General features: G+C 42.1%; 1 long non-coding RNA gene across 1 annotated transcript; it reads right to left on the bottom strand.

Moving 5' to 3' along the window:
• Positions 1 to 33,252: 33,252 nt before the first annotated feature.
• LOC120401986 lies at positions 33,253 to 53,204 on the bottom strand. The gene is made up of 4 exons (XR_005596893.1): positions 52,691 to 53,204; positions 48,208 to 48,310; positions 34,262 to 34,312; positions 33,253 to 33,782 (listed from the first exon to the last, which is right to left on the bottom strand). It is a non-coding gene; the product is annotated as an uncharacterized LOC120401986 (long non-coding RNA).
• Positions 53,205 to 72,089: the final 18,885 nt, after the last annotated feature.

The following is a 72,089-nucleotide window of genomic DNA, read 5'->3' as shown; positions in this document are numbered from 1 at the left end:
AAGAGTCTGAGGGAGGGGGAGGTTTGGAGCAAGCAGCCAATCAGCAAGGGGCAGAGAAAGTCCACTCAAAAGCTGTAGATAGTTCTCCAAATGTCCAGCGGTCCCTGTTCTGCTACTTCTGGAATCCGTTGACATCTCTGGCTGGCTCTTCTCTACAGTTCTCCCCCAAAGCCACACTGGGGACTTGGGAGGGAGGGAAAGGAGGCACCCACCTGGCTCCCAGTGCCCCCAGATTAGCAGGGTGTGTGCAGGGATCTCCCCTACTCAGCGCTGGGTCTAGGGGATGCTGTGTGTGTGTGTTGTTTCAATAGAGATAAAATCTGACATTGTCTGTTTAAGCAATACTCACAATTGTTCCAACCCTAGAGGGGACTGTCAGAAGTCAATAAATTGTCTTAAGTGTACAGCATTCTCCCCACAGGCTGTGGTAGTCCCTTAACTCTGTTGTTTTCATTTGGCATGAGGTGATCAAAAATTAGGTTTCAGAAGTGAAAGGTAAATTGTATTACTCTTTACATATAAAGAAACGATTCGTTTATTTCAAGGTAAAATGTTATTAAATCAGAGTATATTTCCACTCTGAGGCTGCTAGAAAGTGCCAGTGTTTATCTTTGCTGAAATGTTATATTGTATTCTGAGATGCATGGAACTTTGAACCCACCTTTCCTGTGTCCTGCACCTGGCAGGTAATTTGCAATGGTAATCTGCCACCAGGCCAAGATGACTTTTCATTGGAACAAGCTATACAACTGCTTCAGGCTTACCTAGTGGAAACAGATTGATTTATCATGCATTGCTGATGTAAAGTCAAGGTAAAATTTAGTCTACATGGTTAGAGTAACCAGACTTTTTTACCTTTCTTTAGCATGAAGGTTGCCATCTGGTTAGATGTTATGGAGATTGGATAGGCCTACTTATTCTTCCTGCATTTTGTTTGTTTTGTTAGCTACTCCAGGCTTTGATACAAGCAATAATTTATTCATAGCTTCATAGATCTTAAGGCCAAAAGGGACCATTCTGATCATCTAGGCTGACCTCCTGCACAATTCGACTTGGCAGAATGTAATTTTTTATATATAATTTTTACAGATAATATCAGTTTATTTTAAGCGTTTTTTTTAAATCATCAATTTAAATGTTCACAGTCATGCAAAATTATGGGTTTTAAGCATTTTCTCATTTTCATAGGTTTATATTTTCACAGTTGAAGGAAAATATAGGCGTGTCAGATAATTCTTTTTTAATGACAGTAGATATTGAAATTCAAACAGTTAAAGCTTTGTAACCATTCAAATACAAATTGTCAACATTCCATGTCAAAACATGCATAATACAGACCATAAAATGTCACCTAGTATGCTCTGCAACAAGCCTATGATTTCTGATTGAGTTACATCTTCTCGTCTTGAAAGACATCCAGTCTTGATATAAAAAACCTCACCACATCCCAAGGTAAGTTGTTCCAATAGTTAATTACCTTCACTGTTAAAAATTGACACTTTATTTCTAGTTTGAATTTTGTCTAGCTTCATCTTCCACTTATTGGCTCTCATTATGCCTTATTCTGTTGGAGTAACAAGACATCTATTATCAGACTATATAGTTGGGATGCCCTCTCAGTCAGGAATGGGTGTACTGGATAATAGGAGACTTTAAAAATCTAAGGCTCTCGAGCAAAATAGTACATGATTGGGCCTTCTTTGCTTGCAAAGAGACAGCACCTTGCAGGGTTGAAGTCCATGTGAGTTGCCAAGTGCCCAACACCTTTGAAAATCAGGTTATTGTATATGTGTGTAAATTTGATATAGGAACCTTACTTTAGGCCCCCATTTTAAAAAATCTTGACCTGATCCTGCAACTGTATCTGTGTAACAATACCCTTGGGCCCATTGACTTCAATGGGCTTCATGCATGTGCATGTGTCCACCTGCACAGCTCTGATTGCAGTATTGAGGCAATGGGAGGAAGTAGATCTATGGGCATGGAAGAATCTAAGGGACATCTTAAATTAAGGTGAAACAGATCTCAGTTCCTGTGGAAAAGAAGAAAGCAAAGGCTCAAGATATTGCCAAAGTGGTCAAATAAGGGACTATTCAAAAAAAGATGGGGTCTCACCCTTTGACCCCCAAAATATATTTTTCTGGAAAAGAGTAGTAGGGAGGAAACCAAAGAAGAATATTAAGACTTGGCTAAGCCTTGATGGGAAAGGGACAAAGAACAGCAAAGACGCATACTAAGTTAACACTAGCCAAAGGGGTTAAATGTAACAGGAATGTTCACCAGGAATATTTCACCAATACTATCAGAGAAAACCAGGAACTATGAAGAAAGCAAACAAAATGGGGGATGTGATTAATGTCCACTAAAAGTTCAAACACTGCAAAATTCAGGCCCAGCTAAAGTATTAAACACCCACAAAGGTTTGGCTCAAGGGGGGTTAGTTCAACCCATTACTGACTAGTTGTGAAATGCAGATCCAGAGTTGGATTTAGATTCCAAGCTGCCCTGAATTGAGGAGTATGTAGCCCCGTCTCTATTTTTCCTATTAAATCTGTTTTAACAGGAAAAATAAAGAGAAGCAGTTTGGACAATTAAGACTAATGAAAAGCTTGTAAAAATAGCTACCGATAAAAAGGAAGCAAGGGAATACTTGGGAAATGTTAACGTACACAAAACAGCAAGAAAAGGCAAACATACGCTGAATAACATGGAAAAATATCCTGGCAGTGAGATATACAGGACTGTGGGGAAGTGAAAGGAGCCCCATTGCTTGTGACATTTAAAACTAGACTGGACAGAGCACTACAAAATGTACTGCAGGGAACAATTTTTTATTGGCTGGGGCATTGACTGGATGACTTAATAGATGGTTTCCATATCTGATTTCTATTAGTCTAGGATTCCCAACTGTCTTTTGCTTCCAAAACTCATCCAGTCTCTGGTTTCTTTCCTTAATATTGACTAATAGTGCTTTACCAGTGGCCTATTCACACTTCACTTTAGTTTTTATTAAAATTAAATAAATAAATTGGCAGCAGATTAAAGCTTTCCATTTAGCGTTCCTTGTAAAAAAGAGAAAGTAAAAATGTCTGAAAGTGCAGCTGAAGCATTAGTGAAAGCTCCACCTAGGCAAATGCTACTGAATTTAAAAAAAACCCCCACCTTTTAAAGAAATTAAATTGTTGTCTCTGGATGGCTTGGAGGACTTATAATTAGGTATAAACTCTCACTTCTAGGTCATCTATCGGTCTGTCTTTGTGATCAAAGTTTGCTACCATATGGTAGTTGTTTAGCCTATATTCTTTGTAAAATGAACTGGTTTCAGTTCTAATTGTATACTTTCTATAATGTGTACTTCTGGAGTGTACTTCATCTGTAGGTTAAAGCCTATTTCAAACCTGTCTTATTCAAGCCTGTTTTATTGCCTTCAAGAAAGAAAAATACTCATTTTTGAACATATTCTTAAAGTGTGGATGGTCGAACCTTCAAAAGGTAGAGCATGGGGTCCATGGGGCAACTATCCAAACTATCTGAGCCTCTAGAGTCTACAAGTTTTGGATAGCAATCTTGTGAGAACAATATTTCTAATGAATTTTCCAGCACTTCTGCTTCTGGTCCTAACTGGAAATGCCATGAGAGCATCTGCTGTTGTGGGAACAAAGGTTCCTCAGTTTTGTTCCTGACTGGAACTTGGAAGTGGAAAAACAGGTATCCAAATTTTTCAAAAAAGGTTTTGATTTGCATTTGGCTGTAAGAGCAGGTGAAGATTGGGACTTGGGGTGGATTCTTATTTTATTAAATAAAATACCCCCATGTTGACACTACAACAAAACATTCTTAAATATGTAGCAGGTGCTATGTGCACTGTTGGATGACTCCGTTGTGGATGTTGAGCTGTCTTTGTAGGTCTTGCATTCACATTTTAGTGCCTAGCTGAACTTGAATTAATATGCAAACTAGATGCTATCAATTTAGGCTTAAATAGAGACTGAGAATGGCTGAGCCATTACACACATTGAATCTATTTCCTCATGTTAAGTATCCTCACACCTTCTTGTCAAACTGTCTGAAATGGGCCATCTTGATTATCACTACAAAAGTTTTTTTTTCTCCTGCTGACAATAGCTCATCTTAATTAATTAGCCTCTTAGAGTTGGTAGGGAAACTCCCTCTTTTTCATGTTCTCTGTATGTATATATATATATCCTCACTATATGTTCCATTCTATGCATCCGATGAAGTGGGCTGTAGCCCACGAAAGCTTATGCTCAAATACATTTGTTAGCCTCTAAGGTGCCACAAATACTCCTGCCTTTTATAGCGTACCTTTGACTGACATGTTAGCAACCCAAATAGACGCAGAGTACATTAGGATGAATGGGTCCCCTAGTATGCTTCTGAGTATGCTACCTTCCCTGATAGGTGAACTTCATCTAGGATGAAATATGTCCAAGGGTGGGGATTCCAAACCTTTTTGTTATGATGTGCAATATTTTCAAGTTCAAAACTCAGTTTGTAAAAACTAGTTTTCTCTTTATAAAATATTCCATGTGTAAATGCAAATACCAAACCCACTCAAACTGGAAAAAACAAGCAGATTGCATGTCTTAAGCTTCAAGCTTTTCCAATCCATTACAATGGTACTTGTTTTAAATATAATGATGGGTTAATAACCCCTCAGTAGAACTCGAAGCTAAGTAAATGTGTAAGTAAACCTGCATACATTTGGATTCCGATTAAGACTGATCATAAGGAACAGGAGACCATCATGAAAAAGTGGAGTGTATTTTGCAGCGGGGAGGAGTTGAGGATGCCTGAGCACAGGCTAAAGAGCAGAACACAGTGGAGATTGAACTGAGAGAGCTAGATTAAAGATAAGATATTATGTTTGGATCAAAAGGATATTTGGGTTAGAGAACTGGAGAAGAATCAAGCTGGAGGCAGTTATCTGGGGAAAGGAGAATATAGTTTGACATACGCTTGTAGGGGAATGGAAAAAATAACCTTAATTTATTGTATTTGTTCCTATTTTTTATATTAACCACTCTAAATTTTAAAATGGTTTCATGAGTTATTTGGATACCTTTTTTAATAATAAACTAGCAGTTTGATGTGCCAAATAGCCTTGGACTGAGTTACTAAGAAAACTTCAGTGTTCAATAGTCTTCAAAATATCTAACCTTCTAAGTGTAGTCTAGTGATTGGACATTAAACTGTTGCATAACCCTCCAACTAGAACATAAGAACAGCCGTACTGGGTCAGACCAAAGGTCCATCCAGCCCAGTATCCTGTTTACCAACAGTGGCCAATGTCAGGTGCCCCATTGGTAGTGAACCTAACAGGTAATGATCAAGTGATCTCTCTCCTGCCGTCCATCACCACCCTCTGACAAACAGAGGCTAGAGACACCATTCCTTACCCATCCTGGCTAATAGCCATAATGGACTTAACCTCCATGAATTTATCCAGTTCTCTTTTAAACTATTGGGGGTAAAAGGTAAAGTTTTCCTATAAGTGACTGTTACAGGGCTTCTTACCCTTTTTCCTGAAGCAATTGGTACTGTCCACCGCTTGAAGCAAGATACTGGCCTGTATGTATTCTTATCAGTGTAAGTAATCCATGCATTGTCTAAGACACCATGTTTGTTTTATGGCATTTATATTTGGCAGATTTTACAGGTGGAAAATAAGTTTTAAAGTTGCATCTGATTAAATTATAGAAGCAGAAGCACGTACCCTGTCAGCAGCTTTGGCGTAATTTACTATTGACTTTAATGGCAGCTCTGAATGTGGACTGCAGATAGCACATGACCCTCCACAAGGTAGCTTTTCCATGGAAGTATCTTACACTACAGCCATGTGCATTGGCAAGAGCACCAGAATAAGTAGAAAAAATAATATTGCTGTTGTAAGAGGTACAATAATGGGTCTTAGTTCATAATGCAATCATCCCACAGTGTTATATTTATGTTTTACTTGTAACTTTAGAAATCGTAAGTAGGAAAGAATGTTCCCATTTAAAGACCACAAGCAGGGAACAGTTGATGGAAAGGAAGAGGAGCTGAAGTGGCATGATAAACATGGAGTTGACCTTCATGAATTAAAAGATATGTTATGAAGGAAACGCAAGAAAAGAGATGTACAATTTGTTCCTCTAGAAACAAGGCTTTGCATTCATTGGTATTCAGCAAACCTTCTTTCATTTACACCTGTTTTACACCAGTAATGCCTGAACCTGCACTGCTGTGACCAAGGTGACTCAAGGCAATGCACAGTGAATAAAAGGACTGAGACCCGTGCTTAAAGGTTAGCAAGATGAGTTTACTCACTTCATCCATATCATTGTTGTCTGTGGGTAGTATATTTAGAAAATTCCAAGTGTGAACTTAAACTGCTATATATGGATGAGTGTATTGGATAGTCATATTTCAACATTGGTTCACTTCATTTTTATCTCCAACTCTGTTACATAGATTTAGAAGTGGAAAAACAAACGTCTGCCATCTGCTCTGTTATTTACGATGATTTCTCTAATTCGGTCCAATTAACTTGCTGTCAATGATTAAATGTAATAGGTAATAATAACTTGCCTTCATCATTACCATCATTATTATTAGCTCATTGATTGCAATAATTTCAAAAATTGCCCATCAGAATAAAATATGTTTAGCACCTGGTTTGTCTTCAGGAACATCTGCTCTAAATGTGTGATATATGTGGAATTTAATGTCTCTTGATCTGAAAAGGAAGCAAATAATCCTTACTTTGGAGTCTGTGCTGGCACGAATTTATCATTGGATGTGAGGATCAAATAAAAATCAATCTAAAATTTGCTGCTAGATTTGCAGAACTGTCAAAAAGGAATGGAGCTGTAGTATATTCACCATCTTGAGGTTTTTTGTCTAGCAGGTTAAGAGTCCTGTTCAGATTATATGAATATATGTGCCAGTGTCTTGCAATGAAATGTGCACATAGATGAACTAACATTACATATTTAGGGAAACCCAGATCCTAACAATCTGATTGTTGTTTGTCCATAGACAGAAGCTTCCCTTCTGAATCCTCTGGCGTGGCTCCCCTATCCTTCTTTGGAGACTTGCATACAAGTCTAATATTGATTGGTTGCACACAGGTCATGCAGGTCCCATCTCACCTCCCTGTACACAGAATGCAGTAAACAGAAGTGTGATATTCATTTCCCTTCTGATCTTCAGCATGCAGGTCAAATCCCCATGTATTTCCCCGCAGATGGCTGTTAGCACAAATTCTCAAAAAGAACGAGGCGTACTTGTGGCTCCTTACTTCCATACAAACTAGGTGACATTTGTCTACACTGAACTGTATTTGTCCTCTACTATACTTGCCATGTGCTGTTAGGTCAAGTGTTGGGTTACTTGCAGCCACTGTAATGCAATTCTGGTTTTTCCCACAAGCATATGGAAATGCCATGCAATAAATACTGTCTGGAACAGCTCACAACAGACACTAAGACAGCTAATGATTCTTCAGACTTTAAGAATGTCAACTAGCTCCCCTTCCCACACTGTCTTTCCTTGAGCATTATGAATAAAGGGAACCTAATTCTGTCCTGATTTACATTGTCCTCAATGGACAAATCAGGACAAACTTTGGATATATTATATTTTGAAAATATATAGTTATGTTTTGAGTTCTTTTAAATTTCCCCTTAGAAATAATCAGGAGCAGGATCTTATTTTCTCTAACACCTAAAAACACAAATCTCAATTTATAATTCTTGAAAACTAGAAAATTTGGAGACAACTAATAAAAAGTCTGGCTGTTATTTACACACTAACCCTCTTCTTTTTTGGCTTGCCAAATTTGAGAAGCATTAATTCTGTTTGAGTATTTCTGTGTCTACAAATGTTTGAACCACACTTTTTAAAAAACACTCTAGCTCAGTCTTGGAAGAACAAGTAAGGCTTTGGCTGGTCTCACCCCTCTTCTACCATTTCATTGCCCATTTTCTCAGATTTTGACATCTGGAATGTAAATTAGATTTTTTTTTTAAATTGTGTTTTATCAAATTTTCATTATTTGGCTATATAACAAAATGCAGATTGGTAAGGTAATGCTTATTCTGGGTGATTATTTCACTGGGTAAGTGGCGTAATGTCTTCAGGAAATTTAGTAGTCTAGCCCTTCAAACCTCTGATTTTTTTTTCCCCTGTGGTCGTTCCTAAGAAATACTGAACCACTAGAAACTGAACAACTTCTACATGTTATTTCATTGCTTTCTTTAACATGAAATGTAAAAAATTTCTCAGCAGACATGCTGATTCGTTTGTCTGAAGATACTGACTTAAAATCCTTACAACACTACTGTGAGGTTCATAGGTGTTATCCTCCATATTTCACAGGTTGGGAAACTGAGGCATGAAGAGTCCATGATTTGCCCAACTCAGGAGTTCCTGGCTTCTAATCTTGTGCTCAGACTGTCACAAGTTTTACTTTCTGTATAATGGACCAGATTCTTAGCTACTGTAAATCAGCATAGTTCCATTGAAGGCTCCTCACCACAGGGGAGGATCTTGCCCAGTACATTTAAGAACTCCCTGAAGTTTACTTTACCATGTCTTCTTTTTGTCAATAGATGTAGGGTGTTTTAAAAACAGCACCGTCCTCATGCAAATCCTGCTGAAGCAGGAGAGTCACCTCACAGTTACCCACTTACTCCTCCTGCTCCTTTGCCGCTGCCTCCTCCAGAGACCCAGAGATCAAATAATCAGATGCAGAAATAAAATGTGGGTCTCTTTTACAGTAGTGCAAGGTAGCAACTACAAGGTCAACAGCCAGTCCACAGTGTCTGCACTCTTTGGGCCTGATTCTCTTCTTACACTGCTGTAAATCAGGAGTAATGCCATTGAAAACATTTCACTTACACCAATATATAACAGTGAGTGAGTGCAGAATTCAGCCCCTTCTGAGCACTTAACCTTTGTCCATCAGCTTTTCTATTGGGTTTCTCCTAGAGCTGGTCAAAATTTTTCGGTCTAAACTGTTTTTTCAGTAAAAAATTGGGTTTACACCTGTATAATTTTTTCCATTTTGCATCAAAATTTTGATTTAAAGAAAGTGAAAAAGACATAATATCTTTATTTGGCTATGCTGCTGAAACATCTCATGGGAGTTGTAATTCCATTGTTTCATGTCCCCATTTTCCTCTATGGGCTGATCTCCCCAGCTGGACTACATCACCCTTAATGCACCGCTTTCCTTTTCCCAACATGGGGGGACCCACATACATTATGGGTGTCAACGGCCATGGTGAGTTATGGAGTCTAACCAGAAAACCCAGTCTATATAAGAGAATGGGAGCATGAGGCATCAGAACTACAATTCCCATGAGGCACTGCAAAAGTATTTCTAAATCAAAATATTTTGGTTTTCAGACAATTTCTCAATTTGTCAAATTCTCAAATGTTCTCAATTTTTTTCTGAAAAAAAAATCAAAATTTTCTGTGGAAACTTTTTTGTTTCTAGGGGAAAAAACAAAACATACACCTTATTTCCCAACCATCACTGGTTTATCAGAGTAATTCTCCTTTTCTGCAATGAGACTAATCTCTTAAAATTTCCTCCTAGCAAATGTAGTGAGAAGGATTATCTTGTGAATGACTTGGGACTCAAAGGAGCTGGGTTCTGTTCCCAGCCCTGTGTGACTATGGGCAAGTTTCTTAATCTCTTTGTTTCCATTCCTTGCTCTATAACATGGGTATAATTAAACAGTGGTTTTTTTGTGAGGCTAATTAAGATTTTTGAAGTGCTTTGAAAGCTGAGGCTGTAAGGAACTAGAGAAGAGTTAAGTATTATCCAGCAGGAAATATTTCTAGCCTACTGGCTACAGAAGGAAATCTCAATAGCTGTGGACCCTCAGTGCATTCATAGTTATATTTAGAGCTGGTTTTAATGGGAAAAGTCCACTTTTGTTGAGAATTTCTGTCCATCTATATTACATAGGTAATGAGGCTGCTCATGCTTCAGGGCATATGCCAATTTATAACAAGTGTCAGGAAGGGATCTGTTTTTTTGGATCATGTTTGAACCCTTAATGTTTTTATCATTGTTAATAGGAACATTATTGAAATCAGCAAATGAGTACCAATTAAGACTGACAGTTTTCACTTATTCTATTGACAGTAGGGGAAACAAATGGTTGGTGTTAGGTCTGGTTGGAAAACAACAATTCTGTTTCACGGAATACTTTGAAGTTTTGAAATTTGTTTTTGTTTTATTGCAGAACAAAAAGGGATCTTCCAGAAGGGATCACAAAGCAAAAGAGACTCCCTATAGCCTGGCAGTTAGGGCACTGGCTGAGGATCTAAGAGACCCAGGTTTAAGTGCCTGCTCCAAATCAGGCAGAGCAGCCCTCCTTTTGGGGCCAGAATAGTAGAATTTTCAAATTTTTGTTGAAAAAGAAACAATTTTTTCCATGGAAAATGTAGACAAGGGATTTTTTTTTTCATTTTCATCAACATTTTCTGTAAGAAAAGACACTTTTTTCCAACCAGCACTGGTTACACGCCCTGCTCTGCCTGATCTGGAGTAGTGGCTTGAACCAGAGTCTGACACCAACTTGAGCAAAGTCCTAACCAGCAGCTTGTAGTTACACTATTTTTGCTCGTGTAACACTGACAGACCCCGGTTGTTGTTGGGCAGGATCAAACCAGGGACCTCTGGAGCTTAGTGCATGAGCCTCTACTGCAGGGATTGGCAACCTTTGGCAGGTGGCTCGCCAGGGTAGGCACCCTGGCAGGCCGGGCCGGTTTCTTTACCTGCCGCGTCTCTATATTATTGTGAAATGCCTCCAGTATGACCTATTCAGTTTTCAGTATTTCAGTTCAACCCCTATGTATTTTTTGTATCTGTTCACTGCAAGCTTTGTTAAAAATCCACAGCTGTTTACTGTGTTGATTTTTTTCAGTACATTTTCCACATAATCTCCTGATTTTTTTCCCTCTGATTAGCAGTGTTGAGGGACTATTACAGTAAGCACAAACTCCCTTGACTGGTTACTCACTCCCAGTCCAATACAATTATATTTGTCATCACTGAACTGTGTTTGTCATCTACTGGCTTCTTACCTAAATAATTCACAGTCTTCTGAATATGGCTGATTTTTTCCCCCTCCTCATTGTGTTTTCTGCCTCTGTTTCCAATATTTTCTGAAAACTAACTTGATTTGGTTAGTGCTCTGTATGAAGAACTCCCATTAATTCATTGGAGATCTATTCATGGAGCACTTACAGGATCAGATCTTCCAAAGAAATCGGAGGCAAAATTCAGAGCTGGGGTCAGATCATCAGCTGGTGTCAATTAACATAGTTCCATTGACTTCAATGGAGCTAAGAAGGTGGACCACAATATGTTATGTGGCACAAGATACATTCCCTTAGATCTGACCACTTACTGCCTCATCTAAAGCTTGTTAAAACCAATGGAAGTCTGTTGTGAGTTACACCATCTTAGACTCTCTTGGTCAGTTAGCTATGGACCGCATTCAGTTGTGAGGTATAAGGGTATGTGTGAGAGTGTGAGTTAAATGTTGAAAATGAGTCTAAGTGAGGAAGTCCAAGGAACTGTAGAGTGTGTCTGAGTTTTATTATTTGTACTATAATAGTTCATAGAGGCCTCACTCCTGAATAGGCCCAATGTGCTCTGTACAAACACATAGCTAGATATGGTCCCTGGTCCAAAAAGCTTACAGCCTATACTGAGATAAAACTCAGGAGGAGGGAAGTGGGAAGGGTGCCTGTGGGTTGTGGAAGTAAGAACATTTGCTCACGTACATTTGTTCTTGCTCAACTTGATGGTTCCAGGTCAACTTATATTTTAAAAATAAATGAAATGAGCTAGATTGGTGTCATGTACATCACATGATGATGGGAAGATACTAGTAATACCAGTTTATACTCCACTCTAGATTCAGTTAACATTGGGACCTTCATTTTAAATAACTTAATTCTAATAATATATCATAGCTATATTGTACATAGACCACCTAAAACACACCCCTGAGCTTCCCTACTTGTAGACCGTTTGCAGCCTACAACCCTTTTTCATATTCATAAGCCAATTTTTTGTACACCATCCTATTTTGCCTTCTGTTTCATTCATTTTGCTGTGAACATTAACTATGTTTCCCTTTTCCTATCATGCTTGTGATGCCTTCAAGGAACTCCAGCAGATCAGGTCTATCATTTATTTAATATAGGACTTTATAGTTAAACATAACCTGCCTGATTCCATGCTGCTGACACTTAACCAAACTGCTTTCCCAGGTGTTCTTCCCACCACATACTTTAAAGTTTCCAAGGCATCCCCTACAACAGATGTTAAACTCACTGGTCTCTAGTTTCTTGGCGTTTAATCTCTTGACCCTTTTTAGGCTAATGGAGTTTTACTTGCCACTTTCTAATCATCAGGCATGTCCCCCTCCTTTCTAAGAGTGTAATGTTAATTTCACGACCTTTATTAAAGCTCATGAAAACATTTTAAATAAATTCTGGTTTTAACTATACACTATCTGGCTTCCCTTTGTCTCTGGAAAATTGATCCATAGCTTAGTCAGGGCTTCATCCCACCTTCTTCCTCTAAGACAAAGGGAAAATGACTGTTTAACAGCTTTTATTCCCCGGTGCTCCAGATAAAAGCTCCATTTGCACACTGGAAAAATGTGGCTGAAAAAAAAGGCAGTTCTCATACACTTTGCTATTCTCTGTGGGATCTAAGCATTCCCAGCATTGCCATAGAGATATGAAGACAGACCAAAAAACCATGACTTTGACATAAAAGTTATGAGCTAACCATAACTGGTAAGGACAGGGGTGTAGCACAGGAAGAAAAAGGTTCAGAGATGCTAGAACAACTACTATTGAGTTCCCCTTTCTCCTTGATCTCCTTAGTGACAGAACCAGGTGCTACCCAGGGACCTGATGCAGCAAAACACTTAAGCATTAAGCTGTGTTCAACTGTAAGCATCTGAGTAGTCTTACATGCTTAAGTGCCTTGCTCAGTTGAGATCCATGTTCTTAGGGTGATTGAAAGCACAGTGGTTGGTATACCTTTTTGACTTCTCCACCATCTCTCTAGCTCCTTCTAGCCACTAATTCATTGTAAAGACTATCCTTTAGAGCTGTTTGGAAAAATGTTTCTTCCCCCGCACTCCACAGAATATTTTGTTAAAACAAATACAATGTTTTGTTTTAATTTTTAACAGAATTTTGACTTTTCATCAAAATCATTTTTTTCATTGTTGGCAGCCAAAATTTCAGCTGAAAACTGGGAGTTTTCAAGGAAAGCAGACACTTTCTATGAAAATGTGTTTAGTCAACCCCCCCCATTTTCCATAGAAGAAACCCCAATTTTCCATTAAAAGTGGTCCTATTGACTACAGCTGGATTTGTAGATGCTCAGCACCTCAGACTTAAGCTCTAAGTATGCCAGTTCAAAAAATATCTTTTCTGTGACATAGGTCAGCAGCATATCTGGGACCAAGACATGCTCAGGAGAATATGGAGATGAGTTAAAGTTAGACACATTGACTTCAGTGGTGAGTTCACAGGTTCTAAATTGGGATAGAATTTGACTCTTGATTTTTAATTAAAAACAACCTCAGACTGGAGTTTTACTGATGCTAAAGTTCTATGATTTTAGAATCATTTTGGGGAAAGGAAAGAGCTAGGCAACACTTGCAAGCCACTTAGATGCTAGCATTTTTAAGCAAGAATAATCTAAGAAACAAATACTGCTTTAAGAGTTTGAAGGGTTTGGTCAGTTTGGAACCCACACAAAAACCAAAGGTTCTAGATCAGGGATCGGCAACATTTGGTATGCGACCCATCAGGAAAATCTGCTGATGGGCCAGGACGGTTTGTTTACCTGCAGCATCTGCAGGTTCAGCTGATCACATCTCCTACTGGCCGTGGTTTGCTGTTCCAGGCCAATCGGGGCTGTGGGAAGCGGCACGGGCCGAGGGATGCACTGGCTGCCGTTTCCCGCAGCCCCCATTGGCCTTGAACGGCAAACCACGGCCGGTGGGAGCTGCGATCAGCCGAACCTGCAAATGCCACAGGTAAACAAATCGTCCCGGCCCGCCAGCGGATTTCCCTGATGGGCTGGGTGCCAAAGGTTGCCAATCCCTGCTCTAGATTGAGAGTAGATCTTGAAAATCTTGTTTTAAGTCCTGTTTCACAAAGGCAAAAATAAGTAGTCTTTTAGTAGTCCTAGTAACAGAGAAATAATTATTTTCAAACAAGAATAGTTGTTTGCATTGTGCAGATATCTAATAAGAAATGAAAGTAGGGGAGAGAATCAAAGTGAGTGCCTAAAATACACTATGTTTAGATTACCTGTTGGATTTGTGTAATGATGCAAAACAGATACCATGGGGATGAATGTGATCTATATTGCAAGACAGACAAATAGGCTCAAAGTTGTACATGGATTTTATAATAGGTAGAATATGCCCAGCAAAATCTCAAAGAAAGCTGCATGGCCTGAAGAATTTACAGTCCAGAGGTGTGAATGGTACCGCACAGTAAACAAAGAGCAACATGTGGATGTTATCCTGAGACTGGTTTTTTTTTTGGAGCGGGTTTATTTTTAGAAGTCATTTGAAAAAGAGAAACTGAAATGGGGAAATTTAGCATATATTGCCCATGGTGTTGCTCTGAAATTACCATTTAGTGTGAGAAGGAATTGAGAAGTCAAGAATGAGAACTGAGCTGAAGGCACGAAATTTGCATGGCACAGGGAAGAGGAGAAAGGAAACAAGAGGAGAAATATAAGCAAAAGTTAAGTACTGGGAGGGTTCAGAAAGGAAGGGGACTGTACTCAGGTGAAGGCTGGAGACTAATGCAAAAGTTCAAGCAGTGTAGGAGGGAAACATGCCCAGAATGGTGGGAATGTTTGATGGTGTAAGGATTATTCATGTGATTGCCATAAAAATCAATTTAACCTAACCTATCTAACCTGGTTTAGTCTAACCTAATGTATTAAATGTAATGTAATCTATCTTAATCTATTGTATCTAATCTCAAATGATTTAATCTAATCTTTCCTATCTAATCAAATATTTTTTCAAATCTTTCTACTCTATTCTCATTCATCATTTTTTGTATCTGTGCTCAAAGATGGAAATGTAAGGTTATGTTACACACAAACAATACCTGTGATCTCCTCACCTCAAAAAAGATATTCTAGCACTAGAAAAGGTTCAGAAAAGGGCAACTAAAATGATTAGGGGTTTGGAGAGGGTCCCATACGAGGAAAGATTAAAGAGGCTAGGACTCTTCAGCTTGGAAAAGAGAAGACTAAGGGGGGATATGATAGAGGTATATAAAATCATGAGTGATGTTGAGAAAGTGGATAAGGAAAAGTTATTTACTTATTCCCATAATACAAGAACTAGGGGTCACCAAATGAAATTAATAGGCAGCAGGTTTAAAACGAATAAAAGGAAGTTCTTCTTCACGCAGCGCACAGTCAACTTGTGGAACTCCTTATCTGAGGAGGTTGTGAAGGCTAGGACTATAACAATGTTTAAAAGGGAACTGGATAAATTCATGGTGGCTAAGTCCATAAATGGCTATTAGCCAGGATGGGTAAGAATGGTGTCCCTAGCCTCTGTTCGTCAGAGGATGGAGATGGATGGCAGAAGACAGATCACTTGATCATTGCCTGTTAGGTTCACTCCCTCTGGGGCACCTGGCATTGGACACTGTCGGTAGACAGATACTGGGCTAGATGGACCTTTGGTCTGACCCGGTACGGCCGTTCTTATGTTCTTATGTGAGTTCTGACTTTGGTGGTTTATAGTATTTCCAAAACTTTTACATTTTTCATTATGGCTACTCCAGGATGTTTTCTAAAATTTGGCATGAGGAATCAATAGTCGACCTGATAATTTCTAACTTGGTCCCCATATACCAGACCTGTCTTATTTCAAGCAATCACATAATTCTTTGGTTGTTTAGAATGTTGTCTAAGTCAGGGGTTCTCAACCTTTTTCTTTCTGAGACACTCCCCCCCCCCGCCAAAATGCTATAAAAACTCCGTGGCCCACCTGTGCCACAATAACTGGTTTTCTGCATATAAAAGCCAGGGAGGCATTAGGGGGTAGCAAGCTGGGAAATTGCCCAGGGCCGCATGACACAAGGGCCCCTAAAAAGCTACATTGCTCTGTCTTCAGCTTCAGTCCCGGGTGGCTGGGCTCAGGGCCCTGGGCTTCAGCCTCATGCAGTGGGGCTTTGGCTCTCTGCCCTGGCCCCAGTGAGTCTAATGTTAGCTCTGCTTGGTGGACCCCCTGAAACTTGTTCACAGCCCCCCAGAGAGCCCTGGACCACTTGTTGAGAACCACTGGTCTAAGTAAACCACCCCATACTATGTCCATGAAGACAAACCCCTTTCCCTCTAGCTTTTGTAACTGGTATTTGGGTAACAAGTCTACTGGGCTGTTCACGGGCCTGCTTTAATTTTTATTTTTTTTAATGATATAGTCAAATTTTCTAAAGTACTTAGGAGTCTAAGTCTCATTGAAACTCAGTAGGATCAGGCTCTTCATTGCTTGTCACTTTTGAAAATAGGATGTAGGTTTCTAAATCACTTAGACTCTTTTGAAAATATTACCCCTAGTCTAGTTTATGTAGAGTCCAAGAACTCCAGAGCAACAAGCATCACCTCTCCCCACCCCTGCTCCCCTTTTTTACCCTGAATTTGAACCCAAAATAGTCCTTGCTGTATTAGCCAAAAACAGTAATATACCCTTCTGCTCATAAAACATTCATTCTTACTGCTGTTTCCTGTCACCCTTCTCCTGCCTTGATTTCCCTGCTCCTTCTGTAAACATATTTAAAGTCTCAGTGATTCAAATAGAACTCACTTCTCTATCAGCACATATGCTTCTCATTCAACAATCTTGTTATGCATTCAGCTTTTTCTTTTACTGCCACTACCTTGCTGGCATTGTAAAAAAGAACACACAAAAAAAAAATCCTTTAACAGGCCTTGAACAATTGTCATTACATGTTCCAGACTGCAACCCAGTGTGTAACCAGCACTTCACCACAAATAGGAAATGAGAAATTTTGAGGGATAATGAACACTATTGAATTTTTACAGGGGCTTAACACAAAGTTATTTAGCTCAGGTGTTTCAGTAATGGAGATATACTTGAGAAATTCAATGGTCAATGCCCTCAAGCTTTTTTCAGTGTGTGAGTAAATTTAATTCTCATGAAATTGAGGGACCAATAGTACTGGCAGTTATGATTTTAAGCCTATACTACCTATCCGGTCAGATAGGGCCCAGAATATATATACCTGACTCCACAGCCACATTACTACTCCTAGCTGGGAATTCTGTGCTATATGGGGATGGTAGCTAGTGTAACACTGACAAGCCCTGGTCATCGGCAGGCAGGATTGAACCTGAGATCTCTGGAGCTTAGTGCATGAGCCTCTACTGCATGAGCTAAAAGCCAACTCGCTGTTAGCTAAGGCTGTAGAGCAGACTCATTAATCTCACTCTTTCATTGGTCTCGGTGCCACTAGCTGGAACAGAACACCACACCCAGAAGGTGTGTGGGTTACACTAGGACAGGGCTGTGTATGGTAGAATCAGCCATAGAAAAAATCCCATTGACTTCAGCATTGACAGGATTGTTCAGTGACTGAAAATCATGCCCAATGGCAACAATATGAGATTGGGATGAGACAGCTACGTTTACTTTTAATTGTTACCTGAGTTTATTTGAGAATTCATGTGTTCAGAGGTAACAGATGCTTAAGCCCATCTTTCCGGGGCTAATGAACGAATTCAATGTGTCACAGTAGCTTCCTGGTTTCCTCAGACCTTCATTTCCATCTCCATATTGATCTAGTAAAGATACAATCGACTATACTATTGTAATGGGTTTCATTCATCATTGGGGCATCTCCTTGTGGCAGATTGGCTCCTTTCAGGTCAGTCATCCCGCTTCTGAGAGTTGCTCACACGTCTCTCCTCACTCTCCAGGACTAGCAGTTCTCCCTATTCGTGACAGGCTGCTGTATAGTCCTTCCCTTCTGGGGTATCAAAGTACCACTGGGTCAGCCATCCACATGCCATTCCAGACAGTCTTCCAGTCCAAGGCCAGGTCCTGTGCCACTTTCCCAGCAGCTGGTGGGAGAACCCAGGCCCACCCACAACTTCAGGTTCCAGCCCAGGGACCCTATATCCAGCAACTGTGGTCTGCTTGCTTCCCAGATCCTGTTGCTATTTCCCTTCCTACTCTCTTCTCTATCTTCTGGGTCCCTGCTCTGGGTTTTCCAGCCCAAACTTCCTCCTCCCAGGGAGTGACTGCAGACTACTACTTCTATAGCCCCTTCTTGTTCTCAACCTCATCTCTTTATACAGGCCCAACCTGTTCCTTCCCAGCTGAACTTCATCTTCCATTAGGCTTTATAGATCCCTGGCTCCCCGCCAGACGCATATGAGGTTAATTGACCTAACTTAACCTGCTCTGCCTTGTGTGGGGTGGATACCACATCACAAATGTAAAACGTGTAAAAATACTTTCCAGTCTAATTCCGACTGGAAGGAGAATGACCCTAATCTCTTTGGGGGCAGGGACAGTCTCTTAATATATGTTTGTACAGCACCTCGCACAATGGGGCGCCAGTCTCAGTTGAAGCAACATAAGGATAATAATCATAAGAATCATGATATAAAGAATATTAACATCAAGGAAAGGGAGGCTGGTTTCTTGAGATTTCCAGCCTGGTTTTGTGGATCCCAAGGAGCAGCCTAGTTCTGATGTGCTTCTCCAGCCCTATTGATATACTCCTATCACTATGAATTTGGGCCAGTTCCTGGCTTCAGTGGGGCTACTCACATGAGTAAAGCTACTCCTGTGCATATGTGTTTGTAGGATTAGGTTTTTTATTCTTAAAATTTCTATACAAATATTAAATGATTCATAGTTTAGGAATTTTCTTCTGAAACTCTACAGAACTGCATTAGTGACAAGAGTTGTTTTTCCCTTCCTCTTTTTTGGAAGAAGAACAAGGTCTCCAGTTTATATTTAACTGCAGTTTTTTGCATATAACTCTATATTCAGTTCTTTTCAAAGTCAGTTTTGACATATTTACAGAATGCAGTGGATTGCAAGCACTGGACACAGACACTATGGTGATGAATGCCATAGAAATGCCTATTAATAAAAAAAGCAAATAATTACACATCTATGAATACATGTAATGTCCTAGTTTGAGGTTTTTTTTGCCTTGTAGTTAACAATGATGACGATGATGCCAAGAAAAATGTATTTTTTCTATATAACAGAGGATATTTAACCAATTACAGAATCTCATAATAATGTGGGGCCTGTAATTTCTGGAAATATTTATTATTATTTAATGTCAACAAAATAGCTTTAAATAAAAAGCATATTTTTTTGGCCTGAGAAGGCAGATTTGTTTTAAGACCATCTTAATGTACAAAATTGTGAAGAGGAGAAAAAGCGATATCACCACTGGACTTCTTATTTTCAACATCTGGTTGTGGTCCACTGGGGGAAATGTAAGTAACAGCTTACCACATGGATTACAAATGTGCTGAATTGCAAGAATAAATATTAAATGAAAATATCCATAGCACCTGCAGCTTGTCCTGGAGAATTCCCCGTGAGTGTTGTGGGTGGGTTTTCAAGAAACCCCTAGTGAGATGCAAACTGCAACTGCAGCTGCTTGTAGTAGCAGCTTATATAGTGTTACTGAAGAGTTTGCAGATTCTATTCCATTCAATGAATCAACAGTGATCTGTGTTGCCAACACATTAAAAAAAGGGGAGAGTGATTGCAGGGGAAGAGTTGTTGTTATTGTTGTTATTCTTTTATTATTAGAATTTTTCCTTTGGGTTTTAAATTATCAGGAAAAAAATTAAACAGTGAATGTCAAATGTTTTGTTTTATTTTTTTTAAAGTAAGTGAAATGCATGATGGAATATAAAGCCAGTTTGATGTATCTGGGCTAGAAGCAATGTTTACTCTGTCAAAAGATCAGAGTAAACGGTAGACGACCAGCAATTGTATAAGTTTTGCTGACTTCATTCATATTGTGTATATACAGAACACTATACACATAGGTGACACTTGGCTTTATTTCACATGGTGTGTTAAAAAGGATTGAATTTAGGTTTAAAATCTCTCCCCTCACCCTTTTTTTTTTTTAAAGAGACCATGCTAACTCAGCGGTGGCCAAACTTACTGACCCTCCAAGCCGCATATGACAATCTTCAGAAGTTCAAAAGCTGGGGCACACCTGCCAGGGCTTGGGGCTTCAGCTATGCCGAGGTGCCTGTCTGAGCTCTGGGCTTCAGCCCTGTTCCTTCTGAGGCCCCGAGCCCTGCAAGCATGCTCTGTCGGGCTAAAACCCCGAATACTCCCTTCCTGTTAAGCAGAAGATGCAGGTGATGAGTGTGGGGGGGACAAATGGGGTCATGTGCCCCCCCCCCGATTTTTGCCAGGGTTTGCTGGTCCCGCTTGGTCACATGGGGCCACCAGCCCCCCCCCCCCCCCGCATGGCAGCTCCTGGAGCCAGCAAACTGGGAGCTGCAGCCGTAGGGAGAGGCAGAGGCAAACAGCTGGGAGCTGCTGGCAGGGGCTGCTGAGGGTAAGGGGGTGGGGGGGGCGTTCCTGTTAGGCACGTGATTCAAGCTGTTGGGAGGAGATGAACTTTTAAATTTCCTCTCCCCCCACCGCCCAGCAGGCACCAGTTGTCTCTGGCAAAAGCCCTTAGCCCCAGCACTGTGCTGCAGGGCAGAAGTCCTGAATCATCCCCGTCCCCCCCGGCCCAAGTCTGGTAGATGGAGAATGTGACGGGGACGGACCTGTGGGGCTCCGTGAGCCGCACTTTAACTGTAGAAGAACTACATGAGACTCGTGAGCCATGGTTTGGCCACCCCCATGTATACACTTAGAAAATGGGGAGTTAAATTAAAAAGCATTAAACTGCTCATTTTGCTTCTATGCAGTGTTGTTGTAGCTGTGTTGGCCCCAGGATATTAGAGAGACAAGGTGGGTGAGGTAATAAAATATCTTTTATTGGACCAACTTCTCCCCAACAGAGGTTGGTCCAGTAAAAGATATTACCTCACCCCTTTTGCTTCTAACAGGCAAGGAGAAGGAACAGAACAGATGCACCACACCCTGCTATCTAGTCACTCTGAAGAATTGCTCACACATTCAGGCGCATTGATGGGAATAGGAAATCAAAGACAGATCAATGTTGGCAACACTAAAAGGGAAATATTACTGGTTTTCCTCTGAGTTTTATAATGTTAAGATAATAAAAAATATGACTGTCAAGTGGTTTATATATATATATATATATATGCAGTAAAATAATATAAATATTTTTAGGCATGAGAGGCTGCCAACATATTCTGTTCTGGAATTTTGGAATTTGTGTGGGATCTTACTTGGGGCCGGGGGGAGGAAGACAGCCTCACACACATCTCTATGTCTAGCTGTTATAGTTCCCAGGGAGTACCCAAGTGGCACAGTGTTTAGAAGAGTCAGCCAGCACATATCTATCACCCAGAGGCACATTGCTAAAATACTAATCCTGTGCATAGGTACTTTAAATATTGTGCTCTCTCTGCAGGTGATTCTTTTCCCCTTATTTCTAGAATGCCATCAGTGCACGTGGTGCTTTGCAAATCTACCAAAGGAAGGCCCTGCATTGAATTCCTTATGTATAATTCTGGATTCTGCAGTCATGGAATTTATACCCTTCTCGATTACAGTCTAGCACTCAGATCTAGGATACAGATAATTACAGTTTGAGAGCAGAGACACCATATTTTGGGCTCTAGCCAATCTGGGCTCAGTCCTGCAAGGGAGACATAGAGAGTAAAGGTAGGTTTGTGCCATCTTTGCTTATCCTGAATACTGGGGCTAAAATCTTAACCCGGAAGGTGATTGAACCTGGAGGCAAATATAGTGCCCATCTTTAAAAAAGGAAAGAAGGTGCACCCAGGGAACTACAGACCGGTCAGCCTCACCTCAGTCCCTGGAAAAATCATGGAGCAGATACTCAAGAAAATCATTTTGAAGCACTTGGGGGAGAGGAAGGTGATCAGGAATGGTCAACATGGATTCACCAAGGGCAAGTCATGCCTGACCAACCTGATTGCCTTCTATGATGAGATAACTGGCACTGTGGATATGGAGAAAGCAGTGGACATGATACATCTTGACTTTAGCAAAGCTTTTGATACTGTCTCCCACAGTATTTTTGCCAGCAAGTTAAAAAGATATGGATTGGATGAATGGACTATAAGGTGGATAGAAAGCTGTCTAGATTGTCAAGCTCAACGGGTAGTGATCAATGGCTCGATGTCTAGTTGGTAGCTGGTATCAAGCAGAGTGCCCGCGGTCGGTCCTGGGGCTGGTTTTGTTCAACATATTTATTAATGATCTGGATGATGAGATGGATAGCACCCTCAGCAAGTTTACAGATGACACTAAGCTGCAGGGGAGAGGTAGATACAGTGCAGAGTAGGGATAGGGTCCATAGTGACCTAGACAAATTGGAGGATTGGGCCAAAAGAAATATGATGAGGTTCAACAAGGACAAGTGCAGAGGCCTGCACTTAGGATGGAAGAATCCCATGCATTGCTGCAGGCTGGGGACCGAGTGGCTAAGCAGCAGTTCTGCAGAAAAGGACCTGGGGATTACTGTGGATGAGAAGCTGGATATGAGTCAGCAGTGTTCCCTTGTTCCCAAGAAGGATAACGGCATATTGGGCTGCATAGTAGGAGCATTGCCAGCAGATCAAGGGAAGTGATTATTCCCCTCTATTCAGCACTGGTGAGGCCATATCTGGAGTATTGCATCCAGTTTTGGGCCCGTTACTACAGAAAAGATGTGGATAAATTGGAGAGAGTCCATCGGAGGGCAACGAAAATGATCAGGGGGCTGGGGCGCATGACTTACGAGGCGAGGCTGAGGGAACTGGCCTTGTTTAGTCTGCAGAAGAGAAGAGTGAGGGGGGATTTGAGCGCAGCCTTCAATTACCTGAAGGGGGGTTCCAAAGAGGATGGAGCTCAGCTGTTCTCAGTGGTGGCAGATGACAGAACAAGGAGCAATGGTCTCAAGTTGCAGTGGGGGAGGTCTAGGTTGGATATTAGGAAAAAACTATTTCACTAGGAGGGTGGTGAGGCACTGGAATGGGTTACCTAGGGAGGTGATGGAATCTCCAACCTTGGAGGTTTTTAAGGCTCTGCTTGGCACAGCCCTGGCTGGGATGAACTAGTTGGTGTTGGTCCTGCTTTGAGCAGGGGGTTGGACTAGATGACCTCCTGAGGTCTCTTCCAACCCTAATCTTCTATGATTCTATGTTGCCGTACTAGTCAAAGAGGAGGGGGAGAGAAAGGGGAACTCCCCTCTGCTTCTAGTAGAGGAGGAGAAGCTGTGCTCGCTCCTGCTGCCCCCTTACGTTTGCTCATGCTTTCACCCTGGTTTTCACAGTCCCCAACAGACCAACCAGCCACCTAGGGTAAGCAAGAGTAGAGAGTGCTTTGGCCATAACTCCTCTCTCCCCAACACTATACTTCCCTACCCTGGGCATGGCCTCATCACATCTCTCCTCTGGGGACTGCAAGGGGATTGCCTAGAGTCATTGTGCCAGACTTGTGCTCTCAGAGGATCCCTTTTACACCAGGAGTCCTTGATGGGGAGAACTGGGTGGTTCTTTTACAAGTCAGCATTTCCATTGGTTCAGGCTCAACTCCTAAGTTTTCCATCATTTCTTTGACAGCAGTGATGACATCTTCAAATGTGTTGTCTCTGTAGGCCACAATGAAATCAAAATAGCTTTGCATCAAAGTAGTAGCGGTCACGATGTCCATTGACTGAGTTTGTAATGCCTTGCTTACAATGTTTACTTGGAAAAGGATATTGTGCCAAACCACAACTGAGACCAGAAATTTGAAGTCAGTGATCTGGTTTACGAGGGATTGTGCCTTGCGTCAGATTCTGTTCTCGGCTTTACTCAACTGCGCCAGTTCCATCAGGGCATCGTAAACCTCAGTCACTTGGTACCTCACTTGGCCTTATGCTGTCAATGTGGCTTTCCCAGTGAGTGTCACTTAGCAGCTTCACGGGCAGATTTGCAATATTATCCGTGAGGATTTTCCATCTGATAGTTGATGCTGAAAACATCTTTTGCAGTACTCCAAAGAAAGATACTGAATCTAAAGAAGATGACATGGCATCTGACACAACCACACTGAAGGAATGACAGCCACAAGGCACGAAGAAAACTCTTGGATTCAGTGCAAGGATCCTTGCCTGGACATCACTGCTTCTTTCCCTTCATGTTCACACAGTTCTCATAGCCTTGGCCATGAAAGTCCTGAAATTTTATTTTATACTAATTCAAAACATTCATAAACACTTCTGTTAGGCCTTTTCCAGTAGAGTCATCCACAGACCGGAAACAGATAAAGTGTTCTTTTACGTGGATACAGCCATCCTTGTTGCCAACAAATCTTACTGTAAATGATATCTTTTCACTGTGACTAATATTGGGAGTGAAAAGAACAGGAGTACTTGTGGCACCTTAGAGACTAACAATTTATTTGAGCATAAGCTTTCATGGGTTACAGCGCACTTCATCAGATGCATAGACTGGAACATACAGCAAGAAGATACTTATACATATAAATATAAATAAATATTTATACATATAAATATCTTCTTGCTGTATGTTCCAGTCTATGCATCCGATGAAGTGGGCTGTAGCCCACGAAAGCTTATGCTCAAATAAATTTGTTAGTCTCTAATGCACCACAAGTACTCCTGTTCTTTTTGCGGATACAGTCTAACACGGCTGCTACTCTGAAATCGGGAGTGAAGTTTGTTATTATGGCATACTACTTCACTCTGCCGAGCCGCATCAATATGTTATCAAGCACCCTCCTTGCCGTAAGGCCAATAAATTTCTTTTGAATTGTTTTACTGTAGTAATGGTGTGACAGGTTTGGTCACAGAGACCCCCTTGAGGCTGTCATCTGATATGCTGGAATTACCTCTGAGCCCCTTTTCCATTACCAGCTTGGTACTCCAGAACCTGCCTTTTTGAGCCAGACATGCTAGTCTGCTGCAACACAGACCCAGGTCTGGTCCATACCCCCAAAGCTGCAGTCTTTAACCAAAAGCTGCTCAGCAAGTCACCTAGACACCCAGCTCCCAATGGGATCCAAACCCCAAATAAATCCATTTTACTCTGTATAACGCTTCTACAGGATAAACTCATAAATTGTCCGCCCTTTATAACACTGATAGAGAGATATGCACAGCTGTTTGCTCTCCCAGGTATTAATCACTTACTCTGGGTAGATTAATAAACAAAAGTGATTGCATTAAGTATAAAAAGTAGGATTTAAGTGGTTTCAAGTAATAACAGACAGAACAAAGTAAGTTACCAAGCAAAATAAAACAAAACACGCAAGTCTAAGCCTAATACAATTAAGAAACTAAATACAGGTAAATCTCACCATCAGAGATGTTCCAATAAGCTTCTTTCACAGCCTAGATTCCTTCTTAGTCTTGGCCCAATCCTTTCCCCTGGTACAGTTCTTGTTAGTTCCAGCTCAGGTGGTAACTAGGGTTTTTCTCATGACTGCACCCCCTTTGTTCTGTTTCACAAGGAGGGAATCCTTGGTCTCTCTCTGGGTTCCCACCCTTCCTTCTAAATGGAAAAGCACCAGCTTTAAGATGGATTCCAGTATCACATGTCCTGTGAGACTTCATTACTTACTGGCTGGCACCCACTGTGTACAGAAAGGCTTACAAGTAAACAAAGCCATTTACAACCAATTGTCCTAGTTAATGGGAGCCATCAAGATTCCAAGCCACCATTAATGGCCCACACTTTGCATAGTTACAATAGGACTTCAGAGTAATACTTCATATTTTTAGCTTTAGATACAAGAAGTATACATTCATACAAATAGGATGAACACACTCAGTAGATTATAAGCTTTGTAATGATACCTTAAAGAGACCTTTTGCATAAAGCATATTCCAGTTACATTATATTTACACTCATAAGCATATTTCCATAAACACATGGAGTGCAACATCACAAATGGTCCATAGCTTCTTTATGAACTACTTGACGTAGGTGCCTATGCATGACACCATCGTATTTTGCAAGGAGCTCTACCAAACCAAGGAAATTACTGTGTTGTTATGTGAACAACTTATCTGATGAGCCCCGGAAAGCCAAATTATTCTTTGCAAGGAAGAGTGTAGTTGAGATCAGACATGAGAGCATGTTCCTCCAAAGCTGAGTTTCTACCTTAATAAAGTGCAGGTTTTCTACACCTATGCATTTATTCAGCTTAAGCCTGGATTTGACCTCCATCTGTTTGGAGTGGGCCATAAAATGGCCAGTGACTTTTCATGTTGTTTCAGAGCATCAGCTAAATTATGCTAGTAATTGTATCTGGAGAGCACAAGCACTGACTTGGCATTTTGTCAAATATTTTGCAACAAACCCAGAACACTTTATCAGTTGATTTTGAATAAACTAGCCAACACTGATTCAGTTTCTTACCATTCTCGAGCACTTTGGGAAGTGTCACTTCTGCTCATTTACTGGAAACATCATAGCCTCCATTTTGCCTGGCCTGTTCAAAATTGTATAAATCAATATTGGCAGAGTTTAGGATTGCCTCCAAAAAGCAGGATCTGATGTACTGATATGTGGTGTGCTATTTTTCTCACTGCATGTGAGGTTGATTCTTTTTGATCATTTCTCTCCTTTTCATGTAAATCAGATTTTTCTTTGTTATTATTCTCCTTCTCTTGTGAGCCACATTCTTCTTTATCATCACTCTCCTTTATGCTGTCAGGAAAACTGGATGATTCTCCATCACTTTCCTCACATTTCCATCCCTTATCTTCAGGTAAATCCACTAATTCCTTAGTAATAGGACTGCCACCATTTATGCTTCACTCCTCAATTTCTTCTGCACTGGGATGATCCCTACTGCCTAAAGCCCAGTCTATTATTCTGTTTCAGATATTTTCCCATCAAATTTGCCCCTTGCTGCAAACTAGATTGCAATAGAGCTTTTCACTACCTCTACTGAGCCCCCGAAGGCTTCTTCAGAAGCATTTTTTTTCTATGGGGAAAACAGACAGTATTAGGGAGAGCACAAGTCTATGTTCTGCAGCCTTAGAAAGTCATCAAACATTACATGTTGAGCATGGCAAAAGAAGTAACAGTATTTCTTTTATACTGTTGCGTAGATAAGGGTTTGATAGATATCTCTGGTGTCTCAGTAAATATTTCCTTTATTAGTTGCTACTTTCTTCAAGTCTTGAAACACAATTACACTTTTACAATTACACAGTAAAACAAGGCTTACAATATCGCAACTGGACTCTCACTTCACTTGTTCTTAACTCTCACTGACTAACTGGTGATGCCTCACCCCTTATATATCCACAAGGGCATGGCTGACAACATTCTAGGAGGTTCAAGGAAAATGTAGTTCTCAGAAAGTCTGGAAGATTCCATGAGATTCTACAAAGCTCCAGAACATTCTAGGAGGTTAGTGAAAAATGAATCCACATACAGAATACCTGAAACATTTTACTTCAAACATGCTATTTTCCCTTTTGTCGCTAACAACAAAAAATGTACCTCAAGCCCAGCACCCCCCAAATCCAGAACCACAGCAGTCACCTGGGTTGCCTGCCCCTAAATCCAGGTCTGCACATGTGCTATACATAATGAATAAAATAATCAGAAAATTGTCAATTCCTTTTTTGGATTGACTTTTTTTTCTTTATCCTGAGGCCTACCAGAAGAATGTAGGTGAAATGCATGGTGTGATGATTTGAGCATGTTATAAGGCTTACATGTGTAAATTTAATCAAGAGAAATTGGAATAAACTGTCTTCCGGTTTAGTGAAATAACAAAATTCAAATTAATTATTATGTCCTGCTCCCTCCTTATAACACAGTCTTTGGAACCTGTTTGAGTGCTGTACAGAGGTGTTTCTTTTACTAGGGTGATTATAGAAACACCTGTTAGGACTGATATAACTAAAGCTGCGTCAACATTTCCATTGATTTGGTTTATGACCCAGCTGTAAAAACGTACTTTAGCCTTAGACATGGTAAATGATGTCTAACTTCAAGAGCACAAAAAAAGCAACTTCAGCTCCATTTTGTAAGTTACTACAGGGCAAAATAAAATTAGATAATTAGAAATAAAGAATTTTCAGGAGCTTACTTTACATGCCTATACTGGAAGGAATATTTCTTTCCATAATGAAATTGTGCAAGTTATTTAAGGCCATTAAGTGGTTTGGTGCCCTGATGTGTTGAAATAATCTGACTGATTTTTTTAAGTGGAAAAATGGCTACTGTGCATTTTTGTTTACAACTTTTATTAAGAATTTCACCAGCATTTTTAGCAGTGAGATGAGAAGAGTCTAATTTACTGCAGGGATTTGAGGGGGCACAAACACGCTTCTTTTCTTTTTGGCTAGATGAAAAGGTTGGTCCAAGACATATGGGAAGGGTGTCATGCATATTTTTTCTATTAGAATACAGGATCACAATGTGGAAAAGGTTAAGACTCGCTGATCTAATGTATATTAAATGATGGTACAGGGCTCCCATGAATCCAGTCTAGAGAAAGTCTACTGAAAGATGTGACTCAAGTGAAACATTTTGTAGGTGACTGCTCTGAAGTGAATAGTTGGTCTCCACACCTTTCCCTGAGCCCCATGGGCTGAAACCACTAAATACAACCATATGTTTGGGTAATGCTCCAGTAAAGGGAGGAAGGGGACCTAAGGAGACCTGGACATAAAGTTAGGAGTGACTTGACATTTGCAGCAGTAAGAGAGGCATTTGTGTGATCTCCCCAGGTATGGCTCAAAACCTCTTTCACAATGGAGAGGGATACAAGTGCTTATAGACTGGGAGAAGTTTTAGCCTGAGAATGAGGACTAGAAAAAGTGGCATATTACAGCAAAAGACTATACTCTTCAAAGAATTGCAGTGAGAGTAAGTTCAATATAAGTCATTTAAGAAAAGCCTGTTGTGTAGCTTGGATGTGTCCTTTAGAAAGAGGAAGATGATACACGTATAACTATTGATGCTGAACTTTAGATCATTCACTTCACCTGACTTGGGGAATGCAAGGTTAATTCCATTATGGTATACTGTATATTTACACCAGGGGTCGGCAACCTTTGGCGTGCGGCCCATCAGGGTAATGACATTTTGCTGACGTTGACCATTGGTAGGCATGGCTCCCGACAGCTCCCAGTGGCTGTAGTTTGCCGTTCCTGGCCATTGGGAGCTGCGGGGGACCGTGCCTGCGGATAGTCAATGTAAACACAATGTCTTGCGGCCCACCAGCAGATTATCCTGACGGGCTGCGTGCCGAAGGTTGCCAACCCCTGATTTACACACACAAATGTTTAAGTGAAAATGGCCTCAGCTTGGGTGACTTATGAGACACTCATCAAGGCAGTCAGTCTCCTCTGGGATTCCAGTATTTGTTTAAGTTCTGTGGGTTTGGTAACCATGTTATAAATAACTGGGCAGGTATCACTTTCCTCAACAAGAAGGAATGGCAGACTTGTATGGGAAATATTTCCATTAATTCAGACAATATTGTTTACATTAAACTGTGAGAGAGTCAAAACTGGTGCTTATTACTCTAGCTGGAGTCTCAAAAGATGTAGGAATATGAGAATATCTAGATTATGAGCCACTGAAGTTAATGGTAAGATTTCCATTGGCTTCAGTAGATATTAGATCAGGCCCCTATACCTACTGAAGAGTTGAGAAACAAAACAGACAACAATTTAACATTCTGGGTAGGAAAGATGGCAAAAGCTCTCTGAAAAAAATTAATATATGATAGAGATGATGTAAAATCTATACATTTGTTTTGATATTTGGCATTTTACCTTCTAGAGCATTTGTGCCACAGTATTTAATACTCTATATGACTTCTAGTTTAGATTTTGCAACCCTTACTCATCTTCAGTAGCACATGTTCATTCAACCGGTTGCAGAATGGGAGGCTTTCATAGAGTCATTATGGACATAACCCTTCTGGACACCGGTAGAGAATTTGGCCCTATCTTACGTAATTGAAAAGGCATGGATTTGATATACTAGGACTTTTCTGTCTCTAACTATTATGGTTCCAATAGAGAAAATGGTTACATGGCACTAGAGTGATCAGGAATTTTTCAACAACAGTTTCTTTTGTCAGAATATGCTGATTTGTCAACCGGAAGCTTTTTCCCATGGGAGGTCTGGCTTTGATTAAACTTTTATTGGAAAGATTTCTCAGGTACAGGTTGGAATTTCTCACACCACACACACAGCCAATAGCCCAGGGATTCAGACCTGGGCCTGAACCCAGGTCGCTCATATCCCAAGTGAGTGCCCTAACCACATGTCCCAGGTGAATCACTCTCTCTCTCTTTGGCCCAATGAGTATTTAATTATTTAGACAAAGTGGAACAGCTCCAACAGGAGGGATTGAGAAAGAGACAGAAACAAAGTTACCGTTTTCTACCTACCTCTGTTGAAAGGCTTGGGGTCTGGTCACTCTCCTCTTGCCATATGACCAAAGCTATGATCAGCAGAGGGCCCCTGAGTTGGAGCTCCCCTGATGTTAAAGGATGTGATGCCTGGGGTGTAAACAGGACTAATGGGATGAAAATATGAAGGGAAAATTGAGGCTTAATATCAGGAAAAAAAACTTCCTAATGCATTGAGGTGTAATAGGTTGTGGAAGAGTTTCCTGAGAGAAGTTGTAAAAGCATCATCCTAATTAAGAACTTTTTAAAATGCACTAGACAACACAGGAATTGCCAGACTGGATCAGACCTGAGGTCCAGTTAGTCCAGTATCTTGTCTCTGACAATGGCCAGCATGACATGCTTCAGGAGAAGGTGTAAGCAGGCCCACTGACCCGGGGGGGATGGGTGGGGGCAAAGGGGACAATTGTCCAGGGGCCCAAGCAATTTAAAAGGGCCTGGAGGCTCCTGGTCACCGCTGGCAGCGCAGCAGGGCTAAGGCAGGCTTCCTGCCCACCCTAGTTCCACGCCGCTCCTAGAAGCAGCCAACATGTCCCTGTGGCCCTGGGGAGAGGGTCTCTGCATGCTGCCCCCACCCCAAGCGCCAACTCTGCTGTTCCCATTGGCCGGGAACTGCAGCCAATGGGAGCTGTGGGGGCAGTGCCTGTGGGCAGTGGCACTTGGAGACCCACAGGGCCCCCTACCAAGGAGCCACTGCAAGAGGGATGTGCTGGTTGCTTTCAGGAGCTGCCCCAGGTAAGCACCAAGCCCTGCTCCTGCACCAGAACCCCCTGCCCCAGCCTAAAGCCTGCACCCCAACCCAAACTCCTTCCCAGGGCCCGCACCCTGAACCCCCTCCCACACCAAACTCCCTCCCAGGGCCTGCACCCCTCCCACCCACACCCAAACTCCCTCCCTCACCTCCTCTCACACCCAAACTCCGTTCCAGATCCCAACCCATATCCGTGCACCCAAACTCCCTCCCAGAGCCTGCACCTGGCATCCTCTCCTACACCCTAACCCCTTGCCCCATCCTGTGGAAAGTGAGTGAGGGTGGGGGAAAGTGAGCGACGGAGGGAGGGGGGATGGAGTGAGCAGGGGGTGGGGCCTCAGAGAGGGGGCAGGACAGGGGCATGGTTTCAGGGAAGGGGCATGGTAGGGGTTAAGGTTATCTGGATTTACATGATTAGACAGTTGGTAACCCTACCGAGCGGGCATGAGGAAGCCCTGGCCATGCCGGAAGAGCGCACCCAGCAGTGCAGCTGGAAGCTTACTGGGCACTAGCCAGCACAGGCACAGCACTGCCCAAATGTCAGGCTGACCGTGTCCACACCGGTGCGGCTTTTGTGTGGGGGCCCTTTGACTATTCTGCCCTGGGGCCCGGAATTGCTGTCTGCAGGCCTGGGTGTAAGAATGCTGCAGGAGGAAGTTGTAGGATAATCTGCCCACCCAGACAAACACTAGAGGTCATAGGACCAGATTTTCAAAAGATCTCTGGGCCTGATTTTTAAATTGGAACCAGATTTATCCAAGTGCTTAGAACCAAGCAGCTCCCACTATGATGCAAACGGGCAGAGTTTCAAAAGAGCTCAGCTCTTAACATGTAACAAACAGGTTCAGCTCTTTTGAAAATCTAGCCACTTGCTTTAGTGCTTAGACAGGAGCTAAGCACTCCTAAAAATCAAGTCCAAGTTGTGTGTCATGAGTGCTGTTGAAAATCTAGCCTATAATGTAAGAAGTAATCCTGCACTGGTGGGGAGATGAATTAGATGATTTTGTAGATCTTATCTATCTCTAACTTAAAGAGTCTATGGCCTCTATTCAAATTCCTGCCTGCGAATTAGAAACTGAACTGGTGGGTGGGTTTGTTGATCTATTCTGTGAACATTTTACCCCTTGAAGTTAAGACATTAGCTCCCCCTCAAGTTATTAGTAAGAAAAATCTTCCATCTAGGTTGATTCTGTGTGTGCATGAAAGTACATGTGTAAAAGAGAGAGAACCAATCAGTATTATGAGTGCTCACACCTTACAACTAGAGCTGGGAGAATACTGCAGAAAAGTGTTTGTGAATACTTGTTTTTATTTATTTTATCTTTGTAAGCTAATCTCATGATGTTTGGGACATGAGTCATGATTTTCAAGTGCTTGGGATTGCCAGTACTATATTTTTTTTCATGTGAATGTTTGCAGCAAGAGCAAATCTTATGACTACTCATACAAATTTGTGTTTGTTTGAAGGTTTGTGCTGGAATGCTTCCAGTGGCCATCTTGAATTCTTTTTGATTTCCCTCCTTGTGTCTATAAAATTTGTTGTCCATTCTGGGAGCAGAAATAATGACATGGATGATAGGCACGCCATGCCGGTAATGGACAGCAAATAATTAAAGATGTAGTTGAGATGAACAGACTGAAATATGTTGACATAAAAGGTTTGTCAAACCCTTTTGAATAGTGAACATATTTGTAATAACACAAAGCCTGTTTGTGAGTAATTCCCAAATAGACAAAAACATTGTGTATAGAATAACTGTATTTTTAATGAATAGTACACCCAGTTCTATTTACAAACCTTGAACAGGTGAACGCAATAGAATAAGAAAAGAAGAGTGGTATTTCTGTACCCTTAATGTATACTTTCTGTTCAGAGTATAGTTTTATGGGCTATTGAAGATCCTACTTCTGGCATCCTTACTCATGTCAGAGAGCACTTACTGACAGAAGCAGCAATGAAACTACTTGCCTGCATGCATCTGACGAAGTGGGTATTCACCCACAAAAGCTCATGCTCCAATACGTCTGTTAGTCTATAAGGTGCCACAGGACTCTTTGCTACTTGCCTGAGTAAGTTTTCACTAACATGAGTAAACAGAATGGGGCATGAGTTGTCACAAAGCACTAACAGGGAAGAAAGTATAATTAGCTACGTGCTACTCAGTGTTTAAAAGGTACAAAATATGTTCCTGCTCTAGGATTCCTTTAAAGCTCAAGGAGGCCTGCCTCAGCTTCTAGTTTGCTCCATTTTTCAAGAGAATTTACTGGACCTTGATTGCCAGAATCTTGGTCTCTGGTGATCCTCTTCTTGAAGTTCTGGTTTCCAGTAGTATATCCTTTTTATGGAGCTTGGCTTGTGAATGATTCTGACCTTGAAGAAAGTGGGGAGGAGATTAGTGATTTAGCATCAGCCTTTGGCTGCTACTTCTGGGTTGTAATCGCCTTATTTATGATTATTTTTATGCACGCCAATAAATCTAAACAGAACAAATAAACATCAGTGCATACTGCAGAATTCTTCATTTTATCTGGAGTGTTCATTTTTCAGGATTTTTAGCAGTACTTGTGATTTTTGTGTGTGTGTGTGTTTGGTTTTTGCTGGTATTATTTCCAAGGTACATCAAATATAATTTGACATCTGGAATTTCTGGACAAAGAGTGCAGAAGACTAAGTGGCCTAAAGATGAACCAAATAATCTTCATATAGTTAAAATGAGTGAATACACATTTATTAGGTCAACTTCATAGACATGCTATACTTGGTTTAACATTTAAACTGTCCCCATTAAAATGTATATGGCAACATTATGGGTTTTATTTTGTGCCCACCAAAATCAATGTGAATTTTACCTTTGGCATCAGTAGCAGTAGCAGAAGTAGCGGATCCAGTATAGATTCTGTCTTAAAAAAAAAAAAAGGCTATTTTTGCTATGTTCCACTGTAGTATGGTATGAGGCAGTCTACAGAGAATAAATAAGACACATTTGAATTATGGAGCTAAAATTGCATATATGGGTTCTGGTTAATTTATAAACCACAAGACTGAAGCTCCAGATGGTTTGTGTATCATAATGCGCAGAATCCCATCATGGATTTAAAGCCCAATCATTCAAAACCCACTTGTTTATTATTATTAATTATTATTATTATTATTGTAGTTGTTACATTAATGAGTGGGTCTATATAGGGCCAGACTGTGGTACTCTAACTCTCAATGAATAGTACCTTACTTCACAAATAGTCCCATTCAAGGCTTACCAATGCCCATTACTTGTGGGGTAAATTGCTATTAAACCATAATAATGCATCACAATTTACCTATAATGTTTGATGCACCACTGGTCGTATTAAGAAAGCAAAGGTCTATGGAAACCCAGCTGATATCAAAAGAAGATTGCTAGTAATGATGTGCAGAAGTAAGGACATTGGTGTTTTAAACAAAATTTCTTATGAACTATTTCTCTATTTGGCTTTGGGTGATTTCATACTTCGGACATTTTTGTTTTACTGTGAAATTTTGTGGTGATGCATATTTTTCATATCAAACCAGGCAGGAGTACAAAAAGACATATTTGAAGTTTTTCTGTCTACAAAGAGAAAGTGAGAGGGACCAAGTGAGAAACTTAGAGCTTGATTCTGGCACTGGTATAAAGCAGGAGTGATTCCATTGAAGCCTCATTGGTGTAGATGAAATCACAAACAGGCTTCTTTTATTTACATCTAAGCTTATGCCACCCACGGATTCCTCTGTGCCAAAGGAACCCTCAGGTAGCTGGTTAGGATGACTTTCTGGCTGCTTGCACTGGCAAAGTGGTAAAAAGAAGCCACAGTGCGTGCTAAGATCTGGCCTGATAATTCTTAAGGAACAGCCAAATACTACTCTCATTCAAAGGTGGGAGGAAGTGAGTTTCATATTCACAGACCAGAGGAATATGGAATGTATACTCTCCACATTTCCTGTGCTCATCTGTAATTCCCAAACTGAATACTCTTTTTGCCCTTTAAATAGTTCTTGTCCTGCTTCTAGGACTACAGTACAAAGGTAATAACACACACACACACACACACAGCATGCCATCCTATAATTACTCAAAGCCACATATGGAGCATGTGTGACTGATACCATCTTGGTTGACACAGTGGGGATTAAACTGCAGACCTCCAGAACTGCGAACTTGAGTTAGTACAGCTTGAGCTAAAACTCTATGGATGGGCATGAAACAGACTCGGCTCCTCTGCAGATAAGATGCAGAGGAGGCCGTGTAATACACACTCACCAGTGGGTTATGTGTACGGTAAAGGACTCCCCCAGTTCATATACAATTATTCACCTGGAATGTACAGCTACAATTATGAAAAATGCATGAAGAGGACCAGATCCTAGCAACACTTCAGCACATGCTTAAATTTAGGCACCTGAGTAGTCCCATTGAGGACAACTCAGGTGCTTAATGTTAAGCAGGTGTGAAAGTATCTGCAGGATCATGGTCAAAATTACTTATCTGAAAACCTGAAAAAGTTTAGAATTCAGTCAAAATGAGTATCACTAATCTGGCTGTTAATCAGAACTATCCAAGTTTACAGCGAGCATCATTCCCCATCCCCACACAGGCTCCATCCCCTACCATCTGTGCATCAGTCCTTCCTTCCCACCCTCCCACTGCTGGCAGTGGTTTCTTGTGGCAGTGCCCACTATCCCAGATCGGTGTATCTGACTGATGGCAAACCCACTTCTTTGGATTGTGTGTTTTTTGTCCTTATTTGCACCCTCTCAGACCCAGCAAAACCGTTCAAAATTATTTATCCTGAGGCTCTTGAGCATATAGTTTAAGCACATGCATTCAGGGAACCTGAAGAAATATTATGTGGTTACAGTCCCTATGTTAAATCCAACTAACACAGCTCAGTACTAAGAAACAAACAAATAAAACCCAATGCTTTCACATTTCTACTGATGTCCAGATTGGTGTGCGGAGGTGGAATATGCCCAGCTTTAATGATGCCAAACATTTAGCAGGCAACAGGAACTCTATAAGTGATATATTCGTATAATTTTTAATTTTGAAACACCTAATTCATACCACTTTAAATGTCACATGCTGCCCCATGGAAAGAAAATAGTCAGACATTTAATACATTTTCAGACCATTCCATTAAAAAAAAAACAACCCAAATTTGTCCACGATAAAAGGATTTACAAGAGAACACAGTGCAAGAATCATCTAACAAATGCCCTTTCTGCACTGATATTTCAACCATGCTAGCATCTTGTTAGACAACCATTTTTATTGGCTTTAAATATCAGTGTAGACAAAGCCTTGCTACATACACTTTATTGGATTGTTCCTGCATTATAGTTTCAGCAACCTAAAGGCTTTTTAAACAGTTCATTTAACATGGGAGCTGTGCAAATAATGGATTTTTCGATTAGCTGGTCATTTTAAAAATCATTTTAGGTTGGACAAAACATTTGGTTTCAACAAAATCTAAATATTTTGTCTCAATGTTGACCATTTAAAATGTTTTTGGTTGTTTTGTTTACACTACCACAGAGCTCTCCAAATACCCTTTAAACATGGTGAGGTTCTGTCTATGTTAGCAAGGGAAAACATGTAAACACCTTATTAGTATGAACTATGTTTAAACATGATTTTTAAGTAAGATGCTAAAGTGGTTCCAGAGAAATGGTTAATGCTGGACTTGGGAGGAGGGTGAGGGTAGGTGTCAGTGCAATGCCCCCACGTGAAAAAATGAAAAGGTGTTTGAGGGGGAAGTACACTAATAACTTCTTTACTTCAGTTCAAGCCCTGGAGTTGCTAATATGAGAACCTTGTTATAGAAGACTTTGGCCTTGCTACCTGTAATTGTTCGCAACAGAAAGAGGGAGCATCAGGGAGCTGATTATTGCTTCCTGATTTTCTGTCCCAGTCCTGGCTCCTGTGCAGGTTAGAGCAGCCTAGAGGCTGCTGTCATATGTCACAGATGACAGCAGTCTCCAAGAGACCATCTGCCAGAAAAGCATAGCAGGCACACACTGTGATCCAGCCATTCTGCCTTCCTGCCCCTTCTTACCTTAACATTGTACTTGGCGATTTCGGGAGGGAGGCATAGAACTAGCTATGGTATCTCTGTGCCCACTAGAGACTCCTCCCCACCGAGGGAAACCCCTGCAGAAGACTTTAGGGATGAAGTAGGCCAGAAAATCTGTAGGAATTTCACTGCTATGCAAAGTTAGAGGCTGTAATGGCTAAGGAATCAATCTTAGTGTTCGCAGTGGGAAAAAATGAAACCAAACAAAAACACCTGCATAAAAACTGTGCGCGCACACACACACACACACACACACACACACAGAGTACAGTGCACTCAATTTATCATCACTGTGTGTAGGCTGCACTGAGGAAAGCTTTCCAAACACTGTACTTGCTGTGGAATGTAGTCATTCTTCATTATATTCTTCAGGGCATAAGTATTTCTAAACCCAAATTGTTTCACAGCATATTTTAAATAACGAGTCATCATACAAAATGTTCTCAGTGTCTCCAGTGTTTCTGCATGTACATTACTTCTTATGCATGAAAGAAGATACACAACAATAGTAAAAAGAACAGGAGTACTTGTAGCACCTTAGAGACTAACAAATGTATTTCAGCATAAGCTTTCGTGAGCTACAGCTCACTTCTTCGGATGCTGTAGCTCACGAAAGCTTATGCTGAAATACATTTGTTAGTCTCTAAGGTGCCACAAGTACTCCTGTTCTTTTTGCGGATACAGACTAACACGGCTGCTACTCTGAAACAGATAACCATTAGTTAGTAAAGATAACCATTTCAACTCCAAAGGCTACCTCAACACAACCTTCAATACACTCTAATAATTTATTCTAGATTTACAGAGATGTATAAATGGGCTAGGACTAGAAAATCCAGACTTTGAAAAGGCTTTTCCCAGGATTATCCTCAGAGCTCCAAAATTGACAAGGCTAGCATGTTGAGTACCAATCTAAGGTGGCCTGACTGGGAGAAAAGTATATGAGACAATAACATGGATTTCCAGCACTCAAATTAAAAACATAAAACAGTGTCTGCTTCCTATTTTCTATTATTTTATAGTGCCTGCAAGTGTGCTAGGCACTTCAGAGAAGACACATGGAAAAACAAATCCCTGTCTGAACACTTAACAGTAAAATGATGGGCATGATAGATCGAGTGAGCGTCATACATAACATGCACCAAGAATAGTGTGCTAGATGCTTCACAGACAAATAAAAGATGCCTTTGAGGAGCTTACTGTTTAAGATGGAGAACAATTATGGTTTGGTTTAGTTTACCCAGGGAGGGTAAGAACATAGGATTGTTTTGTTTGGCTGTGCACCTCTGGACTGAGAATTTAAAGCAGTAAAGATGGCAATCAGCATTCCTATAGCCCAGTTGTACTGAAGGGGAAATAGAACAATGATGTTTCTAGCAGCATTTAGAATCAGTAGAACAGATTTTGCTTTCAATTACACCAGTGTAATAGAACTCAGAATTTGGCCCAGTGGACCCAAACCTGGAGTTGTTACTCAGACTTTAGCCAAAATTCTCACTGAGAAGTGGATATTTGGGCTCAAAATGGAAAACAGAACTGGGCCCAGTCATAGGCTAGAGCAAACAGGAAGGTGCAAAGATGAGATCTGTAGAATTCCGAATCGTGCAAAACTTTCTTGTTTTTAAGTATCATAGGGGTAGCTGTGTTAGTCTGTATCCACAAAAACAACGAGGAGTCCGGTGGCATCTTAAAGATTAACAGATTTATTTGGTCACAAGCTTTCGTAGATAAAAAACCCCACTTCTTCAGATGCATGGAGTGAAAATTGCATATAGAGGCATAAATATTTATTGGCATATGAAGAGAAGGGAGCTACCTTACAAGTGGAGAACCAATGTTTAAGGCCAATTCAGTCAGAGTGGATGTGGTCCACTCCCAATAATTGGTGAGGAGATGTCAATACCAAGAGAGGGGAAATTGCTTTTGTAGTGAGCAGACAGTCCCAGTCCCTATTCAAGCCCAAATTAATAGTGTTAAGTTTGCCAATGAATTGTAGCTCTGCAGTTTCTCTTTGAAGTCTGTTTTTGACTTTTTTTGTTGAAAAATTGCTACTTTTAAATCTGTTATTGAATGTCCAGGAAGATTGAAGTGTTCTCCTACTGGCTTGTGTATGTTACCATTCCTGATGTCTGATTTGTGTCCATTTATCTTTTTACATAGAGACCGTCCAGTTTGGCCAATGTACATGGCAGATTTGGCCAATGTACATTGCTGGCACATATCACTTAGTAGATGTGCAGGTGAATGAGCCCTGATGGTGTGGCTGGGTCCTATGATGGTGTCACTAGAATAGATATGGGGACAGAGAATGCAACAGGTTTGTTACAGGGATTGGTTCCTGGATTAGTGTTTCTGTGGTGTTGTGTGTAGTTGCTGGTGAGTATTTGCTTCAGGTTAGGGGGCTGTCTGTAAGCGAGGACTGGCCTGCCTCCCAAGGCCTGTGAGAGTGGGAGATTGTTTTCCAGGATAGGTTGAAGATCGTTGATGATGCGCTGGAGAGGTTTTAGCTGGGGGCTGTACGTGATGGCCAGTGGTGTTCTGTTATTTCCTTGTTGGGCCTGTCCTGTAGTAGGTGACTTCTTGATACTCGTCTCGCTCTGTCAATCTGTTTCATCACTTCCTCAAGTGGGTATTATAGTTTTAAGAATGCTTGACAGAGATCTTTTAGGTGTTTGTCTCTGTCTGAGGGATTAGAGCAAAAGTGGTTGTATTTTAGGGCTTGGCTGTAGACAATGGATCATGCGATGTGTCCTGGATGGAAGCTGGAGGCATGTAGGTAAGTATAGCGGTCAGCAGGTTTCTGGTATAGGGTGGTGTTTATGTGACCATCACTTATTTGCATTGTAGTGTACAGGAAGTTGATCACTTGTGTTGGCTGGTCCAGGTTGAGGTTGATGATGGGGTCGAAATTGTTGAAATCCAGGTGAAATTCTTCAAGGGCCTTCTTCCCGGGGGTCTATATAATGAAGATGTCATCAATGTAGTGTAAGTAGAGGAGGGGCGCTGGGGACGAGAACTAAGGAAGCATTGTTCTAAGTCAGCCATAAAAATGTTGGCATACTGTGGGGCCATGCAGGTACCCATAGCAGTGCCACTGACTTGAAGGTATAAGTTGTCCCCAAATCTGAAATGGTTGTGGGTGAGGACAAAGTCACAAAGCTCAGCCACCAGGTGTGCCGTCGCCTAATCAGAGATACTGTTCCTGACAGCTTGTAGTCAATCCTCATGTGGAATATTGGTGTAAAGAGCTTCTACATCCAAGGTGGTCAGGATGATGTTTTCAGGAAGATCACCAATGCATTGTAGTTTCCTCAGGAAGTCATAGAATTATAGGGTTGGAAGGGAGCTCAGGAGGTCATCTAGTCCAACCCCCTGCTCAAAGCAGGACCTAATCTCCAACTAAATCATCCCAGCCAGTGCTTTGTCAAGCCTGACCTTAAAAACCTCTAAGGAAGGAGATTCCACCACCTCCCTAGGTAACTCATTCCAGTGCTTTACCATCCTCCTAGTGAAAAATATCAGAGGGGTAGCCGTGTTAGTCTGGATCTGTAAAAGCAGCAAAGAGTCTTGTGGCACCTTATAGACTAACAGACGTTTTGGAGCATGAGCTTTCGTGGGTGAATACTCACTTCGTTGGATGCATGTCATGCATCCGACGAAGTGGGTATTCACCCACGAAAGCTCATGCTCCAAAACGTCTCCTAGTGAAAAAGTTTTCCTAATATCCAACCTAAACCTCCCCCACTGCAACATGAGACCATTACTCCTTGTTTTGTCATCAGGTACCACTGAGAACAGTCTAGATCCATCCTCTTTGGAACCCCCTTTCAGGTAGTTGAAAGCAAGGGGGGGGCCAGGGCAGAGGGGCCGGCCCGGGGGGGGAGGGGCCAGAAGAAGAGGGGGGCGCCTCTCGCCCCTCTCCTCCCCCCCTCCCTGCCGCGATCAAGCGCCGCCGGGCCCGCCGCCCCCGCTGAGCCCGCCCGGCCCGGGCCGAGCCGGGGGGGGGGGGGGGGGGGGGAGGGGCGGGGCCGGGGCTGGAGCGCCTGGGGGGCGGGGGGCAGAGGGGGGGGGGGGGCGTGGCGCCCCCGTGGAGCCCCCGCCCGCTCCCCACCAGCTCAGGCGCCCGGCTCAGGACCCGCTCAGCCGCGGACGGGGCGGGCGGGGGCGGGGGGGCGGGGGGGGGGCGCGGGCGCCGGGCGCCGCGCGGGGGCCGCCGGGGGGCGAGGCGGGCGGGGGGGCGGCGGGGGGGCCGGGGGGCGGGAGGGGGGGGCCAGGGCGGGGGCGGGGGGGCCGGGGGGCGGGGCCGCTGAGAGGGCGGCGGGCGGGCGGCGGGGGGGCGGCCGCGGCGCGGCGGGGCGGGAGGCGCCCGCGCCCGCCGCCGCAGCAGTCGCGGCGGGGGGGCCCATCCGTTCGGGGACGCCCCCGCCGCCCCGCCGGGTCGTCCACTTCTTTTGGGCGGGTCCGTCGCGGAAGAGGGACCCCGCCCCGACCCCGGGCCCCCGGAATCCTCTGGGCGGCCCTGGTTGAAAGCAGCTATCAAATCCCCCCTGATTCTTCTCTTCTGCAGACTAAACAATCCCAGTTCCCTCAGCCTCTTCTTATAAGTCATGTGCTTCAGCCCCCTAATCATTTTTGTTGCCCTCTGCTGGACTCTTTCCAATTTTTCCACATCCTTCTTGTAGTGTGGGGCCCAAAACTGGACACAGTACTCCAGATGAGGCCTCACCAATGTTGAATAGAGGGGAATGATCACGTCCCTTGATCTGCTGGCAATGCTCCTACTTATACAGCCCAAAATGCCATTAGCCTTCTTGGCAACAAGGGCACACTGTTGACTTGTATCCAGCTTCTCGTCCACTGTAACCCCTAGGTCCTTTTCTGCAGAACTGCTGCCTAGCCACTCTGTCCCTAGGTGGTGGTGGTTGGTAGTGTCTTGAAGATAGCTAGGAGTGCTGGTAGCATAGAGTCTGAGGAGAGAGTCCAAATAGCCAGATAATCCTGCTGCAAGAGTGCCAATGCCTGAGATGATGGGGTGTCCAGGATTTCCAGGTTTATGGATCTTGGGTAGCAGATAGAATACCCCTGGTTGGTGCCGTAGGGGTGTGTCTGTGTAGACAGGCCCAACAAGGAAATAACAGAACACCACTGGCCATCACGTACAGCCCCCAGCTAAAACCTCTCTAGCACATCATCAACGATCTCCAACCTATCCTGGAAAATGATCCCCCTCTCTCACAGGCCTTGGGAGGCAGGCCAGTCCTCGCTTACAGACAGCCCCTCAACCTGAAGCAAATACTCACCAGCAACTACACACCACACCACAGAAACACTAATCCAGGAACCAATTCCTGTAACAAACCTGTTGCCTTCTCTGTCCCCATATCTACCTAACGACACCATCATAAGACCCAACCACACCAGCCACACCATCGGGGCTCATTCACCTGCACATCTACTAATGTGATCTATGCTATCATGTGCCAGCAATGCCCCTCTGCCATGTACATTGGCCAAACTGGACAGTCTCTATGTAAAAAGATAAATGGACACAAATCAGACATCAGGAATGGTAACATACACAAGCCAGTAGGAGAACACTTCAATCTCCCTGGACATTCAGTAACAGATTTAAAAGTAGCCATTCTTCAACAAAAAAAGTCAAAAACAGACTTCAAAGAGAAACTGCAGAGCTACAATTCATTGGCAAACTTAACACTATTAATTTGGGCTTGAATAGGGACTGGGACTGTCTGCTCACTACAAAAGCAATTTTCCCTCTCTTGGTATTAACACCTCCTCACCAATTATTGGGAGTGGACCACATCCACCCTGACTGAATTGGCCTTCAGCATTGGTTCTCAACTTGTAAGGTAACTTCCTTCTCTTCATGTGCCTTCTCTTCATATAAATATATATTTATGCCTGTATCTGTAATTTTCACTCCATGCATCTGAAGAAGTGGGGTTTTTTACCGACGAAAGCTTATGCCCAAATAAAGCTGTTAGTCTTTAAGGTGCCACCGGACTCCTTGTTGTTTTTGCTTGCTTTTGTGTTTCATTACAAACTCAGACCAAGCTGAGCAAAAGATTCACTAAAAGTCTTGGACTTTCTAAGGGAATCTGGGTCCAGTTTTGAGTGAAGCCTGGCTGATTTATGGTTTTAATTTTCACATGGTTTTGATATGAAACCAGATAAAACTTGGCAGTTTTGACTGTGGTTCACTTTGAGATTTTGAGGATTTTTTGGACCTAAAACTCAAAGCAAAACTCATAGGCTGCGAACCCACCCAGATACAAATAAAAGAAAACAGCCCCTCCATACAGTGAAACCATGGAGTTTTGCGTAGTTCTGAAGTACTGAGGGAATTCAATGGTACTGGCACTCAGACACCATGGTGATGGACATCCTGATGAAAACCTAGAAGGATAGACAGAAGATTCAGGATTGCTGGGACAATACACATGAAAGAGTGACCTGTAAGGAGAGAGAAGACCAAACCTGAAGCAAAATGAGTGAATTTGCTGCATATAGTAAGGTTACGATGACAAAGTAAGTTTTGAAAACCAGGCTGGCAATTTTGATGGTGGAAGCCAATGAAGATAATGGAGGAGGAGGAGGGTGATGTGGCCCTGACTCTAGGAGCAAGAGAATAGCTTGGCTACAGTATTCTCAAACATATGAAGATTAGTGAGTAGACAGTCTAGATCACAAAAGATGGAACTGAAATGGTTAGAGAATTAGTCATTAATAGGGATTTCAGCTGAGACAGGGACCAGGTAGGGATAAATTCTAGTAAAGCTCCAGAGATGGTGACAGACACACTGACCAATGAAGGGAATATATTTTTCAAGCACGACTCTAAAGATCTTAGCCATTCACAAAGCAGGTTCACTGTTCTACTTCAAATCCAGAGAACTTACAGCATAAGGATATAGAGTTTCCACATCCATGTAAATGTTGGGTCTAATTTCCATTTAAAATCAATGGGAATCTTTCTACTGATTTCAATGGGCTTTGGATCAGATCTTTTGTCCTCTTTTCTGTAATTGTCAGAAGGGTGCCATTGTATTGTCCCTTATGGAGATGTTTTTGGTGATCTATCTATCTACTATGATTTGGACTAACACTACTAACTAATTTCACACAGACCTCTGAGCAGCCTTTAGTGCTGCAGTGTTGTGCTTACAACTCCTTAATATTAAAAAAGGCTAGAAAGATAAATGCTGTACAAGTGAAACTGGACAGACAGTGCTTAGAGTAAAACAAAGCAATATTAACTTGTGTGGTTGTCCTATTCCTCGAGGACATTTCGCCGGCCTCATGTGTCATTGCAACCTTCTAGGTCAGAAGTCACAGTTTTGACAATAGAATTTTCCATGTGTGGTAAGCAATACATGACTGAGGAGATATGCTCAAGATCTGTCAGCATGCTAAAAATAGTTGCACATGAGTGTGAAAAGGGTCATTTCACAAAGCATGAATATTCCATATTTTGTTACCTGTTAATAGTCTGTAAAATCTCATGAGAAATAGTTTTATATTTTGGGGTTCATTGATGTGTATTGTTTGTATGTAAAATGTTTAAAATATTTTGCCTGGGCATAGCTCTTGTCATTTTAGGCTCTCAAATCACATTATATACATTAACTAAGCCTCAGAACACCTGTGATGTAGGGATAACTACATTTACTGGTTATACTGAGGCATAGAAAGCTTAAGGCCCAGATTTTTAGAGGTATTTAGGTGTAGCTGTGTTCACTGTTGCAATGCTAACTGATTTAGGAGTCTAAATATCGTTATCAGATGGGATTTAGGCACTTAGAAGTCTAAATTCTATCAACTGTCAATAGGATTTTGGGTTTTAAGTGCCTAAATCCCTTTTGAAAAAGAGATCTAGGCTCCTAAATCAGGAGCTGCAACATTGTGTGCTGCATTGCCTAAATACCTTTAAAACTCTGGGCGTAAATCACTTGTCTAAGGGTATGTCCATACTACCCGCTAGATTGGCGGGTAGCGATCGATCTATTGGGGATCGATATATTGCATCTCATCTAGACGAGATATATCGATCCCTGAACACGCTCCCGTCGACTCCGGAATTCCACCAGGACGAGAGGCAGAAGCGGAGTCGACGGGGGAGCCGCGGCTGTCGATCCTGCGCTGTGAGGACAGGAGGTAAGTCAAAATAAGATATGTCGACTTCAGCTACGCTATTCCCGTAGCTGAAGTTGCGTATATTACATCGATCTCTCCCCCCTAAGTGTAGGTGGCCCTATGCGTCAGTGGCAGAGAAAAGAATAAACCACAAGAGTACTTAATCATAACCACTAGACCTTATTGCCTTTGAAATGAAGTTCCAGGGGAAGAGCTTTCTCTTCCGTCAGTGACAAGTAGCAGTCGCTGCTTCTACACTACAAAAAGCCAGAGTGTCACCTCCCCCTCCTTCCCTTACTCACGTTAGTGAGCAGTTACTCACATGAATAATCCCATTGATGTCACTGAGACTACTCATCTGATTTACTGCTCACCAATGTGGCCTCAGTTATTTAAAAACACCAGGGCATTTGTATAGGTGAGATTTATGGGAATGAAAGGGGAGAAGCAAATTCTTCCTTATCTTCATTCTCATGCTCCCGTTTCTTCTCTTCCTTCACCTCTCCCCAACCCTACCCCATCCTGACTGGCCAGGAGAGGCAACACATCACGGAGAGGGCACATTCCATATACAACTTTAAGAGGTGTACCAGTGATCGTGCTCCCCTTGAGTGCTGGGGAGTTCTGGGAGGAACAATGCCTTAGGGAGTTCCCACTGCAAGCAGCTTCGCAACACCCCACTGTGGGCCCAGTGCCCAAGAAATAGGCATGAGCCCTCTAGGTATACAGAGAGGGTGCAAACACCTAAATACACGGGTATAAACAAAGTGCAGTGCAAATCAGACATTAAAAAAGTCAAATAAAAACATTTAAAACCTGCCTCCCAAATCTTTCCAGATGTTAAAATGAGTAAGCAGTATTAGACAGTCTTTTTTTATTAGTATTTGGCTTGGTGTTTGGATTAATTTTCATCTTTTCTCCCTTGTCCCCCTTGCCCAGGGTTCAGAGGTGGTCTCCAATGTGTTAATTTTAGCGTTTCTTTATAATGTAAACACACGCACTAAGGCATTCTCATTATAAAGTGAGTAAGATAAATGTAACCCTGCTCAATTAAATCTGGAAGTTTTTACGTCTTAACAAAAAAAAGATGTTGTTCCATTTCATGTTGGCATCAATGGCAGCACTTGTGTGTAATATAATTAGCATTGGTAGCTGAAGTTCCCCACAGGGGGCTGATTCAAGACAGATGATGGTAGAAATGGCACTAGACACCAAAAAATAAAAAGTGGAATGTGGCTTTTGGCGCAAGGATTCGCATTTAATAAGAGAATGTCCCCACTGCGAAGTGAACCCAGGCTCTTACTTGGGTGTTGCCTCCGAACCTGGCTCCCATGCACACCCACAAACCTCTGACCCACACATGGTGGTGCTTTCACCTCAAACTAGCTACCCTATTTGGGGCTATAGCCTAAAGCCTGAGTGCTACTTTTAGTCAGGGTAGTAACCCACCCACTTTGCAGTGAGTACATAGGCTAAAACACTTGAGTTCTCATTGTCCTCCAGTGCCCTCCTGCAGCTCCCCTGAGAGCTTAGAAAGACAGACAAGTTCTCCCATAATTCACTGGGAAAGACTCATAGAGCAGCTCAGCTTGCCACAGTGCTAAGGACCATGGAATGAGCCCCCTGAAATCCCACCAATGTGCAGGAGTGAGTGTGGCACCACCAGGGGTGGCTCTAGGTATTTTGCCGCCCCATGCACGGCAGGCAGGCTGCCTTCAGCGGCTTGCCTGCAGGCGGTCCCTGGTCCCACGGATTTGGCGGCACGCCTGCGGGAAGTCTGCCGAAGCCGCGGGACCAGCGGACCCTCCGCAGGCATGCCACCGAAGGCAACCTGCCTGCTGCCCTCGTGGCAACCAGCAGAGCGCCCCCTGGGGCTTGCCACCCCAGGCACGCCCTTGCGTGCTGGTGCCTGGAGCCGCCCCTGGGCACCACTGTGGACCCATTAGCTTGAGTGTGGCTTTGCAGTGTGACCGCTTACACCCAAACTAGGTTACCCGGCATGCTCATTCCTATGTGCCAATTGCCCAAGTTCACCCTACAGTGAAGACATACTGTAAGGCAGAAAGTTCATTTCACAATGAATGGTCTCAGAGTTAAGTCTAATCTTTGGTCGCAACCCAGCAAAATGCTAAATCCAGACTTAAGATTCAGCATGAGAGTAGCTCCAGTGAAGTCACATTCTTTGGTGCTTTGCTAGACTAGGGGTCTTCATTAATAATCTGGAAATAGGATTAAACAGCACTTTTTTTAAAAAGTACAGATGATACTAAAAGTTGACCTGTGATCATTCTACACCTGAGTAATGCCAATGGTACAGCTTGTGTGAAGAATTTTATCATAGTTTGACCCTACAGGCAGAGGTAACCTATTTGAGGGGTAGCTCAGATACCAGTGAAGTCACAGATATAATGCAAAGGAACACATAGATTAGAAGTATGACCACTCAAGGCCCACCTGGAACAAAGCATTCCCAATTCACACTTTTCAAACAAACAATCAAGCATATGGTCAAACTGACAAACTGTCCCCGCAACAGACACTCAGATACTCACCAACACAGCCCCCCCTAATGCAGCACTTAGTGTGCCTCCTCTTGGACAGATCCCAGGCAGACTTCCTCTGTTAGCCTCCACTGTTTGCTGCTCAGCTGGTTTGCTGTAACACATTGTAACACTATAAGTGTTATGTAATACTATTAATATAAAAATAAATATGATCTGCATAAGCTAAATCTGCGTTTTGATTCATAGACCTAGTTAAGGCCAGAAGGGGTCATTATGATTATCTAGTCTGACCTCCTGCCTAACACAGGCCATAGAATTTCACCCAGTGGATCCTGCTTCAAGTCCCTAACTTCTGATTGAGCTAGAGCTTATCTTTTGTCTTGATGATAAGAAGAAAAACAAACTGATGATAGTCCATTTAACTAATGGATAGTTGGCTGATGCATTCTAATAATAGTTCTTTACTCTTTCATTCATGAATACCAAAGCACTTCACTAAAATCAAATAACTAAGATTTCACATCTTTGTGAGATACTATTATCCCCATTTTACAGATGGGTAAAGGTGACTTACTCACTCAGGGCCAAATGCAAGTAACTGGCAAAGCAAGGAATGGACCCAAGAGTTTTGAATCTGAGTGCTGTGCTCTAACTACTAAAATAATCATAATGAATAATGAATAATAACTTGTCTTTACATAACACTTTTCAGCTACAGATCTCAAAATATTTTACACAGGAGGAAAATACCATCCTCATTTAACAGATAAAGAAACTGAGGCACAGGTAAGTGATGTGACTTGCCCAAGGTTGTCCAACAGATTTCTTTCTTACTTTCAATACTGAAAGTACTGAAGCAGGTAGTAAAAAAAAGCTTTGACCAATTGAACTAAAGTGTAAAAGGTGTAACTATAGATCTTGCTATATTTAATGTTCTACTGGAAACCATGTGCTGTCTAATGAAAGGTTTTCTGTTAGGATGGGTTTTTTTTCCCATTCTGAAGGGACACATTTCTGACAATAGAGGAAAATCTGGGAACATGTATTTCCTTGAGGTTCTAAGTTATTGAATAAGGATTATGATATAACTTAGAATATCAGTGTTGGAAGGGACCTCAGGAGGTCACCTAGTCCAACCCCTGTGCTCAAAGCAGGACCAACCAGACAGATTTTTGCCTCAGATCCCTGAATGGTCCCCTTAAGAATTGGGCTTACAACTCTGGGTTTAACAGACCAGTGCTCAAACCACTGAGCTATCCCTCACCTCTGGTTTTCACCTGAGCAATTCTCATCACCATAGCAACTAAACTCAGCCTCCTGCAAGCCACACTGGAGGGTTGGACTGGACTTTCCCCATGCTCAGAGTGGATGAGTTGGCAAGAGAGTGGTATTGTCTCCTCACTGGCTCAACCACTGAAACCAAATGTGCCAAGTATTATTGCCTCTGGTGGCACTGCTCTACGGTTCTTTGTCGAGCTCTTGACTATGATGTAGTGTCTCCAACTTTTGCATCAGGCCTGAGTAACACAAATAATTCATTGCCAATTTTGCTACAGTGATTAATGTTCATTAAGGAAAAGTGTTTTTCATATGAATTTGGCCAAACTGCTACATAGATCTTGATTTGCTGCATAGAAACATGGAAAAGCTTGATTAGCTTGGGAATCTGTAAGTCAGCGTAGCCCATGCCAGTGCTTGTGACAGAAATATCTACCTTTCAGCAAGCACCATCACAAACATTGTTGATAGACATCCTAGATTTAAATCTCTAATACTAATGGCCATACCTACGTTGTTAGGTCACTTATTCCACGTTACAGATCTTCTGATTGAAAACTTTTCTTTTATTCAATCACAGTAAATTCTCCTTTATGTCTTTATTGGGTAGCATGGAGAGATTTCTACCTAGATCTTTATGATCAACTACTGAAAGTGGGGAATCGTTTTGCCCTTGAAATATATAATTAATATGGTGCTTATGAAGCAAGTGTGATTTTTCACTCAGCAGCTTTAGCAGAGGAACTGCTTTGGAGTAGCTTGATGCAGCATCATGGATCAGCAATTGTACAATTTATAGTATAGTGCTGACTGTAGGCAGACAATTTATAGTGCCTAGAAATGGCTCAAGTTAGATGGCGGTGTAAAGCAATCAAGAAAGTGCAGTTGGGTGAATACTTCAAGATTTTTTCCACAAATAGTCACTAGCACAAAACACCTGATTTCATTTGTTCCTAACCCTTTTTTTGTTTGCTTTCCCTGGATGTTCCAACAAATGAGTTTACTTTAGGAGTGTGAATAGTAACAATGAATTTGATGCAAATATTAGAGAATATTCCTTAAACAATTGAGTTGTCCTCATCCAGTCAGAGAACAGAAACAATACCATGTGACCTATATGTGCACTCAGAGCTAGCCAATCAGATTTCAAACACCCCCCAAATGTGTACTCTGCAGATTCATGTTTTAGGCTGTTTAAGTGGCTGAAAACCTATTCTTTGCAAAGCATATCACTGGCAAAATGTCCGGAAGAGAGCTATTAGACTGCATGAGGCAAATCCTCGTAAATTAAGCTCAAGTGTGCTGTCTAGAAATATGACTTACAATAGAGGCAAGGATCTTCTATGGGAATGCCTTAGATGCACATTTCAGCTGCACATTGGCCTTTATGATAGGTGAAACACTTTGCTACCAGAACATTTAGTCACCATTTTGCTAATTAAAAGCTTGCCCCAAAGACCACACCTAGTGCCAGGTTAGTTTTCATTGTCACTCCTTCAGACATGTTTTTCCTGTGCTCCTTTGTTATTTTAGTGATGGTGGCATAGTAAATTATAGTCCCAGTTGGATTTGAACTGATCCTAGTACTGGTCCCCACAGGATTGCTAATGATTACACAGCTGCCCACTAGGCATTCTATAGGGTAGAGTCATGGGTCTTGCTCCAACCAAAGTTGCAATTAAGTTTATTTTCATTCAAAACAAAATATATTGAGATTATTGTCAGAGCAGCCCCAGAGGACTACATAGGGGGTCTAGTAAGCATTGGTAGGAATATTAGAAACCCTGAGGTTATTAGTACTGCTAGGGCAGCAGGCTTTGTGGCCAGCAGAGGTGTAATTTGCCTATGCTGCCACCACACATTGGAGCAAAATAATCAAGTAAGAGGGTCAGGGGACTTTAATATAACACCAGTCAGGTGCAAGGCCCCACATCTATAGAACCAGATTCTCAGCTGGGGTAAATCAATGTATGCCGCTGACTTCAATGATGATTTAAATCAGCTGAGAATCTGGCCTGTATTCTTCATGGAATATGGCCTAGGCTCTGGAAAAACACAGCAGCAAAACTAGATTTTTATTTTTGCTTTGTGGGGAAGCTGGCATATGACATGTTTAGCCTAGCTGTACATCAGGAATCAACCCTACTTAGCAGTTTGAAGAGCAAGAATGTAGTTTAACATTTTTGGAAAACAGCCATCTCAAAATAGCCATGAAAAAGCAGATATGATCCCACCAATAACTTTAGCAAACACACAGAAAGCATTAGTAAAGTATTAACCAACCTGCGTGTAATGTAGATTATTTTGCCTGCAATTGAGGCTTGTATTCAATACATTTCTGTAAAATAGCAGTTCCCCCTTCACACAAAGAAGAACGATGCTTTATTAATAAGGTTATATTGGGTTGTGCTCAAGTATGTGACATGACAGCTAAATGCTTCTGTGGGTTAATGCCAAGATTCTACAGGGCAGAGAATGAGGGAGATGCTTAGACAAAGGGTATGTAAGCACTACTCACATATGGATATATTGGGTTAAAATCCCATATTGGCTGCAAATAGCAATGGGCCCAAAATTCTTATGTGGAATGAAATCCAAATCTGAACATTCTCAAAGTTCAGGGAGTTTTTTTTCCAGGGTTTTGGTTCAGGCCCATACATGGTCACCAATTAATATGTTTTTGGTGGCTTCATTTTAATCCCACCCAAGTGGACATTTCCTCTCTGCCACTACTGCTCCTCATTCCCCCACAAAGCCCTTACATCAAACAATTTTCTTTGATTGCCCTTAATGCCCTTCAGAAACTATATTATCCCAGGTGCATAGAACCTCAATACCTACCTCCCAGAGCAGAAGCTCAGGAGTTATAGATTTCGGGGTAAGTGAACTGGGGAGGGGGAATCAATTAATCCCTTCAACATATTTGTGTTGATGCATGGCACAAGCCACAGTTGGGTCTGACTTCCAACTTCCCTGAAGTCCAGGGCTGTTCAGAGCCTGTTTTTTGATGTGGGCCTGGCTCTATTTTTCCATGAAAGGAATGTGCGAACTATATAGTAGAGCATTATTAGCTGGGAACTTTTTCTATATTTATTTATTTAAATTGTAACCTTCCAAACAAATAAATCAGGATTACAGGATTAGTAAATCATTAGTAATCTTCTTTAGAGCATGCCATATCGCTTGATCCTGGCAATGGAATTTGATCATGTACCATTTTTTATCACTAAAATTTTAAAGATTGAAAGCTTACCTTCATTTTTTGTTCAAGGGAAAACCAACACGGGATCAGCGGGAGCCTTGCATGATTGAGATGGGTGATCATTTCTTTGCACCATTCCAAGGTGCTGACATTAGTGATATTAGTGCCTCACTTTCAAAAGCAGCAACAGCTTTTTTTACTAGAAAAAAATGTTTAATTAGAATGGGATAACCTTACAGTCTGCCCTGAGTGAGAGTCAGCACAGACCTGCACCATCCCATTGGCAGACTAAAGACTGAAATGTGACATAAACTGTCTGGCCTGTTATGTATTTGGTTGTTGTGGTAATAGAATCTTGTGTTGTTGTGGCAACTGCGTTAGATTATTAGGGCATAGCCCAGCCAGTTTGGGCTGGTTTTTGGTTAGTTCTGTGTGTGGCAATAAATGGCTGCTTTCAAGGTTTACAGCGCTCTGTGTCTCCAGTGATTTCTTCCTAAAACAGTTGCCCCAAGGGTATAACAACATGGCGACGAGGGTGGGATCTCTGTGCTGCCCCAGCAACAGAAGGAAGTAGAAGTTAGGGTACCAAAAAACAAACAAAAAAAAACAAAAAAACCCTTTTTGCTGCTGGAAGGGGGTGAGAACTGGCTAACTAAAATCATGGCTACACTTACAGGGCCACTGGAACCTTTTGAGGAGACTATAGTGCAATGGCATGTGTATACTGAGCGTTTTGAGCTTTTTATTATTGAAAATGGCATTACAGAAGAGAAGAAAGTGTCAATATTCTTAAATGTTGTAGGGGCTAAGACCTACTCCCTGCTACGCAGCTTACTACGCCCTGTTCAGCCAGAGACTAAATCTTACAGTGACATTGTGGAAATCCTGGGGTCCCATTTTTCTCCAAAATCACTGGTAATTGCTGAAAGATATCGGTTCCACAAAAGAGACCAGAAAGAAGATGAAACAGTTGTACAATTTGTAGCAACTTTAAAAAAGCTGGCAGAACACTGTGAATTTAAGGAGATACTAAATGATGCCCTACGTGACAGGTTAGTGTGTGGCCTGCACAGTGAAACTATATGGAAGCTCCTATTGACAGAGGCTCAGCTTACCTTTCAGAAGGCTGTTGACATTGTGGTCAGGGCTGGCTCCAGACACCAGCCTACCAAGCACATGCTTGGGGTGGCACCTTGGGACGAGGCGGCACTCGGGGTTCGTTTTTGGTTTTTTTAGTTTGGCCGGGCACTGGGGGGGGGGCGGGGACTTGGGCGGCGCACTGGGGCGGGGACTTGGGCGGCGCAGCGCTCAGCGGGAGCAGACTTCAGCGGCATGGCGCTCAGGGGCGGGACTTGGGTGGTGCGGTGCGGTGCTCGGGAGGGGCAGGGGACTTAGGTGGCACAGTGCTCGGGAGGCGGGGACTTAGGAAGCACGACGCGATGCTCGGGGGGGCAGGGACTTGGGCAGCACAACGCAACATTCGGGGGGGGCGGGGACTTGGGTGGCGTGATGCGACGCTCGGGGGGGCGGGGACTTGGGCAGCGCGACGCGACGCTTGGGGGGGGACTTGGGCGACGTGACCCTCGGGGAGGGGTTCGGCGGGGCAGCGCTCGCGGGGGTGGGTGGCACTTTTTTTTTTGTTTGGGGCAGCAAAAATGTTAGAGCTGGCCCTGATTGCGGTCTCCATGGTACTGGCTACAAAGGAGGCGCAATACATTGGTGCCTCCCCTAGGGTGCATAAAGCTTCACAAGAACCTTCCCACAAAACGGTGGGGAGTCAGGAATGTTACTGCTGTGGTAAGCCGGGTCACCATGCATCAGAAAGCTGGTGTAAGGACCTGGTGTGTCAACACTGTGACCAAAAGGAACACATTGCGTGTGCCTGTAAACAAAAGAAAAAGAGGCCTGTGGTCTGGCCGACCAAAAAGGGAAATCTGCATACCCTAGAGCAGGCCCAGGATGACCAAGGAGACACCTCATCCCAAGAAGAAGAGCCACTCCACGTTTTGTCTTTGGCAGTGGCCTCACATGAATACTGGGTAACACCGTTGTTGGACGGCAAACCTATACGCATGGAACTGGACACTGGTGCAGCCGTCTCACTGGTCTCTGAGACTGTGTATAAAGAAAAGCTACAGCATCTTCCGCTTAAAGCAACAAAAACAGTTCTGAAGACATATACGGGAGAAGCTGTGCCCATGTTGGGCACTATTGATGTTAAGGTGGAGCTCAATGGACAGGCTGCTAAATTGCCACTGTTTGTGGTGAGAGGTAATTACCCAGCTTTAATGGGTAGGTCTTGGCTTAGGAAGATCCAGCTGAACTGGGCAGAAGTGCACCGAATGACTAAAGAAGAATCCAGTCTGCCCGCTATACTAAGGAAACATGCTGCTGTTTTTGGAGAGGATCTGGAAAGTATGAAGGGAATCTCTGTAACATTGAACATTAAACCTGACAGTCAACTAAATATCTGAAAGCCAGAACTGTACCATATGCCATCAGGCTGAAGGTTGAAGCAGACTTGGAGTGCCTGGTCACAAATAGAGTCCTTATACCAGTTACCCATAGCCCATGGGCAACTCCTATTGTTCCAATAGTGAAGAAAGATGGCTCCCTCTGGATTTGTGGTGATTTTAAAGTCACCATCAACCCAGTGTTGTGTGCAGAGCAATACCCATTTCCCTGCATCAATGACCTCTTTGCAGGCCTGGCTGGGGGACAAAAGTTCAGTAAGATTGATCTCAGTCAAGCATATTTAGAGATGCACGTTGATGAAAAGTCCCAAAAGCTGTTGACTATTGTGACGCATAAGGGGCTTTATATCGATACTGTCGCCTACCCTTTTGAATAACGTCTGCTCCTGCCCTATTCCAGAGGGCTATGCACCAGATCTTGTGTGGCTTGCCAGGAGTCCAGTGCTATCTGGACGATATCCTGGTCACTGGAAGGAATGAGGAGGATCACCTAAAGAATTTAGAGGCTACCCTACAAAGACTGGAAGATTATGGACTGCGAGTCCGCAAAGACAAGTGTGAATTCTTCCAGCCCTCTGTTAAATATTTGGGGCACATCATTGATGCTACAGATCTTTGTAAGGCCCCTGCAAAAGTTAAGGCTATTGTGGAGGCTCCCCCACCTTGAAATGTTAGCCAGCTTCGCTTGTTTCTAGGACTATTGAACTATTATGGAAAGTTCATCTCACAGTTAGCCACACTGCTAAAACCACTTCACAAACTCCTTGGGCAGAACAAGGCCTGGAAGTGGACTGAAGCCTGTGATGTTGCATTTAACAAAGCTAAGGCTGCATTGCTAAATACTGAAGTTCTGACGCACTTTGATCCATCCTTACCCCTGCAATTGGCCTGCGATGCCTCCCCTTATGGAGCGGGAGCAGTCGTGTTGCACATTATGCCTTTGGGAGAAGAGAGACCTATTGCTTTTGCTTCACGCACTCTAAGCAAAGCAGAAACTAACTATTCCCAAATTGAACATGAGGCATTGGGAATCGTTTTCGTAAGTCAGAAGTTTGATCAGTACCAGTTTGGATGGAAGTTTACTCTTCTCACAGACCATCGACCCTGACTTCAATTTTTGGATCCCACACAGGCATTCCCTCATTAGCTGCTAGTCGTATGCAACATTGGGCATTGTTGCTTTCCGTGCAGACTCATGAAATCAAATATTGGAAATCCACTCTGCACAGCAATGCAGATGGTCTCTCAAGGCTGCCTTTTCCAGTCAAACGTCAAGATATTGCCCAGAAGGAAATCTTTTACTTTGAACAGATAGATAAAACACCCATCACCGCTACTCAGGTAAAGAAGGCAACTCAAGTTGACCCAGTATTGTCCCAAATTATTGACCTTGTGATGCATGGAATATCTTGACGAACCTCTCCAGTCTTACTTGACCTTGTTACCTACCTGTCCAGGAGGATGGAGTTATTGATCCAATCTGGTTGTTTGTTGTGGGGAGACATGTCATTATCCCACCACCACTGAGATCACAGATGTTAGAACAGCTACATTCCGATCACTGTGGAATAGTGCGCATGAAGGAAATTGCACTAAGCTATTTTTGGTGGCCTGGATTGGACAGTGTTATTGAAGAGAAGGCAAGAGCTTGTATGTCATGTCAGGGTGTGAGGAATGCACCCCTACACCCATAGGACTGGCCTGAAAACCCATGGCAATGTATTCACATTGACTTCGCTGGCCCCCTTGAAGGAAGCATGTTCTTGGTGATGGTAGATGCCCATTCTAAATGGCCAGAAGTCTCTGTAATGCAGTCCACTACTGCAGAGAGTACTATCCAAAAATTATGAGGACTCTTTAGTCATTTCGGTCTGCCAGAACAACTTGTGAGCAACAACGGACCGCAGTTTGTCTCTCAGGAATTTCAAAATTTTATGAAGGCAAATGGGATATACCACATCACTTCAGCACGATATCATCCATCCACCAATGGATTAGCTGAAAGATTCGTGCAGACAATGAAACAAGCTTTGAAATCGGCAAGGGGACAATTATCCTTTCAAAAGTGTCTGGACACCTTCTTACTATCCTACAAAAACACACCTCATGCTACAACTAGGGGATTCCCAGCCTTTCTAATGATGGGACGACAGCTGCGCACTTGCTTTGATCTGCTGAAACCTTCTGAACCCCGACAAATTGTGCAACATCAGCAGCAAGATCAAGTCATCAGGCATGCAACCAGAGCAAAAGACCAAACCTTTACCCCGGGACAGCTGGTTTTGGCTCAGAATTATACTTCTGGAGCTAAATGGGTCCCTGCCACTGTCATCGCTCAAACAGGGCCTGTTTCCTACACAGTCAGGACTGCAGAGGATCTCACCTGGCAGCGACATGTAGATCAGCTGCTGTCAGATCATACCAGTCCTCAAGACACATCTTCAGTTGAGTTGCCTGACTTCACCACTTCTGGCGAGACACCGAATCAAGAGTCACCTGTACCTGACTTTTCCCCTCCATTACTGCCGGCGGCAGAGATACCGCTCTGCCCGGAACAAGCTGATGCCACATCCTCACCCATTCGCCCTACGAACCCTGATCCCAAGACACTTTCGGGTGCAACAACATGAGAACTCTGCCGTAATCTACCTAGAGACAGACGGCCTCCTCAATGGCTGGATCTTTAGCTAGGGCAAACCCACGGTTACGGGGCAAAATAATCCCCAGAGTTTAGCCGGGAATGGAGGCAGTCTACCCTCCTTCTCTAGTCTAGTATGTGTTTTATTCAGGGGACATTCTTATTAAGGGGGAAGGAATATGTTGTGTATTTGGTTGTCGTGGTAATAGAATCTTGTGTTGCTATGGCAACTGAGTTAGATTATTAGGGGATAGCCCCACCAGTTTTGGCTGGTTTTTGGTTAGTTCAGTGTGTGGCAATAAATGGCTGCTTTCAAGGTTTACAGCTCTCTGTGTCTCCAGTGATTTCTTCCTAAAACTGTTGCCCCCAAGGATATAACATGGACCAGAATAATTTACTTCACCTCTTTTGGGGAATCATCTTATTCACACTTATGGGCCTAGCCAATTACTCTGGCCTGCAAGTAGGGTTGAGTGTAGCTAGGGCTCCTTCTGTTCCCCGCCCATTTGCTCACAGTAGGTTGAATCAGGCAAATAGCTCCTGCTCTTTTCCCCCCATAGCTTGAGTCACAATCTGTGTGGGGCTAAGCAGGGCAGTAAAGTGTGTGGTGGCATGTGTGGGTAGGTTTTATCCTGCATTACTCTTGTGCATGGCTGAGTAAGGACTATATAAAACTATCCCAATGTGAGTTTCTAACACTGCCACAAGGATTTCTGCATTTCTAGAAGCAGATTTATTGTTTAAAAATAAAAATCCTAGTTGTTGTTATTTATTATTTGCCTTACCGCCATGCCCAGGAGCCCTCAAGCCATTGACCAAGACTCATCTGTGCTAGATGCTGTGCAAACAGAGAAGAAAAGGATGGCTCCTGTCCCAAACAGCTTGCAATCAAAGTAATGTGCAAGATAAAAGACAACAGCTGGAGACAGGCAGCGGAGTACAAGGAAACAGTGAGTAGTTACCTATTGTTTGAGAGCAGTAGCAGATAGAATAAAAGCTGGCACATCTCTAACCCTTAGTTTTTATTTAGGCAGACTGCACAGGAGCTAATTTCTTGTCTAAATTTAAGTAAGTAAATGTACTGCTAAAGAGACATTGAAATTGTTTCTGGATCACTAAAGATGTTAGGCCATGCAGAGGACCAAGAGCCAAAAGGCTGTCTATTGGCTTCTTGAATGGAAATATATACTGGTGGTTACATGGCTTTTTACTCCAGGATACCAAACAAGAGTGTACTTAGTATAGCTTTCCAGTGCTAACGCTTGCACACAGATTAAATTATAAATTAAAAACAGTAGTTGGCCAGATCACACAAGTATAGCTGTTCCACGGCTTCAGTGCAAGTGAGAGGCTTTAGTTTGGGAGAAATGTCAGGACTCCACTCTACTCTGCACTGATTAGGCCTCAGCTGGAGCACTGTGTCCAGTGCTGGGCGCCACATTTCAGAAAAGATGTGGACAAATTGGAGAAAGTCCAGAGAAGAGCTACAAAAATGATTAAAGGTCTAGAAAACATGACCTGTGAGGAAAAATTGAAAAAAAAAACTGGGTTTGTTTAGTCTGGAGAAGAGAAGACTGAGAGGGGACATGATAACAGTTTTCAAGTACATAAAAGGATGTTACAAGGAAGAGGGTGGAAAATTGTTGTTGTTAGTCCCTGAAGATAGGACAAGAAGCAATGGGCTTAAATTGAAGCAAGGGAGGTTTAGGTTGCACATTAGGAAAAACTTCCTAACTATCAGAGTGGTTAAGCACTGGAACAAATTGCCTAGGGAGGATGTGGAATCTCTGTCATTGGAGGCTTTTAATAACACGTTAGACAAACACCTGCCAGGGATGGTCTAGTAATTTCTAAGTCCTCTCTTGAGTTCAGGGGATTGGACTAGATGACCTATTGAGGTTGTTTCCAGTCCTGCACTTCTCTGACTCTCAGGGCCTGATCCTTAGCTGGTGTGAATTGGCCTAGTTGCACTCACTTCAATGGAGTTTTGCTCATTTACACTAGCAGAGAATTTGGCCGCAGTCTCCAGGATTGGGTGGAGATTGGATAGCTACATAGAAATCTCCTGCTAGTGTCTGCCAAAGCTACTTGCAGATACAAGAGAGGTTAGAGTATATGAGATGAACAGGAAGTGTAAGTTAAATGGAAGAGTAAAACTTCACTCAGCCAATTTGCTATCTCTGGAAAGTTCAGATCCTGCTTTCCATATGCCCTGGGTAAAGATCACGTGGGCAAAGGAGGATCAGTACTTGGATTTTAGGGAACTTCATAGCAAAAGCAAAACAAATACAATTCCGGTATTATTCTTGCTAACCCTGGAACAAAGCTGGCACAGTTAATCACTGGCCTTTCAACTTTTAGTCAGGGCAATAGCTAACTGGAGTCCAGTTGGCTATTTGCTCTGCCATAGTCAACAAGTTTCTTGACATGCAAACTCCTCCCATCTCATTTGTTGACTAGATGAGTGAAATATGAACAGCTTTTGAATTTTAACCCAGTAAAAGATAAATAGGGGACAATTTCCCTTTGTCCTTTCACTTCTGAATGGCCAACGACCAACTTTCTGTCAGTTTGATATTCACAGTGGAAGAGGAAACAAATGTCCCAAAGGTAAAACCTTTCCCATTTCTATTACCTACTCCAGAAATAAACTATTTCATAACCAAACACATCAAGTGAGGGACAAATCCCACACAGTTGTCCAAGGGCCTTTCACCTTTCAGTGGCCAGATACCAGCTGGCTACTAAATTGCACTAGGAAACAAGTGTCTCATAGACAAGACTCCATTCCATTTTTAGTCTTACCAAAAAAATAAGCTAAACACGCCTTTCCTATAACACCCATTGTATCCAAAAAGGTATAGACTTGACACAGGTGGCTGCTGAACTTTCAACTTTGAATGGCTAATTACCAACCAGCTACCACTGGACTTTGCACACCTCCGTAATCCAAAAATCCTCTCTGCAAAACTTTCTTCTCTCTAGGGCTTGCCCCCAAAATGAACTACTATTAAAACAGAATAAACAGAGAAAATCCTAGATTTAGGCTAGAATATGCAAAATATTGCAGCCTATATGTGTGTGACAGGAAGTAAGCAAGCATATGCGTTTGCAGTTAGGTGTGCAGAGGTCTAGATTCCATGCTTCTGTTGAGCATAAAATCATTTCTGAATTACACAAATAAGGAGTGAGGGAGAATGAGAGTGACTATGATCTTTGTCCAGCACTGGTGTTTTTTCAAAGGATAATTGTGTGGACATCTGCCATGTGCATGAAGCTATAGCAAATCAGAGAAATGAAACCATCAGCTTGTTATATAATCTGTACACTATATGTGTATCTTTCTGTTTGTGTGTATACAGTATATCCAGCTATGTTGTGTATATTATATAATATGTGCATGAGTAAGCATATATATCTGTATGAGTGAGCAGGGAGAGAGAGATGTTATATGTACGTAAGCAGGAAGATGTACACATATAAGTCGTACACATATGTATGAAAAATATGGAGCCAATGTTCTCATTAGTCTTTGATGAAATATGGAGCTGGGTTTTTGTTGGTTTGCCCAGGTAACAAGGAAGACACTCCCACAACTTTCTTTTGAAAAGTACAAATGTATGATTCTGATAGACTCACTTTTCACTCATATTTGCGCCAGTCAGAGATGGCTCTGTCCAAGCATCTCAGTGCCTTTTCTATGCTGCCTACTATTCAAAGGATGCCTTACCTCCCATGAGGCTACTAGCCCTAACACTTGCCTCTTTCTTGGCATCCACAATAAGTGGCACAGTCATAATTAATATTAACTATTATTGTTCCAACAAACAAATTCATGAACTGAACCAGGATCCTTCCCTGTTCCCACTGGGACCATAGTAGGTTTCATTACCCAAGACATTACTTCTCTTCTCACCCCCTCTAATCCCACATAGCTCCTTTTTTTCCTGTAATTCCACCCTTCCTTCCTCTAGAGAACACTTCAGCTCCACAAGAAACAGATTCCCTCCCATCCTCCTCTCTCCATGTGAAGCTTCTGAGCTCCACAAAACACAGACTCGTTCCACCTTCTGTTCCCCATACTCCCTATTGTAGCTGCAGAGCTCTGGAAACATGCACAAGAATATAAGAATGGCCATACTGGGTCAGAACAATAGTCCTTCTAGTCCAGTATCCTTGCTTTTGGAGGTGGCCAGTGTGGCACTATGCCCCATATTCTTCATAGTAATATTATTATGATATGAGTATGGCATAATTATGATGTACTTTATGCAAGATAAGGCATGTGAGATATCATTGAAAAAAGTTATAATTTATTGAATATTATTATCCTACTTGTATGCATGTATCATTTTGGTATCTGAAGTCAGGAATCTTGTCTATGTATCTACTACAAATGTGTCTACACCTGGGAAACACCCACTAGGCAAAAGACTATCAGTCTAGATGGCTGGCTGAGAAGTGCCATTAGGGAGAATAATAGGTCTTAGAAGAAGCTAATCTCCCACCAGGGAGCCTTCCTGGAAAGCCTTCCATGGCTGCCTACAGGGACATGTGACCAAGTCACCTTGGACTGGACTCCATCTTGGAATACCAGTGTTTTTCCACTGACCAGGTGTGGGAACCAAGCTTGGAGATAAAGGGTTCCCACCGTATGCAAAAGCCATTTAAGGCAAGAGAGTAATATCATCGTGGTTCTTCACTGATTCCCCGCCCAAAGGAGACTCTTGAAAACACCCGAGGAAGAAGGACTGAACTGGGGGAGAAGTGTTGGACCCGGGCTATCGGGATTTCTAGCCTGTGAAGGGAATACCTGGGGTTTTTAAGCTGCAAGCAAGTGCAGCTTGCTCCTTTAGAGCCTGCAGCTGTTTTAAATCATCATTTAGGGTGAGAATTTGCTACTCATATCTAGTCTCTTCCGTATGTTAAGATTAGTTTGTGTGTTTTGTTTGTTTATTAGGTAATCTGCTTTGATCTGTTTGCTATCCCTTATTATCATTTAAAGTCTATCTTTTGTAGTTAATAAACTTGTTTTTGTTTTGTCTAAAACCAGGGTGTGAAAATTATAACTTAGGGCACAAAGCTGTTGCATATTCTTCTCCACATTAAGGGAGGGAGCACATTTCATAAGCTTATCCTGTGCAGTGCAAAATGGTATAATTTGGAGTTTACACTCCAGGGGAGGCCTTAGGAACTGGGAGGTGCCTTAGCTGATCTCAGCATCTCTATGTAGCTGCAGCTGGGTGTGTCCCTACCTGTATGTGTGCTGGAGGGGGGCTTGAGGGGCTGTCACAGCAGTACAGTGTAAAGGAATCCCAGGCTGGTGGGTCAGACAGGTTCAGTGGTATCCCAGTTCCAGGTGGGATCCTGGGAGAAACCCATCACAGTCAGTGCCAGATGTTTCAGAAGGAATGAATAGAACAGGGAAATTTCATGTCCCAGGTTCTGGCAGATAGAGGTTTAGGGGCACCCAGAGCATGAGGTTGCATCCCAGACCATCTTGGCTAATAGCCACTGGTGGATCTATCCTACATGAACTTATCTAATTCTTTTTTGAACCAGTTATACTTTTGGCTTTCACAACATCTCATGGCAATGAGTTCCACAGGTTGACTGTGCATTGTTTAAAGGAGTGCTTCCTTGTGTTTGTTTTAAACCTGTTGCCTATTAATTTCATCAGGTGGCCCCTGGTTCTTGTGTTATGTGAAGGGGTAAGTAACACTTCCTTATTCACTTTCTCCAGAGCATTCATGATTTATAGAGCTCTAACATATCCTTTTAGGACTTTCATGGCCTGACCCAGAGCCCATTAATGTCAGTGGAAGTGTTTTCATTAACATCAGTGGCTTTGGGCCAAGCCTTTATAAAACACACATCTACCCAACAGATATTTATTAACATGCATTGGTCATGCACTATATGCTGTGTTTGTGGAAAGAACTGGTAAAAACTTAAGAATTACCTACCTAACCTCTTTAAAAGCATCCAAAGACACATCTCCTCACCAAGCACACATTGATTCAAATTTGACATTTCTCGGGGAAATCAGGCTTGAGTTCTGAAAACCAAAAAGGATTAGGAAAAATGTCCAAGAAATGAGCACCCTTCCAATTTGGGACAATATCATCACTCAAATGCCCTGTCCAAATGGCTTCCAAACTTCTCGGGGGTGGGGGGGGAGAGGGAATCTATTCTGGCATAAGATCACTGCTGGTCAGGTGAAGTTTAATGTGGTGGATTTGGAGGGACCTGGGCAGTTGAGGCATTTAATACTAGGGGCACAGACACTTCGACAGCCATGTTACCAGTGCTGGGAACAAGGGTCAGTAGTAACCCAGGGCCAGAGACTTTGAGTGAGGATGTTCTAGGATTTTTATCTCTGTCATCTGTGCTACTGTGTCTTTCCCACACCAGCCCCACTGCCTGATGAACAGGCCTTATCTACCTGCCTCCCAGATGGGATGACACAGTGGACCTAGGAAAGACCTGGAGTGACATATTTTTGGGTGGGGTTGGGGGAGAGGGCCTTCCACACTTTTCTAGTGATGAATGACCCAAACCACAAAGCTTGGATTCAGATCTAGATCCAAATTTCCAAAAGTCAGGGCTGATCAGATCCAGGGTTGCTGTCACGTGAGGCAAGGATATTTCCCTTAATGTGTAGCTTTGCATCATTCATTCATTCATTCTTCTTCATTTTATTGATTTACTTTCTCAGACAAATCAGGCAGTATGATATTTGCAGAATGCCACGAAGACCGAAATTTTAAAAAGCAGCTGAGTCCAGACTGATTTTCAAAAATACCAACCACCCAGGAGAAGTCAATGCTCAGATCATATCTTTAGGTGCATAAATATAGACCTAGAAGCATTTCTTTAAATACTCACATTTGAAAGTCTTGGCTGAAATCTCTTTTGGTTTTGTTCATGTGGTATAACCAACTGCTATTTTTTTCCCATTGGTTGCCTATGTTTAAAAACTCACCCTTGCCATTTTTTAGTCCTACTCTCCAAAAGGCCTGCTGGATTTCTGTCTAATTTCTGTAGCTGTAAGGGTTGAACACAGAATTACACACTTACAGATGCAAGCACACATCGTTTTGGCTAGACAAATGTGCATGTTTGTGTTTTTGGTAAGGAAGACACCTGCTCTTAATGTTACAGGAACATGCTGGATAGTGTTAAGGCAGACACTGGTATTTCTCTAATTGAATAATCTGTGTATTTTGTCCAAATGGCAGGAGATTACTTTTATTCTGTGATTAGCTTGAAGTTTAGATGACACATTTTGTAAAAACCATACATTTCAAAGTCAATTTCCTGTTTGGGCCAAATCATTTTATTCTAAGTACAGAGGAACAGGAAAATGGATATTGGAAAAAAATAAATGTTAAATAGAAGACAACTGTTCTCTGGGATAACCCACTTTCTAGGTAGGGTGCAGTTAGGTGGGTAAGCCTATTCTGCAGTTGGGCACTAGTGCATAGAATGACAAACACATATAGCCGTTAATATCAAACTTGCATTAATGGTTTCATTACCTGAAATAAATTTGTAAAGTAAATCATTCGGAGGTGCTCTAAGGCATGTCTATTCTTAGAAAAAAAATCACAACTAGAAAGTACGTCACCCTTGCAATCAGCACCCCCTTTAGCTTATAATACAGAACACATGGCGGTTGAAGAGGTTACAGTGTTACAGAAATGTCATTACAGAATTTCTCTGTGTTAACATGTATCATCTGTCACATAATTGTTTGCTTTACAACCCATACCTATAATGGGCTAAGTGGGGACTATTTATATCAGTTAACAATGAGTGCCTTTAATTAGTATTTCATGCAACTGGAACATGTTAAAGATTCTGACACAAATCTGGCTTGGGTTGCTAAATTCCATATGAATTTCATTATGAAATTGCTAAGACATTACAGTTGCACAGGTACCAAGGTTTATACGTGCACTTTATCTTTTACAAAACTTGTGTAAGTCAGATGTTAATAAAAAAAACACCCCTCCCCCAACTTCATAACAACAATTTGATGGCTGAATGAGAGTTTAAGACAGCAGAGGTGAAAACCTTCTGCAACTTGAAATTTATCCATTTCTGCACTGAAATTGCAGATTTACTGTGAGCGCCAATGTATAATACAATATGGACAAAATCAGAGCAATATAGATAGAATCATACTGTACATAAAAATGATAGAGAAAAGTTATAAAACATGGTTTGGCCAAGAAGAACGTTCACCCATTTAATGAGTTGGTGCTAATATGTAGAGAGGAAGGATGGTCTTGTGAAGACACTGGCCCAGGATCCAGGCCATCTGGGTTCAGCTCTGCCACAGACTTCCTGTGTGAACTTGAATGAGAATGAGATCCTCAGCCCTGCTGCATCCCCTTTACACTGGGTAAAAGGGAACAATAGGTAATTTCAAATGGCCTGAATAGAAGTTTTACATTTCAGGCAGTGATTATAAAACCTAAAGAACAGAGAAATATCCATAGTCCTAAAATGGGGCTAATAAACAGTCATCCAATGTTTTTTGGCACCATGTGAGTGAAAAAATGCTTAACCCTCAGTCCTGTAACTCTAAGGGAACTTCTGCTGGCGAAGTCATCCATCGTACTACTGGTGTTTTTGCAGAACTCCCAGATGAGCTCAGTGAGGAGCTATATGTACCGCAAGTGCCACACAAAGGAAAGGATGGGGTCTGATTAATCACTGTTATGCCAGTTTCACACCTTTGTGACTATCTTGAGAGCTATAGAATAACACTGTCGTCTGATGATAGGGTGACCAGAGAGCAAATGTGAAAAATTGGGATGGGGGTGGGGAGTAATAGGAGCCTATACAAAAATCGAGACTGCCTCTATAAAATCGGGACATCTGGTCACCCTATCTGATGAAGTGGGTATTCACCCACTAAAGCTTATGCTCCAATACATCTGTTAGTCTATAAGGTGCCACAGGACTCTTTGTTGCTTTTTATAACTCTGGAGTAACACTGGTGAATCAGGCTCATGGTATGCAGCATTGATAGGCATCACGTAAGTTGCTCCTTTTTTCATTTGTCCCTTGTGTGTAGTAAGGTGACCAACTTAAACATATGCCAATAAATCCTTTAAACCATCATACAGTATCCACCATGTATTTAATTTTTATATATATATGTATATGTGTCTCTATTCATATGCCCCTCGCACATTCCTTTCTACATACCCCCATAAGTCACTGGAAATATAATGTGCACAGTAGTTTGTAAATTGAAGATGCTTAAATAGCCAAAAACTATAGTAACTAAAACTAATATATGGGGCTGAATGACTAAGTCTAACGTTGTGAACTCAATAATAATTACAGCTGCATGAGCTGACTGGCTTGTTAAGAACTCTAGAAAAGCTGAACACATCATCAAAGAATCTCTCTCAGATGACATAGTACATCTGAGACACCTTCAGCTCTCTAGGTAAGGCACCATAGATTCAGTTAAAGACAGGGGCTGATTTCTGGGGAGAGGAGAGGAGGAAGGGAATGCAGATTTGCATCCGAGATCAAGAGGCAAGAGGGATATTTCCCCTTCTGAGGAGACTCTAAGGCCTCCAGAACAAAGAAGGGGAAATTACAAAAAATATATTGGATTTGGGAGGGATTTGGACAGCCGAGGTGTGTCAGAGCCAGGTTATAGCTACTTATTAAGGAAGAAAGGTTCAGAAAAGCAGTACTTAACACTCTCTCCAGCTCTGCTAAACTATTTATGAAGAGGTAGCTATAACTAGAAATCCAAATTTAAAAAATAGTAAACCAAAAATTTACTTTAAAAAGCGGGCTGACATCCAACTATTTTTTACTGGGTAGAACTGGAATGTTAATGCAGAACATATACAAAGCTGTAGTAAAATAAAATCATGAAGAAAAAACCCCACACCTCTTAATGCAGATATTCAAACAAAATAAATGATAATCATATTAACCACCAATTGGGAGCCAGAACAGGCCATTGGGATTTGGGACCTGGGAACCTAGTATGTGTAATATGATATATTATTACTCACAGAGCTAGGTTTTGGCATTTCTCTGCAGAAGGGGAAAAAAAGCCATTTTTTTTTTGCACAGGGAATGAAACTGTTTTGTCAGTTAATAATGACCTGAATAATACCTGTCTAATTAGATCATTCTTAAAGTGTGCAAGATTTAGATTACATGGGGTGCCTACAACCACATGCAAAAGGTTATGGGTTGTGAATAACCTGGATAACTTGTTGCCTGATCTGGCTTATCCATTTCAATTTAAAAAAAAAATTATTATGTAAATCAGTGGCCTGATTTTTACTCCAAGTGGGGACACTGGGAGAATGGATGGCAGGCAGAATGTAATTATCTGAGCTGGAATTTGCCCAGCTCCTATGAGTGAACACGCGTATATTTTCTGAATTCACCAAGGGCTCCTTATTTACCTTTATTGTTTTAAAATTATAATAATTATATATATATATATATTGGGTCTTGATGGTAGAGCAAGTTGTGTAGGCCAAGCAATGAGGGAGGGAATTGATGTGAAACATTTCAAACTTGAATACATAAATGTAGGCATCTAAATCCATATTTTAGCAACAATGGCCTGATTGTAGTTTGGATGGCCTCCTTCTCAGAATGGGAACCAATATTCTGGGGGACAGGCTGGCTAGAGTAGTCAGGAGGGCATTAAATTAACAACAAAAGGGGAGGGTGAAAAGGAGTGTCATGGATTGGGGCAAGGGCAGGTGTGCCTAGTGCTTGGAGCTGGAGTCAGTACCCAAGAATTTGAGCCAAGGGTCAGAATTGAAGTTAAGAATCGAAACTGCAGATCAGAGCCAGGTTAGCCGGAGTGAGGCAAAGCAGGACAAAGCTAGGGCCCGGGCAGGAATAGGGCAAGGGCAAGAGTAGGAACAAACAGGCACAGGAGCTATCGCAGCTGTGGATGAATGCTTTGTGCAGCCAGTGCCCTGCTGCTGGTGGTCTTAAGAGTAGACCTGCAGATCCCTTCAATCAGGCAGTTGGGCCAGTCAGGAGCCCCAGCTGGACTTGTCAGACTGATATGCTAGCAGGTAAGCAGGCTAGCTGAGGGCTTTTACTCCTGACAAAGCAGAACAACTGAGCACTCATTCAGAACTAAATCATGATGTTGAGAACAAAACTAATCAAGACTCCAAGGGAAGAGAGGAAATTATTGAATTGCCTGCACACCAATGCTACAAACCTGTAATTGTCCGTGGGTGAAACTCTCCATGAAGACAACAGGAGTTTTCAGTGTCTAGTAATAGTAGGGTTGGGCCAGTGTTTAGAAGGATGAGATTATGAATGTTCACATATAATAATACAGGATCACAACAATTAACTTTTGCATATATATGAAATAAGTGATATTAGTGTAAGCCCTGTGCAGTTTTACAAGAAGTTAGTCTAGTTCACAAGTGGATTAATTACAATTCCAAAAGCTGTTTTAGCCTAAACAGGAAACCAAAATATTGTTAAAATGACATACAAATCATGGTTTTCACTATTTTGGTTAAGAAATAAAACACTAAACAGAGGTTACAAAACCACCCACAACTGGCATTGCATTTCACCCTTGTCAGCAACCTCACCAGAGAGGCCAAGAATGGGTAGGGAAACTGCACCATTATTTCATCCCTAGGGGAAGTTTCTTTAAACCAGTAGCGAAGTCCTTCTACTGGAGCAGTAAGGCAAATGTTGCACTGTTAACCCTCCAGCACCTGTTCCCTGGATAAAGCCAAGAACTTCAGCTACGTCAATCCACCATCTTTCATGTGACTGAAAACAATTAATTGAAAATAAGTTATTTTTTTTATTTTGATAATTGTGCTTTTTTAAAAAAAATACTTTACATTAACTTAAAAAAAAAGAGAAATTTATTGAGTAACACGGTATTTGTAAAGGCTTTATTCCTAATAGAGCTGCTTGAAAAAAAGACCTAGGGTAAAATTTTTGAAGCACCTAATTGTTGTTGTTATTGATTATTTTATTTATATAACGTTAGTGCCTAGGTGCCTTAGTCATGGACCAGGACCCCATTGCACTAGGCACTGTATCTAAGCCCTGGTCAATACTACAAACATATGTTGATATAACTACATCAGTCAGAGGTGTGGAAAATCCAGACAACCCTACATTCCTGAGAGATGAGTTGTACCGACTGAACTTCCTGTGTAGACAATGCTATGTTGACAGGAGGGCTTCTCCCATTGACCTAGTTACTGCCTCTTGGTGATATAGAGTACCTATGCCAGTGGGAGAGGTTCTCCCATTGGTGTAGGTAGCATCTTCACTAAGCGCTACAGCGGTGCAGCCGCTGTGTCACTACAGTGTTGTAAGTGTAGACAAGCCCTAAGTGACTTGGGAGCCTAAATCCCATTTTCAAGAGATGTAATCACGAAGGAGCCTAAGGGCATGTCTACATTACAAAATTAAGTGATCCTAACTTATGTTGGCATACACCTGCCACAGTAATTGCATTAATTGTGCGTGTCTACATTTTGCTCCTTGTGTCGGTGGTGTGCATCCTCACCTGGAGAGCTTGTATTGATTGTACTGTCAGCATGAGGCATTGTGGGATGGCTTCTGAAAGCCAGTAACAGTCAATGTAAGCAACGCTGTGTCTACACTGATGTTGCGTTGACCTAATTACATCAACAATGAGTCTATGCCTCTTGTGGAAGTGAAGTTATTGAGTCGGCATAGTGAGGCGTTTACATTGGCAGGAGTGAAATTTTAGTGTAGATGCTTAATTAGGTCAATGTCAGGTGCCATGTATCGACCTAACTCTGTAGTGTAGACCTGGCCTAAGTTTCACTGAAAGTCAATAAGATTTAGGCTCCTAAGGCACAGATCCTCAAAGGTACTTAGAAACCTGTGATAGGTAGGGCCTATCATAGGGGGTCACACTCAGGTAATTTCCTTACTCTCTTTCAAAGGTCTATCTAGCGCTTTGTGGGTGGCGGAAGCTTGTCAGCTGTCTCCCTCTCAGCTGCTCTGTAACAAGAGTCAGCTTCTTCTGAGGCATGGCAGCTTTCCTCCTGGTTGCCACCCCTTCCTGTGATCAGTTCTCCTTTTTAAGCTTGCTTCCTCCAGCTGGATCAGTCTCTGCAGGTGTGCCTATTTGGTAGGAATTGAGCCCAGAGGAGCTCATTAGCCTTCTTCTGAGTGGGATGGTGGAATGCCCCATCACAGAGCCAACTCCCATTGATTTAGGCACATAAATACCTTTGGCCTAAATGCCACTTTTGAAAATGGAACATAGGCTCCTAAATCACTTAAGTGCATTTGAAAGCTTTACCTGATCTGCAGATATAGGTGTGTCATCCACTTTTGTTATTCATAAGCATTTGAATGATTACTGGTATTCTTGAAAAAAGTCACTACACCTGAAAGTGGTAGCCATAGTCTGTCTGAGGTCATTTGAAGCTTATATTTAGTGTAAATATGTGCACATGTATGTTTTAGATACACAGAAAAAACACCACCATTCCTCATGTTTCTCAGGATAGCCAGTTCCCAGAGGAGCTTGGGACTCGGATGAGGTACAGATTGCTGGGGCTCAGCCTAGACAAGACTGAGAAGAGTTAGTATGCTGGAAGAAATGACTGAAGAGTTGAAGACTATAGGTAGATTCCTGGCCTCAATAAAGTCAAACAACAAAACTTGTATTGACTTCAGTAGGGCCAGGATTTTACCCTACATTGATGTCCCTGATTGAGGGAATGCATCCACTGTTAACTTCGGGTATTCTTGATCCCCTGCATTTCATGATTCTGCAGCTGTAGGGTTGCTGAAGAATCCCCACTTTTTCCACCCTTGCCACGTTTGTGATCCAAAAGCCAAGCTTTTGTTTTTTAAACAAATTACATTTCCAGCTCTCAATGCTGTGAAGATATCTTTGGAAAAAGTGAACAGATGCAATTCTTGTTTGCTGAGTGTGTAGGCAATCTGAAATAATCACTGAACTTCCTAATTCATCTTAATCATGTCTTTCTTCTGAAACTTGATGATGACCATTTCAATATCAATATTCTTAGCTATTGCAATGCTGATCCTTTTAGCAGAAACATCTAGTTAATGTACTTACCCCCACAATCCCAGACTGCCTCCCCCCAAAGCCTCAGCTGTCCAATTCCCAGCATCTCAAACCTGCGGCTCCAATCTCTCTTATGCAGTTGTGCTTTCTGATTCCAAAAAAATTGTGACACATCCAAAACTGAAAATGTGGGGGAAGCATTGTTATTAATGCCATATTATTAATTTTGTATGTTGTTTGTTAAAATATCTCAATCTTTCAATT

This window comes from Mauremys reevesii, linkage group 3 (assembly GCF_016161935.1).
Source record: "Mauremys reevesii isolate NIE-2019 linkage group 3, ASM1616193v1, whole genome shotgun sequence".
NCBI lineage: Eukaryota > Metazoa > Chordata > Testudines > Geoemydidae > Mauremys > Mauremys reevesii.
This window is presented reverse-complemented; position numbering and strand designations above follow the sequence as displayed.